The 72089-nt window shown below is 36.0% G+C and overlaps 5 pseudogenes; all 5 read left to right on the forward strand.

The window, feature by feature from the left end:
* On the forward strand, positions 10488-11388 carry OR4A47AEP (olfactory receptor family 4 subfamily A member 47AE, pseudogene; annotated as a pseudogene).
* OR4A47YP (olfactory receptor family 4 subfamily A member 47Y, pseudogene) lies at positions 17851-18764 on the forward strand (annotated as a pseudogene).
* OR4A47WP (olfactory receptor family 4 subfamily A member 47W, pseudogene) lies at positions 32794-33720 on the forward strand (annotated as a pseudogene).
* OR4A91P (olfactory receptor family 4 subfamily A member 91, pseudogene) lies at positions 42626-43527 on the forward strand (annotated as a pseudogene).
* OR4A47XP (olfactory receptor family 4 subfamily A member 47X, pseudogene) lies at positions 63435-64337 on the forward strand (annotated as a pseudogene).

Here is a 72089-nt window from a genome sequence, read left to right on the forward strand (position 1 = left end):
TTTCTGTGTGTATTTGATTGCCAATACTTTTCCATACTGATTTTAATGATTGAATTATACACTAGTTATCCCATTTACCCTGTTTTTGGTTATTATTTTTCCTGCTTGTGATTTCTTTTTTTAATTTTTTAATACTCTTCAGAATATTTCTGGGCTGCATAAATATTTTTACATTTACATAATTGATTCTATTTTTTTTTTTGCCTCTATGTCTTGAATTTGTCTATCTCACTGTTACCAAAATACTCTTCACAGTTTTAAACATTTAATTTTTTCAGTCTTTCTGTTGTTTTACATTTTATATTTACATTTTCCTTTGATATAAGAAGATAAGTAGGAATTACATTTTAATTATTTTTCTAGATTGTCATTATTATGGATGCATAATTATTTTTCCCCATGGCTTTGATATCCTAACTTTGTATTCCAAAATATTGCATGTGTTTGCATCAAATTCATCCCTCCACTAGCTTCCATTGATGTCTTTATTCCTGTGCCATTTAACACACAATTCAATTGTGTGCATTTGATTTAGAATATATTTTATCATCTGAAAAGTCTAGGATTCCTTCATTGCTAATTTTTTATCAGGACTATGTCTATTTTTTAATATTTGTGTTTTAAAATTAAATTTCAATAAGCTAGTCTGGTAAAAACTACAATAAGTTAGTATTTTGAGTAAAATTTGATTGAGAAAGCATCTGCATCTTCAGAGAATTGAGAATTCCTATCCACAAGCTAAATGGTATCAGATCCATCAGAGAAAGGTTGGAATGAAGATTTATGCCACCTGTTTGTGGTCATATTGCATACACCTTATTCAAGAATATGTGAATTCAAAAATCTCCAGATTTGAAAAATATTTACATCTGGTAATTGGATGATTTTCCTGAGTTGAATTTTGGTGGTTCAGTTCAGGCCTCTTTTCACCAGACCTAGATTATTTTTTATCATTATCATTGTCACCTTAGTCTGCATGGGTTGCCATCACAAAATACTATAGACTATGGAGCTTAGACAGCAGACATTTATTTCCTAATAGTTATGCATGCTGATATCCAAGATCAAGGTGATTGCTAGGTTGGTCTCTGGTGAATCGTCTCTTCCTACCTTGCATTGGGCACCTTCTCACTCTGTCCTTGCATGGCCTTTCTTCTGTGTACTTGTGCAAGAGAAAGCTTTTTGTCTCCTCCACGTCTTGTAAGGATGCCAGTTCTATCAGATTGGGACTGACCCTTATGATCTTAAGGACTACCAGCTATTTCAGTTGCCATTTCAAGGTTTCCAAGCCTAAGTACTAGATGGAGGAGTGAATAAACTTTTCAGATAACCTCAGTCTGATAATTTCTAACTTCCATCTTGAGAGAGGTGGAGCCAGAAGTATTCAGCTGAATGGATCAAATTCTTGACCCACTGAAATAATCTAATATAATAAAGTGAATGTTGGTGTTTCAAATAGTTTTAATTTTTTCAGATATCACAATAGTATCTGAAACACTGTAGTAATTTAGACACTATGGTATTGGCTCATGGATATGTACACTAACTGAACAAAAGAGAAAGCTAAGAAATAGAATGATAAATATACAGATTTTTGTATATGGAAGTAATGGTGTTTCTGGGTATGGGAGACAGAATGGTTATTCACTATATGTACTGGGAGAATTTATTTTTTTAAAAAACACTCATGATTTATTTATTTATTTTTTTAATTGGCTGTGCAACAAGGCACAGCCTTGTGAGGTGAGGTTAGTTCCTCATCTAGGTTTTGAACCTGTACCCTTGCATTAGAAGCACAGAGTCTTAACCACTACACTGCCAGGGAAGTCCCTATTTATCCTTATGATAGGAAAGTGTATATTCACTTCACAGTATATTTTGAAGAGTATAGTCTATATGGGTTATATATGTAAATGTGAAATAAATAACTTTAAAATGCTTAAAGATAATTATCTTTATAAAGTTGAGGCAGGGAAGGACTTTGAGAACTAAGATGCGGAAAACTTTCATCCTGAATCTAGTTTCCATATTACTACATAATAGAATATGTGGTTAATCCTTGATCCCAACCATGTTCACTGCAGTATCCAGGTGTGAACTCCCCTTATTCATAATTTGGAAGTGTGTAGTACAGTGAATTAAATATTTCTTTTTCAGATCCTTCATATAAAGGTTGGAATGAAGACATATCCCCTATGTGTGGTCATATTGCAAGCATCTTATTCCATAATACAAGAAGATTCATTCATTCAAAAATCTCTGGATTGGGGGGGGGGGGGAATGTGAGTGTATGCCCAGTCCTATCTGGCTCTTTGCAGCCCCATGGACTGTAGCTGCTCTGTCCATGAAATTTCCAGGCAAGAATACTAGAACAGGTTGCCATTTCCTACTCCAGGGAATCTTTCTCAGCAATCAAGTCATCCTCTCTTGTGTCTCCTGCATTGGCAGATGGATTCTTTACCATTGAGCCAACTGAGGGGGTCCAAAAAGTCTTTATACCAGGTAATTAGATGTGTGTTGTGCTTAGTCAGTCAATCATGTCCGATTCTTTGCGATCCCATGGACTGCAGCCCGCTAGGCTCCTCTGTCCATGGGATTCTCCAGGCAAGAATATTTGATTGGATTACCATGCCCTCCTCCAGGGGATCTTCCCAACTAGGGATCAAAGACAGGTCTCCCGCAGTGCAGGCAGATTCTTTACCATCTCAGTCACCAGGGAAGCCTGGTAATTAGATAAGGGGCCATGATTTTCCTGAACCAAATTCTGGTGTTTCAATTTAGGCCTCTGTTCACCAAACCTAGATTACTTTTTTATCATCATCATTGTCACCTTAGTCTACCTGAGCTCTTTTCAAAATATTGTTTATCCTCTGGGTGCCAGAGCCTGTGTGATTTGTGTGCGTGCTCTTGTAGGTTGGAGTCTCTGCTTCTTACAGCTATCTTCCAGCTCTCCCCAAAGTAAGCCACACTTGTCCTCAAAGCCAGAATATTTTCAGAGTCCCTCTTACTGGTTCAGGACTCTTGGCTGCAGAGCTTGAAGTGAGGCTCAGACTCTTGATTTCTTGAGGAGAAACTACAACTGTTATTACCATCCTGTGTGGCTCATCCACTAGGGGGCATGGTCTTTACAATATTGTGTCTTCACTCTTCCTACCTGTTTGCTGTGATTCCTTCTTTATACCATATCTTTTGCTGTAGGGGATTATCCTGCTAATCTTCACATTGTTCTCTTTAGTAATTGTTCTATATTATTATTATGTGTGTGTGCTCAAGTCATATCTGACTCTTTGCGACCCCATGGACTCCCCTGTATAGCCCCCCAGGCTCCTCTGTCCATGGGATTTTCCAGGTTAGAATATTGGAGCAAGTTGCCATTGCCTACTCTAGGGATCTTCTTGACTCAGGCATAGAACCTGCATCTCTTGTGTTTCCTGCATTAGCAGGCGGATTCTTTTCCACTCTGCCACTTGAAAAGTGTTCTGTAAGTAGTTATAATTTTGGTATCTGCACGGAAGCAAGTGATCTCAGGGTTTTCCTACCTGCATGTTGACTACTCTCTCCTATATGTCTGTCTTTATGCCAAAGCCACACTGCCATGATCACCATTGTTTTGTCGTATGTTATAGAACCAGGAATAGGAAATCCACCAATCTGTTCTTTTTTCAAGATTGTTCTGCTGATTTAGATTCCCTTGAGATTTCATATGAATTTTAGGATGAAGCTTTCTATTTGTACAAAAAATATTGGGGGATGTATTAGGGATTGCATTGAATCTATAGATCAGTTTAGGTAGCATTGACATCTTAATAATATTAAATAGTCCAGATCATCAGTTCAGAAAATAAATGTTTTCCACTTATTTGTGTCTTCTGTAATATCTTTCAGCAACATTTTTGTAGTTTTTAGCACACAAACCTTTTCCTACTTTGATTAAGTTTGCTCTGAGGTAGTTTACTCCTTGACACTGTTGTAAATGGAATTGTTTTCTTAATTTGATCTTTGGGTTGTTCATTGATAGTATAGAAATTCAACACTCATTCACAATAAAAAATTCTCTCAAGAAACTGGGTATAGAAAGAGTGTACCTCAACATAATAAAGACTTTATAGAACAGTTCCATGGCTCACATTAGACTCAGCATTGGAAGGCTGAAATCTTTCTTGTTAAAAATCAGGAGTAACATAAAAGTGCAACCACTTATCACTTAAAGAAAACAAAAACAAAGTACTGTGAAAATTTTCCTTTGAAATTTTTTTTGAGTTTTCTATGTATAGATCATATCAACACCAAAGTGAAACAGTTTTATAATTAATTAAATTTTACTGTCTGTAAGAGTGAGTCCAATGGTGGCCACTCTCTGGTGTTTGAATCTCAACTTAAACATCACCTTTTAGAAAATATTTATTCTAATTATGTTATCATAGTGTTGAGAGGGTAACAGGCAGGAAGGCCAGAGGTCCCCAGTGGGGCAGGAGGAAATAAACTGCAACTGGCAGATTTTTTTTTTTTCCTTCTACACAAAATTAAAGACACCTGTATCATGCATTGAACCTGGACTGGCAATTCGTTTCACATATGATATTATACATGGCTGGTGCACTGGGATAACCCAGAGGGATGGTATGGAGAGGGAGGTGGGAGAGGGTTCAGGATGGGGAACACGTGTGTACCCGTGGAGGATTCATGTTGATGTATGGCAAATCCAATACAATATTGTAAAGTAATTAGCCTCCAATTTAAATAAATTATATTAAAAAATAAAATAAAGACACCTGGTTCTGCCTTGAGCTAACCAATGAGTTTTTCTTATGTTAATGAAACTACGAATTTTCTTTGGAATTTGCCTTTCTTCAAAATGGTTCTGCCTAAGGCTAACTTTTTTCCTTTCCCAAACCTTGGGCTGAAAATGGCTCAACAAACCAGTATTCCTGTCAATTGTTCTTTGGCGGGGGGATGACACACCTTCAGTTCAGTTCAGTTCAGTCGCTCAGTCGTGTCCACTCTTAGAGACCCCATGAATTGCAGCAAGCCAGGCTTCCTTGTCTGTCACCAACTCCCGGAGTTCACTCAAATCCATGTTCATTGAGTCAGTGATGCCATCCAGCCATGTCACCTCTGTTGTCCCCTTTTCCTCCTGCCTCCAATCCCTCCCAGCATCAGAGTCTTTTCCAATGAGTCAACTCTTCACATGAGTTGGCCAAAGTATTGGAGTTTCAGCTTTAGCATCATTCCTTCCAAAGAAATCCCAGGGCTGATCTCCTTCAGAATGCACTGGTTGGATCTCCTTGCAATCCAAGGGACTCTCAAGAGTTTTCTCCAACACCACAGTTCAAAAGCATCAATTCTTCGGTTCTCAGCCTTCTTCACAGTCCAACTCTCACATCCATACATGACCACAGGAAAAACAATAGCCTTGACTAGACGGACCTTTGTTGGCAAAGTAATGTCTCTGCTTTTCAATATGCTGTCTAGGTTGGTCATAACTTTTCTTCCAAGGAGTAAGCGTCTTTTAATTTCATGGCTGCAGTCACCATCTGCAGTGATTTTGGAGCCCAGAAAAATAAAGTCTGACACTGTTTCTACTGCTTTCCCATCTATTTCCCATGAAATGATGGGACCAGATGCCATGATCTTCATTTTCTGAATGTTGAGCTTTAAGCCAACTTTTTCACTCTCCTCTTTCACTTTCATCAAGAGGCTTTTGAGTTCCTCTTCACCTTCTGCCATAAGGGTGGTGTCATCGGCATATCTGAGGTTATTGATATTTCTCCCAGCAATCTTAAGTCCAGTTTGTGCTTCATTCAGCCCAGCGTTTCTTATGATGTACTCTGCATATAAGTTAAATAAGCAGGGTGACAATATACAGCCTTGACATACTCCTTTTCCTATTTGGAACCAGTCTGTTGTTCCATGTCCAGTTCTAACTGTTGCTTCCTGACCAGCATATAGGTTTCTCAAGAAGCAGTTCATGTGGTCTGGTATTCCCATCTCTTCCAGAATTTTCCACAGTTTATTGTGATCCACAGAGTCAAAGGCTTTGGCACAGTCAATAAAGTAGAAATAGATGTTTTTCTGGTACTCTCTTGTGCCATCCTATTTCAAAAGCGCATATTGTCGGAGAGAGGTCTGGTGAAACTCTCTCAGCCTTGAGGTGTCTCTCTTATCTGATGAATAGCTTTTCAACAGACATAAAACACCTTGCTATAAACCAGCAAGGGGGCACTATTTCTGTCCCCTTCTGATGTCTATGTCAGAAGCTTTCCCTTTCCCTATTATACTTTAATAAAACTTTGCCACACAAAAGTTCCAAGTAGTCAAGCCTCGTTTCTGACCCTGGATTGAAATCCCCTGCTCCAGAGACCATGAATCCTGGCATAACACCCGGCTTAAAGGAGCAACTTTTTAGTGTAATTTTTTCCTTTTATTTCTGTCATAGTACCCTATTTGCTTTCTTGTAAGCAGTGAATAAGGCAGTTCTTGCTTTATTAAATTTTCTCCTGTATTGTTTGACTGATAAGAACATGAGACACATGCAGGAAGGAATTTTTACATGATTTCCATCCTGTTTTATTAAGTGCTGTGTTCTCACTCAGAGTATAGTTCCTGGCTTTAAGGTAACTATAAAAAAAATCAGATAAATAATTAAGTATTATATCTAAATTTTAGTGAGAAAATTATTATGTACTTAACCTAAGTTCAAGGCAGAATAAATTTAGTATTAAATAAAAGGAATTTCTTTCTAATTTTAGAATTGCTAATTCTAATTAGCAATTTTTCTAATTGCTGTTGCAGGCTAGGAAATGCATGCCTAGCTAGTCTAACTGGAATAAAATGATTGAGCTGATTATTTTTGACTCATAATAACATCATGATGGTTCTAAAGGAATTTTTTTCTCCATGTTACACTTTCAGACCCTAATTATGTGATTTGACCCAAATGTATCTTCACATACAAATGTACTTTTAAAATTTTGTGGAAAATCCCAGTGAATTTAATTAAGAAGGAATCAGTCTTGGATGCAGTCCAGCTTCAAAACTCAATGATAAATGTGGTTAGAAGGGGCAAAATGTCCATTGATCTTTGCCCCTTTGGGGAAAAGAAGTGACATTATTTTAAGAACTGATATAAAATTTTCAGGTGGTCCTTTATTAGGCTGAAAACATAGCATTAAAAAAAGAAAAACAATGCAAGAATGTCTCTCAAAATCTCAAGTTGACTAGTCTGTTCTACATCATGATATAATGAGAGGGACTAAACAACTAAATGGTATTCTTATATTTTGAAGTTGGTAGGAAAAGACATTACTAGAGACACATGTTCTTGGGAAAAGATGAATGTTATCTTCCTTCAAGACATAGGATTTGTTTATAATTTTAATCAATTGTCCTAACATGGTAAATATTTATTTTTGTGCATGCATGTGTCTATGTGTGTGCCCCATGAAATTTCTTTTAAATAATCTATAGTGTAATTAAGACAATCTTCTGAATAACCAAAAAACTTCATGAAGAAAGTGGACAGACAGCTGAATGAAATAAAATATATCCTGGAGTACTACTGCATCCTTTTGCCTTTATTGTCATACTGAATGAATAAAGAATTTGAAGTTCTTATGAATAACTTAAGAAGTCTTCCTTCAGATTGTGACCAAGACTCCACAAGGTAACACCAACAGTGAAGACTGGGATCCAGGCTTCACAATTATGTGACTTTTATTATGTAAGAAATTAAATTCCTTTGAAATAAGTCAAGCTGAGATTTAATTCTGGTTTTACCATTGAAAAATATGTGATCTTCATGTGTACCCCAATGTTCATTGCAGCACTGTTTATAATAGCCAGGACATGGAAGCAACCTAGATGTCCATCAGCAGATGAATGGATAATAAAGCTGTGGTACATATACACAATGGAGTATTACTAAGCCATTAAAAAGAATACATTTGAATCAGTTCTAATGAGGTGGATGAAACTGGAGCCGATTATACAGAGTGAAGTAAGCCAGAAAGTAAAACACCAATACAGTATACTAACGCATATATATGGAATTTAGAAAGATGGTAACAATAACCCTGTATACGAGACAGCAAAAGAGACACTGATGTATAGAACAGTCTTTTGGACTCTGTGGGAGAGGAAAGAGGGTGGGATGATTTGGGAGAATGGCATTGAAATATGTATAATATCATATATGAAATGAGTCGCCAGTCCAGGTTTGATGCATGATGCTAGATGCTTGGGGCTGGTGCACTGGGACGACCCAGAGGGATGGAATGGGGAGGGAGGAGGGTTCAGGATGGGGAACACATGTATACCTGTAGCAGATTCATTTTGATATATGGCAAAACCAATACAATATTGTAAAGTTAAATAAAACAAAATAAAAAGAAAAATATGTGATCTTTGGATAATTAATTAGATGTTTTAAACCTTCAGTTCAGTCACTCAGTCCTATCTGACTGTTTGTGACCCCATGAATTGCAGCACGCCAGGCCTCCCTGTCCATCACCAACTCCTGGAGTTTACTCAAATTCATGTCCATCGAGTCAGTGATGCCATCCAGCCATCTCATGCTCTGTCATCCCCTTCTCCTCCTGCCCCCAATCCCTCCCAGCACCAGGGTCTTTCCCAATGAGTCAACTCTTTGCATGAGGTAGCCAAAGTATTGGAGCTTCAGCTTTAGCATCTGCCCTTCCAATGAACACCCAGGACTGATCTCCTTTAGCATGGACTGGTTGGATCTCCTTGCAGTTCAAGGGACTCTCAAGAGTCTTCTCCAACACCACAAAAGCATCAATTCTTCGGTGCTCAGCTTTCTTCACACTCCAACTCTCACATCCATATATGACCATACAAACCTTAGTTTCCTCAACTATGAAATGAGGATTATAGTGTGGCGTATTGAACTGTGAATGCTTGATTGGAATTCACTACAGGAGTTTTAAGAAGTGGAGTAAGATTAGTTGTTTGTCAGTTGCTTCATTTGCTATTATTTTCTCCCATCCTGAAGGCTGTCTTTTCACCTTGCTAATAGTTTCCTTTGATGTGCAGAAGCTTTTAAGTTTAATTAGGTCCCATTTGTTTATTTTTGCTTTTATTTCCAATATTCTGGGAGGTGGGTCATAGAGGATCCTGCTGTGATGCATGTCAGAGAGTGTTTTGCCTATGTTCTCCTCTAGGAGTTTTATAGTTTCTGGTCTTACGTTGAGATCTTTAATCCATTTTGAGTTTATTTTTGTATACGGTGTTAGAAAGTGTTCTAGTTTCATTCTTTTACAAGTGGTTGACCAGATTTCCCAGCACCACTTGTTAAAGAGATTGTCTTTAATCCATTGTATATTCTTGCCTCCTTTGGATTCATTTTGATATTTGGCAAAACTAATACAATTATGTAAAGTTTAAAAATAAAATAAAATTAATTAAATCCTCAAAAAAAAAAAAAAAAAAAAAAAAAAGAAGAAGTGGAGTAAGATAATCAGAACAAGATTCAAAAGCAATCATACAAGCCACTTTAGGACAACAAGTTGTTCCTGGCAGAAATAAAAGTGAAAAGACACAGCAGGAAGCTACTGCAGTTGACCAGGAAGGAAATAAAACTTGTTATATTTTGAAAGCAGAGACAACAGAATTTGTCAAGTGTGTCAATAAATAAAATTAGAGCAATAAAGCAGTGAAAAAAATTCTAAAGTCTTTTTGTCTGAGCAATTACATGGAAGGTGGGTACCATTTACTGAGACAGGGAATTCCTTTTATATTGTGGAAACTTAAAAAAAAAAATATGTATTAAATTGATATCTAGTTATAGATGTCCAAAATAGTATGTTGCCTATAAGGGTTAAAAATAAGTAGAAAGATAGGGGCTGGACACAAAATTAAAGTGTTTCAGCATTTATGGTGCCAGAAAAGGACGAATATCCAGGTTATAGTCATAAGGATTCTCAATGTGATTTGAGACCGTTCAGGACAGTGACCTTCAAGTCATAGTTTGATCCACTTATACTAACTATGGAAATTAGCTTGATTGATATCAAGTGTTGCACCTTTGTGATGTCATATATGATGCATATTTTAAAGGAATTTTCTTCTCATCTTCTCTTGTGCTTTCACTTTTCTTTTAAAACTCAGCTAAAGCTTTCTCTCCTCTGAAACTTCTTTCTTGATTCCAGTTTGATTGATATGTTTTTACACTGAACCTTGGCTTTTTGTGAATACCCTTAAGATGGCTCTTATTATATGGGCCTTAAATTGTCTGAATCCTCATCATGTATCATATCATGGAAGGTAGGAAACTATGCCTCATTCAACTTGGTAATCAGAATATTTATGACACATTGCATGCAAATACTCCACAATAATCTTTTAACTGAATAGATTAAAAAAGGTTGAGATCATAGTGCATAATAAAAATTTTCCTCTTGTTTTGTAGGTAAACTGCTAATATGTGAAGTCAGCTCCTGTACAGACTAAATGGAACCAAGGAACAATGTAACTTTGTCTTGCTGGGCTTCACACAGAATCCAAAGGAGCAGAAAGTCCTTTTTGTTCTTTTCTTGCTCTTCTACATTTTGACTATGGTGGGCAATCTGCTCATTATTGTGACTATAACTGTCAGTAAGACCCTGAACTGGGCAATGTACTTTTTTCTTGCCTGTTTATCATTTATAGATCTAATGTATTCCTCTGCTATTACCCTGAGATTGATTTCAGACTTGTTCCTTGGGAAAAACACCATTTCCTTTGAATCTTGCATGACCCAGCTATTTAAAGAACACTTTTTTCGGTGGTCTAAGATATCTATTCTGCTGGTCATGGCCTATGACCACTATGTGGCCATCTGCAAGCCCTTGAATTATTTGGTAATCATGAGACAGAGGGTGTGTGTTGTGCTGCTGGTGGTGTCCTGAGTTGGAGGTTTTCTGCACTCAATAATTCAACTTAGCACTGTTTATGGGCTCCCATTCTGTGGTCCCAATGTCATTGATCACTTTACATGTGACATGTACCCCTTATTGAAACTCGTGTGTACTGACACCTATATCATTGGCGTCTCAGTGTTGGTTAATGGAGGACTGATATGCATTATTTTATTTCTGCTCTTACTTGTCTCCTATGGAGTTATCCTACACTTTCTGAAGAATCTGAGTCAGGAAGGAAGGCGGAAAGCCCTCCAGACCTGTAGTTCCCACATCACTGTGGTTATCTGCTTCTTTTTTTCTCTGCATTTTCATGTATGTGAGACCTGCTAAGACCTTCCCCACTGACAAATCACTGAGTGCATTTTATACAGTCATAAGCCCCATGCTGAACCCATTAATTTACAGTCTAAGAAATTCTGAGTTGACCAATGCTATGAAGAAACTCTGGAGAAAATTATGTCTTATCAAGTAGCAAATGATTGCATTATTCATAGTGAAGAAAGTAATGTAGTGTTAGTGCCAGTCTCCTTGGAATGTAAGTTTTCATAAATCTGATGCAAACTTTCCATTTCTATAAATGATTTATGATAATTATAACTAAAAACAGAACTACATGTCTGTGTATTAATAATAGTTTCTCTACTAAAATGTAACCTTTTAATGTCTGTTTTATTATTGCATCTAGAAAGCTGATATGCAGTAGGGAATCAAAGATAATATTAGTCAATGAAATTTTCACAGTTGCACTAATTTTTACTTAATTTCTGATTTACTTTCAATACAATCTCATTCTTAGTTTTATTTTAGTGATATTCTTTTATTGTATCTTTTTGATTGTAATAGTTAAAATATTTAATGCTACACAGATTATCCTTTTTGTTCAATGTTATTTGCATTACATATGACATTTTAGGGTGATATTTAATCTTAAATAAATTATTGAATATATGCTAGATATTAACATATATATATATATATATATATATATATATATATATATATATTAGATTTAAGCAAAATTCAGTACTGTAGAATAAACCTTCCAAATCCATCCCAAACCAGAGCCCCTCCCATTTCTTCCAGATGGAGCCACTCAAACAATAATCTTTGCAAAAATGAATGTGTTTGTAACTGTGCTTCCGTATATGAATTTTGCATTTTACTCCTCAGCCTCAGTTTATATAGACCTAACTCATTCTCTTTCCTCATACTGCTTAACTGTGGTTTGAGGATACACTGACATTGATGTATTAAATCCTGTTCATGTTTTCCTTGGTCTTTTTCTGTAAGAAATAATTATACAGTGAAATCTTTTGGAAATTTTCTAAGTTTGAGTTCCTAGTTCCTAGAAGTGGAGCAGTTGAGTCAACTGGTATATTTATACTGGATGCTTGGGGCTAGTGCACTGGGACGACCCAGAGGGATGGTATGGGGAGGGAGGAGAGAGTAGGGTTCAGGATGGGGAACACATGTATACCTGTGGCGGATTCATTTTGATATTTGGCAAAACTAATACAATTATGTAAAGTTTAAAAACAAAATAAAATTAAAAAAAGAAAAAAAAATAAAAGGCTGATGTTTATAGCTATTGGCAAAATTCCACTGATGACCAAAATTGTTACCACTGTCAGTGGAAAAATTTTTTTGATCACATTTTGAACAACGAGTGCTTGATAAGCATTTGTAGTATATGGAAGACTGATTAATAAATTGTTTCATTTGTGTACTTTAAAATTTTAATTTTATTGGCATAATGCAAAGAAATAGAGGAAAACAACAGAATGGGAAAGACTAGGGATCTCTTCAAGAAAATCAGAGATACCAAGGGAACATTTCATGCAAAGATGGGCTTGATAAAGGACAGAAATGGTATGGACCTAACAGAAGCAGAAGATATTAAGAAGAGATGGCAAGAATACACAGAAGAACTGTACAAAAAAGATCTTCAAGACCCAGATAATCACAATGGTGTTATCACTGACCTAGAGCCAGACATCCTGGAATGTGAAGTCAAGTGGGCCTTAGAAAGCATCACTATGAACAAAGCTAGTGGAGGTAATGGAATTCCAGTGGAGCTATTCCAATCCTGAAAGATGATGCTGTGAAAGTGCTGCACTCAATATTCCAGCAAATTTGGAAAACTCAGCAGTGGCCACAGGACTGGAAAAGGTCAGTTTTCATTCCAATCCCAAAGAAAGGCAATGCCAAAGAATACTCAAACTACTGCACAATTGCACTCATCTCACACGCTAGTAAAGTAATGCTCAAAATTCTCCAAACCAGGCTTCAGCAATATGTGAACGGTGAACTTCCTGATGTTCAAGCTGGTTTTAGAAAAGGCAGAGGAATCAGAGATCAAATTGCCAACATCCGCTGGATCATGGAAAAAGCAAGAGAGTTCCAGAAAAACATCTATTTCTGCTTTACTGACTATGCCAAAGCCTTTGTTTGGATCACAATAAACTGTGGAAAATTCTGAAAGAGTTGGGAATACCAGACCACATGACCTGCCTTTGAGAAACCTATATGCAGGTCAGGAAGCAACAGTTAGAACTGGAAATAGAACAACAGACTGGTTCCAAATAGGAAAAGGAGTATGTCAAGGCTGTATATTGTCACCCTGCTTATTTAACTTACATGCAGAATACATCATGAGAAACGCTGGGCTGGAAGAAGCACAAGCTGGAATCAAGATTGCTGGAAGAAATATCAATAACCTCAGATATGCAGATGACACCACCCTTATGGCAGAAAGTGAAGAGGAACTCAAAAGCCTCTTGATGAAAGTGAAAGTGGAGAGTGAAAAAGTTGGCTTAAAGCTCAACATTCAGAAAACAAAGATCATGGCATCTGATCCCATCCCTTCATGGGAAATAGATGGGGAAACAGTGGAAACAGTGTCAGACTTTATTTTTCTGGGCTCCAAAATCACTGCAGATGGTGACTGCAGCCATGAAATTAAAAGACACTTACTCCTTGGAAGGAAAGTTATGACCAACCTAGACGGCATATTGAAAAGCAGAGACACTACTTTGTCAACAAAGGTCTGTCTAGTCAAGGCTATGGTTTTTCCAGTAGTCATGTATGGATGTGAGATTTGGACTGTGAAGAAAGCTGAGCGCTGAAGAATTGATGCTTTTGAACTGTGGTGTTGGAGAAGACTCTTGAGAAAAGACTCTGATGACCATTATATCTACTACTGAGGGTAGGAATCCCTTAGAAGAAATGGAGTAGCCATCATGGTCAACAAAAGTATGAAATGCAGTACTTGGATGCAATCTCAAAAAGTACAGAATGGGGTCACATAGAGTCAGACACGACTGAGCGAGTTAACTGAACTGATGATAGAGCTGTGTATGACACATCCACATGGAACGTTAGACTCAATAGACAAGTTGAACACTTTCCCTTTAAAAAATGGAAATAAGAGAAGTGTGTACACTTTCACCACGTTTTAGAAACAAAGACCTTCAAAACTTTTCTTGGAATTTTTAGAGTTTTCTACAAATAGATTGTATCATCTCTGAAGTGATTTTATAATTAATTAAATTTTACTTAATTTTACTGTTTTTAACATTGTTTCCAATGGTAGCCACATTCTCATGTTTGGATTTCAGCTTCAACATCACCTTAAAAACCATCTTCTCTGATTACATTATCCATAGAAAAATTCCCTCTTTTATTTCTGTCACTGTAACTTTATTTGTTGTCTTATAGTCAGTGAATGGGGATTCCTGTGGCTCAAATGGTAAAATGTCTGCCTGCAATGGTGGAGACCCAGATTTGATCCCTAGGTTGGGAAGATCCCCTGGAGAAGGAAATGACAACCCACTCTAGTACTCTTGCCTGGAAAATTCCATAAACAGAGAAGCCTTGCAGGCTAAAGTCCATGGGGTTACAGAGAGGTGGACACAACTGAGCGACTTTCACTCACTCTTTCATGGTACAGTTTCTGGCATTAAATAGGTAACTTAGCTTAAAAAATAACTACTAGATACATAACTAGTAATTGCATATCAACTAGTGATAAAATTAAAATTGATGCTTTTAAACTGTGGTGTTGGAGAAGACTCTTGAGAGTCCCTTGGACTGCAGGGAGATCCAACCAGTCCATTCTGAAGGAGATCAGTCCTGGGTTTTCTCTGGAAGGAATAATGCTAAAGCTGAAACTCTAGTACTTTGGCCACCTCATGCGAAGAGTTGACTCATTGGAAAAGACTCTGATGCTGGGAGGGATTGGGGGCAGGAGGAGAAGGGGACGACAGAGGATGAGATGGCTGGATGGCATATAACTGACTCGATGGTTGTGAGTTTGAGTGAACTCTGGGAGATGGTGATGGACAGGGAGGCCTGGCGCGCTGTGATTCATGGGGTCACAAAGAGTTGGACACGACTGAGAGACTGAACTGAACCAAAATTTAAGGTAAGCAAATTTAATGTTAATTAAATAAAAAGAAACACAAATTTGTTGTGGCAGTTGGGAAATATATCTTTAGTCAAACTGGAACAAAATGCCTGGTCTGACATTTCACTCCTGAGTTGCAATAACTTCATAATGGTTTTAAGCCCATATTTTCCTCCATGTTTCACTTTCTGACCCTAATTATGTGATTTGACCTTATAGTATCTTTACATGTACTGGTAGTTTAAACATTTAGTGGAAAATCTCAATGAATTTAATTAAAGAAGAATTGATATTGGACACATTCCAATTTCAAGACTCAGAGATAAATGTAGCTAGAAGGGAAAAGTATCTAGTTATCATTGTCAACATCAGGAAAAAGATGATATCTTTTTAAGAACTGATGTAAAATTTCAGGAGGTCCTTTGTTAGGCTTAAAACATTGCATAAAAATGAGAAAAACATAAGAATTTCTGTCAAAATCTCAGTTCAAGTATTCTAGCTTTACTAACAAAATGAAAAGAGAAGACCTAAGCAATTTAATGGTATTTTTCTATTTTGATATTAGTAGGAAAATAAATTACTAGAGACACATTTTCTTGGGAAATAACTGGTTGCTACCTTTCTATGTAAATATAGGATTTGTTTCAGTTTTGGATAAATTATCCTAATGTGGTAATTTCTTTCTGTATATGCATGAAATTTCTGTAAATAACTTATGCAAATAAAAAACTCTTTTGAATAGTCAGAAAACTCATGGAGAAAATAGACACTGGAGTAATATAAGATATTTCTTTAAGAAATAATACAAACCTTTTCCTTCTGTTATCAAACTGGATGAAAGAAGAATTCAAGATGCATATGAGTGATTTTAATATTTATTCTGAAGATAATGAGCAAGCCTCCACAAGTAAAGTTAACAGTAAATAGTGGGAAGTAGGCATCATAGTTGTGTGATTTTCTTTACTATTGAGGAAATTTAATTACCTTGAAATAAATCAAATTTAGAATCAATTCTAGTTTTATTACTTAAAAATATGTGACCACGGAAATATTAATTTAATGTTCTATGCCTTAATTTCTTTAACTATGATATAAAGATTACAGTTCTCATTACTATAAATTTAATGTAATATATTAAATTGTGAGCACGTGATTGAAACTGACTTTATGTGCATACATACTCAGTAGTGTCTGACTCTTTTGACCCTGTGGATTGTAGCCTACCAGGCTCCTCTGTCCATGGGATTCTCCAGGCAAGAATATTGGGGTAGTTTGCCATTTCTTGCTTCAAAGGATCTTCCCAATCCAGGTATCAAACCCAGGTCTCCTGCATTATATTCACTGATAGCTTTAAAGAGAACACATTTATTGGAGACCAGAATAAAGTGGAGAAACAGGGCACGAGGCCATTGTTTTGGACCATGAAGAAAATTCAAGTAGTGAATGATCCAATTCGTGATGTATTTACAAGTAGAGACAACAGGGTTTGCTAAAGGTATCCCTAAGTAAGATGAGAACACAAGGGAGTGAAGAACATGGTGAAACTTTTGGTTTGTTTGAGCAGTTATATGGATGTTGGTATTTAATAAGATGGGGAACTCCCTTTTTATTGCGGAATATTTAAAACTTATTTCTAAATGTATTAAATGGATATCCTATTGCATGTCCAAAATTGGAGATGTTGCATATATTTTGTTTTTCATTGTTTTACAGCTGTCTCATAGTTTTTTCTATTGCCCAGCAAAATAAAATGTAACATGTGCCAGGATCCAAAGCTCCATTTGTAACAATGGTTATGTTTTTATAGTCTTTGCACATATTTATGTAGAATTTTAAGACAAAGGTGAAAATAGATGGAAAACTAGAGCCTGGAGACAAACTTACAGTGCTTCAGCATTTACTGATTAGAAAATGAGGAATATCCAACTGAAGACTCTAGGAAAGAAGTTTCGGTGAGGTTTGACACAATTCAAGACAGTGACCTTCTATTTATAGTTTTATCTACTAACAGTGAATATTGAAATTAGCTTAAATGGATCTCAAGTATTATACCTTTGTGACTTTATATATGGTGTACGTTTTAAAGGAATTCCTTTCTCATATTCTTGTTTCATTTTTCCTTTAAAAAACATTTAAAAAATTCCTTCCTCTGTAAAGCCTTCTCTGACTTCAGTTTGATTGATATTATATTGAGTTTGATTGATGTTATGCTTTAGCTTGATTAATATATATATATATATATATATATATATATATATATATATATTGACTATAAACTTGTGTGAACATTCCTATAAAGGTACTTACTACATGGTTCTGGAATTATCTATTCACTGAGAGTAGGGAAATATGTCTTATTTAACTTGGTATTCATAATGTCTGTGACACATTGGACACAAATAATTCATGTAAATTCTTTTAACTGGCTGACTAAAAAAGATGAAGCTTATAATGCATAAACTGCCCCCCCCCATCTTGTTTTGCAGGTAAACTGCTTTAATGAGTGAACTCAGCTCCTGTCCAGACAGGATGGAACCATGGAACAATGTAACTTACTTTGTCCTCCTGGGCTTCACACAGAATCCAAAGGAGCAGAAAGTCCTTTTTGTTCTGTTCTTGCTCTTCTACATTTTCACTCTGGTGGGCAACCTGCTCATTGTGGTGACTATAACTGTCAGTAAGACCCTGAACTCACCTATGCACATTTTTCTTGCTTGCTTATCATTTATAGATCTACTGTATGCCTCTTTGATCTTCCCTAGATTGATTACAGACTTGTACTTTGGGGAAAATACCATATCCTTCCAAACTTGTCTGACCCAGCTGTTTACAGAACACTTTTTTGGTGGATCAGAGATCGTCCTTCTGCTGGTGATGGCCTGTGACCACTATGTGGCCATCTGTAAGCCCTTGCATTATTTGGTGATCATGAGGCAGAGGGTGTGTTTCATGCTTCTGGTGTTGTCATTTGTTGGTGGCTTTGTGCACTCAGGAATTCATCTTTTCACCTTTTATGGGCTCCCATTCTGTGGCCCCAATATCATTGATCACTTTCTCTGTGACATGTTCCCTTTACTGAAACTCGTCTGTACTGACACCTACATCATTGGCATCTTAGTTGTGGCCAATGGAGGACTGATGTGTACTATTGTTTTCTTACTCTTACTCATCTCCTATGGAGTCATCCTGCACTCTCTGAAAAACCTGAGTCAGGAAGGGAGGTGGAAAGCCCTCCAGACATGTGGTTCCCACGTCACTGTGGTTGTCTGCTTCTTTGTTCCCTGTATTTTCATGTATGTGAGAGCTGCTAAGACCTTCCCTATTGACAAATCATTTTGAGTGTATTTTATACAGTCATAACCCCCATGTAGAACCCATTAATCTACAGTCTAAGAAATTCTGAATTGACTAATGCTATGAAGAAGCTCTGGAGAAAAATATGTTGTTCCAGGTGGTAAATAAGTGCATTATCCATCATGACAAAAGTATTTTAATATTAAAGCAAATAATCTTGGAGAGTAAAGATTTCATAAATCTAATGGAAAATTTTCATTAAGAGATTTATAAAAATATTATTTAAAAATTAACTACATATTTGTGATATTATTAAGTTTCTCTGCAAAAATGTAAAATTCATAATGTCTGTTTTACTCGGGCACCTAGAGAGGTAAAGTACATTTAAAGTGGGGAGTCAATAATAATATGCTATTTATTAGTGAATGACAATTTTATAAACACAACATCTTTTGCTTAATTTCTGATTCACTTTTAATTCTTTCTCATTCTTTGTTTACTTTAGTAGTATTTTTTGGTTTTACCTTCACTATTTTTATTGTACTAGTTAAAAAATAAAGTTCTATATAGACCATCCTCTTATTCAATTTCATTTGTGTAACATATTATGTTTTAATGTATTATTTAATTTTTTAAATAAAATGAAAATGAGTTAGTTGCACAGTCATATCTGACTCTTTGTGATCCCATGGACTGTAGCCCACCAGGTCCTCTGCCCATGGAATTCTTCAGGCAAGAGTACTGGAGTGATTTGCCATTTCTTTTGCCAGGGGATCTTCCCGACCCAGGGATGGAACTCTGGTCTCCTGCAGTGCAGGCAGATTCTTTACCATTTGAGCTACTGGTGAAGCCCACTGTATTGAAAGTATAGTGGATAATAATTCATATGAAATACAATTTATGGAAAAGTCTGTACTGTAGAGTGACAGTCCTGCTCATCCCAAACCAGAGCTCCCAGTTCTTGCAGATGCAGTCACTCTGCTGCTGCTGCTGAGTCGCTTCAGTTGTGTCTGACTCTGTGCAACACCATAGACTCTCCCACCAGGCTCTCCCATCCCTGGGATTCTCCAGGCAAGAACACTGGAGTGGGGTGCCATTGCCTTCTCCGGCAGTCACTCTGCTTTGTTTCTAAAATTCTTTAAGTAATGATCTTTGCAAAAATATGCATTTTTTTCACATAGTTTTGTTACTATGTCTCTGTGTATAAACTTTGCCTTTTACTTCTCAACCCTCTGAAGGCTTTTACATACAAGTGTATATAAAACTAACATTCTGTTTTCTCATACTGCTTAACTGTGTTATAAAAATACAATAGCACTGATGTATTCAGTCCTATTCATGTTTTCATCAGTTTTTTTCTCCACTCAGTTTGGAAAATGCCCTTTTGACACATTCCAAAATGATGCTTTTGAACTGTGGTGTTGGAGAAGACTCTTGGGAGTCCCTTGGACTGCAAGGAGATCCAACCAGTCCATTCTAAAGGAAATCAGTCCTGGGTGTTCTTTGGAAGGACTGATGCTGAAGCTGAAACTCCAATACTTAGTCCACCTCATGTGAAGAGTTGACTCACTGCAAAAGACTCTGATGCTGGGAGGGATTGGGGGCAGGAAGAGAAGGGGACAACAGAGGATGAGATGGCTGGATGGCATCACTGACTTGATGGACATGAGTTTGAGTGAACTCTGGGAGTTGGTGATGGACAGGGAGGCCTGGTGTACTGCAATTCATGGGGTCGCAAAGAGTCAGACACGACTGAGCAACTGAACTGAACTGAATTGAAAAAACTAGTGCTTGGCATGGAGAAGGCAATGGCACCCGACTCCAGTACTCTTGCCTGGCAAAACCACATGGACGGAGGAGCCTGGTAGGCTGCAATCCATGAGGTCACTAAGAGTCTGATACGACTGAGTGACTTCACTTTCACTTTTCACTTTCATGCATTGGAGAAGGAAATGGCAACCCACTCCAGTGTTCTTGCCTGGAGAATCCCAGGGACGAGGCAGCCTCGTGGGCTGCCATCTATGGGGTCGCACAGCGTCAGACATGACTGAAGTGACTTAGCAGCAGCAGTGCTTGGCAAACATTTACAATATATGAAAGTCTGACTAATGAAAGTGTTTTATTTGTATACTTTATCTATAAATAAATAAAGTTGAATTTGGTATCTTTTTAAAGACTTAAAATGATCTGTATCCCTTTTTAATGCATTGCTTATTAAGAAATTTTATGCATTTTACATGAATTTTATACATTTATGCATTGTTCATCTTTATCCATACTGAATGGCATTTAATTATATACTTTTAAATGTGTATAATTTAATTTATATTATATATATATTAATATATATAATTTAAATGATCTGATTTACTTTGTTTATGGAATCATTATTATTCTAGCTTCTGATTTGTTTTTCTTACTTTTATACTGCACAGAATTTTTTTTTTTGTCTACAAATAAAAGTTTTTAAATTCACAAAATTAAATCGACCACTATTCTATAGCTTTATTTTGTCTTGCTCTTAGAGATTTTCCCTATTTTAATGTAATCAAAATATTCTTCAATATTTTCTCCACATTTTACTTTTCAGGTCTTTTTTCTGTTTTGTGTTTTATATTTAAAATTTTAAACCATCTACACTCATTTGATGTAAAGAGTTAAGTAGGAATTATATTCTAATTATTGCTCTAGGTTGCTATTTTTTAGATGCATAATTATTTTTCCCCATAGCTTTGGTATTTCAACTATGCAATAAAAAATATGACATGTGTTTGGATCAAATTCAGGGTGATATTATCTTCATCTTCACTTGATCTCTTTATTCATATATTATTTAACACAGAATATAATTATATTTTATTTAAAATAACCTTTATATCTCATAAGTCTAAGGCTCCTTTATTAGTATTCCTTATCAGAGCTATGTTTATTCTTACATATTCATACTTTAAAACAAAATGTCAATAAACTATTCTGCTTAAAACTATAGTTAGTTTTCTGAATAAGATTTGATTGGGAAAGAATTTGATCTTCAGAGAATTCACAATATTTATACACAAACTGCATAGGTCTTCCACTTAGCAGGTTTTCTCTTATGTTCAAGTCTCCCTATGTTTTTAGTTTGGAACTTCAGCTTTTTGAATTTTTTATGCCACTGTTTTAAACTGGATTATGTCTTCTTTCACATTTTCCAAGAATCTGTACTTTCAATGTATGACATCTGTTTTTTAAGCTTTTTTAATAACATGATCTTCACAGTACATGTCATTAAAAAAAAATCGAAGTTTTACAAGTTTTGACAAATACACAAGTCGTGTAGTCACTGTCACATTCAATATGCAGAATGTTTCATCTTAAAAAGTATTTCTTCAGCACCTTTGTAGTCACTTCCTGCCTTCATCTCCAGGTCCTGGAAGACACCGGTCCATTTCCATTCCTTTAGGTTTTACTGTTTTCCTTTTGTTTGTCATTTGTCAATCAAATTGAATCACACCGCATGTAGACGTTCCCTCCTAGCTTTATTGGAATATAGTCGACAAACTAAAGTGTATATTTCAGAAGTGCAGTGAGATGATTTTATTCACATATGCTTTGTTGAAGAGGTTAAGACTTGCAAGCTCTAAGGCAGCGGGCTTGAGTTGGATCCGTGGTGGAACTAAGATCCCTCTTGCTGCACGATGCAGCCAAAAATAGAAAAAAAAGAAAAGGAAAACAAACAAACAAACAAACCAAGGGCACAATATGGTTTAATAAACTATAGCCAACCAACATAAGCTTCCCAGGTAGCGCTATGCTTAGTGGCTCAGTCGTGATCTACTCTTGCGACCCCATGCCATGGACCGTAGCCCGTCAGGGTCCTCTGTCCATGGGGATTCTCCAGGCAAAATACCGAAGTGGGTTCCAGTGCCCTCCTCAAGGGGATCTTTCTCACCAACGGATCCAGCCCAGCTCTCCAGCATTGCACGAGGATTCTTTACTGTCTGAGCCACCAGGTGGCGCCAGTGGCAAAGAATCCGCCTGCCAATGCAGGCGACATAAGGAAGCCAGGTTCAATCCCTGGGTCAGGAAGGTCCCCTACAGTAGGAAATGGCAACTCGCTCCAATGTTGTTGCCTGGGAAATCTCATGGACCGAGGAGCCTGGTGAGCTACAGTTCATGGGGTCGTGAAGAACTGGACATGACTGAGCACATGTAGCCAACATGCTTTATATTAGACCCCCAGAAATTATTCATTTTATAACTTAAAGTTTGGATCCTTTGAACAATATCTTCCCATTTATCACACACCTTCAGTCCCTAAAATTTACATTCTACTCTCTGCTTTTAAGAGTTTGTTTGTTAGTAGATTCTACAGGTAAGTAAGATAGTACAATTTTTATTTCGCTATACCTGGTATGCTGCTGCTGCTGCTGCTAAGTTGCTTCAGTCATGTCCAACTCTGTGCGACCCCATAGACAGCAGCCCACCAGGCTCCCCCGTCCCTGGGATTCTCCAGGCAAGAATACTGGAGTGGGTTGCCATTTCCTTCTCCAATGCATGAAAGTGAAAAGGGAAAGTGAAGTCGCTCAGTCGTGTCCGACTCTTAGCGACCCCATGGACTGCAGCCCACCAGGCTCCTCCATCCATGGGATCTTCCAGGCAAGAGTACTGGAGTGTGGTGCCATTATAATCTAACTTAATATTTCCCAGGCCCATGTATGTCCTAAAGGCGTAATTTCCTTCATTTTATGCCTGAATAATAGTCTATTGGTTATAAGTGCCTCATTTCTTTGTCCTTTCATCTGTTGACTGAACTTTAGTTGTTTTAGAAGCTTGGCTATTGTGAATAATACTTCATTTGATAAGAGAGGTTATGTATCTCCTGGAGAAACTGATACCATTTCCTTTGAAAAAGTACCCGGAAATGGAAATGTTAGATCATAAAGTAGTTTTATTTTTAGTTATTTTAGGAACCACTATATTGCTTTCCACAGTGGCTGATCAATTTTTATTCCTACCAAGAGTGTTTAAGGGTTCCAACTTTTTTTACATCCTCACCAACATTCCTCCTTTATAAGACATTAATTTCATTCATGAAACATGTGCTTCATGATCTACCTACCTACCTGAGGCTCCACATCTTAATGTTATCACATTGAACGTGAGGATTTCAACATATGAATTTTAGGGACACAAACATTCAAACCATAGCAAGGGTCTAGTTTCATTCTTTGCATATGGTTATATAGTTTTCTCAACACTGTGTAGAGACTTTTCTTTCCTCAGAGTGTAATCTTGACCACTTTTTAAAAGATCAGTTGATCATATACACATGCATATATTTCTGATCTTGTTATTGGGTTCCATTGATTTTTTATACTGGCACCACACTTTTTTCAGATATGTAAAACTTTATTTTTGAAAAATGCCTCCATTACAAAGTTAAAAGCCTGGGACCACACAGTTTTGATTACTCTCAATATGTAAGCATACATAGAAATAAGAAAGTGTGATGTCTCGAGCTTGTTCTTTCTTAAAATTTTTTCACACTTTGGGGTCTTATGTGATTCTATATCAAATTTATGCTTGTTTTTTCCTAATTCTTTGGAAAAACACCATTGAAATTTTGATAGGGATTTTTTTAAAATCTGTATATTGCTTGGATAATGTAGGCATTTTACCAACATTTATTTTTCCATTCTTGAACATGGAATATCTTTTCATTTATTTGTGTCTTTAATTTCTCTCTTCAGTGTTATATGATGTATCATATAATTAATAATTATATAGCATATACTAAAATTTATATTATATAATTTATTTCTAAGTATTTATTCTTTCTGATGCTGTTGTGAATCAGATTATTTACTTAAATTGCTTTTTAGATGGTTCATTGTTGGTATATACAGATGGAATTGATTTTTGTATGTTGAGTTTTTATCCTGCAACTGTTGAATTTGCTTATTAGCTAAAACAATTCTGGCACAATTTTTAATATATTTTGTATGTTAGATCATATTCAGTATGTAGTCTTTTAAATCTGGCTTCTTGAACTTAGTTTCATGCTATTGAGATTTATGTGCATTATTGTATTTATCAATAGTTTATTAATTTTGTTGCTGTGGTGTTCCATTTAATGGATATATCACAATTTGTTTGTCCCTTGCTGCATTAACTGATTTTTTTATTGTTTCCAGATATTTGAATTTATAAATAAAGCTGCTATAAATATTGATATATAGGTTTTTGGAAAAATAAGCAAATAAGCTTGAATATAGTACAAAATAATTCTTTGCATGATACTAGATGTCAGAAACAATTGACAGTGATGACTGAGAGATGGGAACCAAACAAGTTGAGCTCTATGATTTTTCCAGGTTATTATCTTCAAAAAGTTTCCATGCTGTGGTTCAGAGAGGGATACATCAGAAGCTCTTGGGAGACTCCTGAGTTGAGGAGATGAGAGTTACTAGAACCCTTTAAAAGTTCTTTTCCCCCTTCCATAAAAATATTTTTATTGCCTTGGTGGTTTTGTCAATACGTCATGTCCAATTCTTGGGATCCTTTGAACTGTAGTCTGCCAAGTTCCTCTGTCCAGTGGGTTTTCCAGGCAAGAATACTAGAGTGGGTTGCTATTTCCTTTTCTAGGCTATCTTCCTGACCCAGGGATTGAACATGGGTCAACTGCATTGCAGGCAGTCTCCTGCATTGCAGGTGGATTCTTTGCCAACTTAGTCACCAGGGAAACATTCAGGAACTGGTACAAGAGCTTGGTAAGTTTGCAGTCCTCAAATTGCCATTCTCTGCTGCTGATGAATAAACTGGCTCAGTTCAGTTCAGTTCAGTAGCTCAGTTGTGTCAGACTCTTTGCAACCCCATGAATTGCAGCACGCCAGACCTCCCTGTCCATCACCAACTCCCAGAGTTTACCCAAACTCATGTCCATTGAGTCAGTGATGCCATCCAGCCATCTCATCCTCTGTTGTCCCCTTCTGCTCCTGCCCACAATCCCTCCCAGCATCAGAGTCTTTTCCAATGAGTCAACTCTTCGCATGAGGTGACCAAAGTACTGGAGTTTCAGCTTCAGCATCAGTCCTTCCAATAAACACCCAGGACCGATTTCCTTTAGAATGGGCTGGTTGGATATCTTTGCAGTCCAAGGGACTCTCAAGAGTCTCCAACACTATAGTTCAAAAGCGTCAATTCTTTGGTGCTCAGCTTTCTTCACAGTCCAACTCTCACATCCATACATGACCACTGGAAAAACCATAGCCTTGACTTGACAGACCTTTGTTGGCAAAGTAATGTCTCTGCTTTTTAATATGCTTTCTAGGTTGCTGAAGAAATGGCCAGCACTCTGTTTCAGGTCTATATTCTGACCAGGGGAGGACAGCAGCGTTTGGCACGCAGGAATGAGTGTTAGCTTCAAACAGTAATCCCCAGAAAGTATTTCTCCTTGCCCTGGGGGTAATACTGATTGCAAATTGTCTCAGATCCCTGAGAGAAAGGTTAGGATGCACATTTATGGTACCTATTTGTGGTGATATCATAAAGATCGATTGAAGAATGACTGATGACTATTATTCAAAATGCTCTGACTTTGGAAAATCATCACACTTGGTAATTGGAAGGGGGCTGGATTTTACTGAATTGAACTCTGGGATTCATTTCAAACTGTTCTTCACAAACCTAGATTGCAGTTTATCATTGTCATCATTATCCATCTCACCATTATATTAGTTGGCTTAGATTCTCATAGAAAATACACCAGACTAGGTAGTTTCAACAGAAGATGTTTATTTTCTCTTAGATAAGAGGTTAGAAGTCCACGATCAAAGGGACAGCAAGGCTGGTTCTGGAGGCCTTGCTTTGTGGTTTGCTGACAACTGTCTTCTCACTCTGTTCTCACATGGCCTTTCCTCTGTGTACAAGAGCCAGCTCTGTTGTCCCTTCCTGTTTTTCTCAGGACATCCGTCCTGTCACATTACGTCCCTATTGTTATAATCTCAATAGTACCAGCTATTCTAGTCCTCATTGTCCAGGGTTTCCAAGTTTAGGTACCAGATATAAGAGTGAATAAACGTTTTAGGTGACTTCAACCTGTTTCTAACTGCAAACTTATGACAGATGCAGAGCTAGAAGTACTTGACTGAACTAAGCAAATTCCTGACCCATTGAAATCACTAACTATAGTAAAGTGAATGTTGTTGCTTTAAAACCATAAATGATGGTTTTTTTTTGTGCTACAATAGTATCTGAAACAGTGCAGTCATTTAGGCCCTATGTTACTGGCTCATGGATACATATACTAATTAAACAAAAGAGAAAGTTAAGAAAAAAATACATATATATATTTTAACATATGAAAGTAGTGGTATTGCAGGTTTCTGGGAAGCAGAATAATTATTCAGTATATATACTGGGAAAATTCATTTACCCTTATGATCAGAGAGAAATGTTTCCACTTCACACTCTGAAAAGAAATCACTTTAAAAAGCTTAAAGATAATTATCTTTATAAACTCAAGGCAGCAAGAACTTTGATATGTACATTCATAGTTATTTCATCCTGGATCCACTTTCCATATCTCTACATCACACCATAGGGAACGATGAATCCTTGATCCAAACCATGTTCACTGCAGTATCTAGTGTGAGCTCTTCCCATTCTCATAATTTGGAAGTATGCAATTCATTATTCACTTTCTTTCTGATTAGAGAGCTTCCCTGGTAGCTCATCTGGTAAGAATCCACCTGCAATGAGGGAGACCTGGGTTTGATCCCTGGGTTGGGAAAAACCCCTGGAGAAGGGAAACGCTACCCACTCCAGTACTCTGGCCTGGAGATTTCCATGGACTGTGTAGTCCATGGGGTCACAAAGAATTGGATACGACTGATCAACTTTCTCTTTCACTTTTTACTTCCAGTTTTCTGATTAGAAGATCTAGAATGCTTTTTATTTCTTTCACCAAAGAATAAAGGGAAGCTCATAGTTGATATTTCTTCAATATGTGCTAAATATTGGGGGCTTTCATATTGCTAAGTATAAGTGATCCAATTATAATTTCAGAAAATGGTAAATACATGCTTTATGCCTCAGTTCCTATGTAGTGGTTTGAATTATAATAAGAAACATGTAATGCCAGAACCTTATCAGATGCTTTCTTAACAATCTTTGGCCCCAAACTATTATAGAACCACTAAATTAAAAGCAAAGAAAACACCTTTGATTTATCATTTAAGTCAAGAACATATAGGTTACAGAAAATCAGAAGAATTTTCACTAGTTTGTACCCAAAATGTTAAACATTCATTGTATTAAAAGAAAAAATGTACTCCATTTAAATTTGGCTGACTCAGGGTGTCTACTGGAATATGTGGTAAGTTTGTATTACTAGAAACTTTACTTAGAACTGTTTTTACTTCATCTCTCAGATTTTGAATAAATTTTCATGTGTCTGCAAGCATTTTTCAGTTTCCTCTTTGAGGATTTCACTGACCATTGCTTGTGTAGTAGTGTTAGTTCAGCCTCCATGTTTGCCTTTTTTTCTCCCCTTGTAGTTCATTTTTAGTCTCATATACTATGATTCGATAAGATGCTTTATATGATTTCAAACTTAAAAACTGAGACTTATTTCTGTGTCTCCTAGCATGTGATCCAACCTGGAGAATATTCCAACTGCCCCTAGAAAAGAAATGTATACTTCTGCTTATGACAATATGCTGGTTGTTTGATCCAGATATTGACACAGCTGGCTGTAGGTCCCAGTGATTCTGGGGCTAGTGTTGATCACTGGTGGCTGAGGCTGAGGCCTATCAGGTATTAGGGCCTGTGTCCACCCACTAGTGGGTGAGCCTGGGTACTGAGGTTAGTGCCAGTCCACTGGTAGTTGTGTTGGGTCCAGGGAATCCTGACTGTGTTGGATTCCTGGTGGGTGGGGCCAGGGCCTAGTGGGGTTCTAGGCTGATATTTCCCCTGGGAAGTGAGGTGAATCCTGGCATGGTGGGCTGAAGGATCTTTATGATCCCAGGGGTGGTGTCCACCTATTGGTGTTTGAAGCCACACCCTAGTGGGTCCTGGACCTACCCCACTGGTGGGGGAAACTCATCCTGGGGTTTCTGTGGCAGGTGCAGGAGTTCAGAGTCTGATCTTGACCAGCCCATGGTGGGACTGGGGGCCAAGAAGTCATGGATCTGGAGCCCCTGTACCTGGTGAGTGAGCATGGTTGCACATGGCTTGCGTTTCAGAACTTCCCACAGTAGCCAGCATGCGGGTGGACAGGTTTGTTGAGTTTTTTTTAACGCCTTTCACCAATATTTTGTAGTTTTCAGTGTAGAAGACTTAATCTCTCACTTAAGTTTGCTCTTAATTATTTTATTCTCTTTGATGCTACTATAAATGAAATTGCTTCTTAATTTCCTCTTTGTTGTGTTCATGGGCAGCATAGAAATTCAACATCCTTTTGAGATGAAAAGTTCTCAGTAAATTAGGTACAGAAGCAATGTATCTCAACATAATAGAGCTGTGTATAACAGATCCACAGGGCACACAAGTTGAAAGCTTTCCCTTTAAAAATTAAGAATAAGAGAATAGTGCATGCCTTCACCATTTTTTAAGTACACAGAACTTAAAATTTTTTCTTTGAATTTTTAGAGTTTTCCTCAAATAGCATCATCTCCAAAATGAAGTAATTTTATAATTAAATTTTACTTAATTTTGCTGTCACATCTCTGAAATGAAGTAGCATCATCTCTGAAATTAAGTAATTTTATAATTAAATTTTACTTAATTTTGCTGTCTGTCACAGTGCTTCCAATGTTAGAAACATTCTAGTGTTTGGATTTCAGCTTTAACATCACCTTAAAAATCATCTTCTCTGAATATATTATCCATAGCAAAATTTGCTTATTTCTGTCACCATCCTCTATTTGTTGTCTTATTATCAGCGAATAAGTCTATAATTACCTCATTAACTTTTTTCCTTTATTGTTCTACTCTTCATAAGAATATGAGATTCTTGAGAGAAGGAACTTTTACATGACCCACTCCCATCATTTTACTATTTACTGTGTCCTCACTCATAGTAGAGTTCTTGGCTTTAAATAAGTACTTTAAAATAAAAACAAAAACAAAACTATTAGGTAAATAATTAGTAAATCAGTGATAAAATTATTATATATCTAAACAAAGTTTAAGGCAGAATAATCTTAGTAATAATTAAATAAAAAGAAACAAAAGCTTGCTGTGGCAGTTTGGGAAATATGTCTTTAATTAGGTGAACTAGAACAAAATTCCTGGGCTGATATTTTATTCCTGAGTTGCAATAACTTCATAATTGTTCTAAGACTATATTTTCCTCCATGTTACACTAGCTATATGTTAACGAAAGTGGTTCAGTCATGTCTGACTCTTTGAGATCCCGTGGACTATACAGTCCATGGAATTCTCCAGGCCATAATACTGGAGCCTTTCCCTTCTCCAGGGGATCTTCCAAACGCAGGGATCAAATTCAGGCCTCCCAGGTTGCAGGCACGTTCTTTACCAGCTGAGCCACAAGGGAAGCCCAAAAATACTGGAGTGGGTAGCATATCCCTTCACCAGCGAATCTTCCTGACCCAGGAATCAAACTGGGTTCTCCTGCATTGCAGGCAGATTCTTTACAACCTGAGCTATCATGTTACACTTCTTGACCCTAATTATATGATTTGACCTCACATTATCTTTATATGTACAGATACTTTAAACATTTAGTGAAAAACCCCAGTGAATTTAATTAAGCAAGACACACTCCAATTTTATGACTCAATGATAAATGTGGTTAGGAAGGATAAAAGGTCTAGTTATCTTTGCCAATATCAGGACAAAGGTGATATCCTTTTGGGAACTGATATAAAATTTTCAGGGGGTCCTTTGTTAGGCTTAAAGCATTGCATAAAAAGAGAGAATAGCACAAGAATTTCTGTCAAATTCTCAGCTCAACTATTCTGGACTTACTAACATGATAAAAAAAAGAACTAAATGATTGAATGATTTTTTTTTTCTATTTTGAAAATAGTAGGAAAATAAGTTACTAGAGAAATCTTTTTCTGGGAAATGACTGGTTGCTATCTTACTATGTAAATATAGGATTTGTTTGTGTTTTTGGTAAATTATCCTAATGTGGTATTTTTTTCTGTGTATGTGTGAAATTTCTTTTAAATAACTTAGAGTACAAATTAAAAAGAATTATCTTGAATAATCAGAAAACTCTATGGAGAAAATGAAAAGCCACTGGAGTGATATAAACTATTTCTTTTTGATATATGGCAAAACCAATACAATATTGTACAGTTAAAATAAAATAAAACATTAAAAAAATATAAAAAATAAATAAATAAATAAAAATAAAATAAAAAGAAAGAAATAATGCAGACTTTTGCCCTCTATTGTCAAACTTGATGAAAGAAGAATTCCAGATCCAAATGAGTGATTTAAAAATTTATTCTTCAGATAATGAGCAAGTCTCCACAGGTAAGACTAACAGTAAATAGTGGGAAGCACATTTCATAATTGTGTGATTTTATTATGTAGGAAATTACTTTGAAAGTAATCAAATTTAAATTCAATTATACTTTTATCATGTAAAAATGTGTGACCTTGGGAACATTAACTGAATGTTCTGTGCCTTAAGTTTCTTCAACTGAAATAGAGATTATAGTTCTTGTTGCTGTAAACTTAAATGTGATATATTAAATTTTGAGTACATGATTGAAATCCAACATAGGAGTTTATTTTTTATTAGAGCATAAGGGCTTTACAATATAGTGTTAGTTTCTGCTATACAACAAAGTTAATCAGCTATATGTACATGTATATATCATCCTTCTTAGAGCTCCCTCCCACTCCGCCCCCATGAGTGGGAAACTGCTATATAACATAGGGAGTTCAGTTCGGTACACTGCAGGAGTTTTGAGGAATGTAGCGATATAATTAGAACAAGATTTAAAGAGAATCATGTGATTTGCTTTAAGAGAACATTTTTTTGGAGCCCAGAATAAAAGTGGAAAAGCATGACAGGAGGCTGTTGCATTGGGCTGGGAATGAAATGGAGGGTAGAGAATGATCAAATTTGTGATGTATTTTGAAAATAGAGACAACAGGTTTGCTAAAGGTATTCCTAAGTAAGAGAACAATAGGGAGTGAAGAACATTGTGTGGTATTTTTTTGGTGGATGGGGGTAGGAGTCTGAGCAATTACATGGAAGGTGGTATCATTTAATGACATAGGGAACTCCTTTTTTATTATGGAATATTTAAAATTTATTTTTATATATACTAAATTGATATCCAATGGTATGTCCAAAGTTGGAGATGTTGCATATATTTTGTTTTGTGTTGTTTTACAATATCTAATAGCTGTTTTCATTGTCCAGCAAAACTGTCAAAGTGTAACAGGTGCTGGATTCCAAAGCTTCATTTGTAATAATTTTTTTTTTTAGTCATTGTACAGATTTATGTAGAATTTTAAAACAAAGTTGAAAATAAAAAGAAATATACAGACTGGAGGCAAACTTAAAGTGCTTTGGCATTTATTGGGCAGAAAATGAAGAATATTCAACTGAAGACCCTAGAAATGAAGTCTCAGTGAGGTTCGAGACAATTCAGGACAGTGATCTTCTATATAAAGTTTTATCTACTCACAATGAATATAGAAATTAGCTTTAATGGATCTCAAGTATTACATCTTTGTGACTTTATAAATGGTGTACCATTTTTAAGGAATTCCTTTCTTATATTCTCTTGTTCTTTCATGTTTCCTTCAGAGCTCCACATTAAATATAGCATCCTTTGGGAAGTCTTCTCTGACTTCAGCTTGACTGATATTATATTCAGTTTGATTGCTATTATGCTTTAGGTTGATCTATTATATTGACATATTAATTGTAAACTTGTGTGAATATTCTTATAAAGGCACTTACTAAAGGGTCAGGAATTTTGTATTATATCACTGAGGTTAGGGAACTATGCCTTATTCAACTTGGTGTTAAAAATGTCTATGACACAGTGGACACAGATAGATAATTTTGCAGTTTATGCATTATAAGCTTCATCTTTTTCAATCATTTATTTAAAAGAATTTTATAATGCATAAACTGCACCCCCATCTTGCTTTGTAAGTAAACTACTTCTAATTCATGAACTCAGCTCCTGTCCAGACTAGACGGAATCAAGGAACAATGTAACTTACTTTGTCCTCCTGGGCCTCACACAGAATCCAAAGGAGCAGAAAGTCCTTTTTGTTCTGTTCTTGCTCTTCTACATTTTCACTCTGGTGGGCAACCTGCTCATTGTGGTGACTATAACTGTCAGTAAGACCCTGAACTCACTGATGTACTTTTTTCTTGCTTGCTTATCATTTATAGATCTAATGTATGCCTCTTTGATCTTCCCTAGATTGATTACAGACTTGTACTTTGGGGAAAATACCATATCCTTCCAAACTTGTCTGACCCAGCTGTTTACAGAGCACTTTTTTGGTGGATCAGAGATTGTCCTTCTGCTGGTGATGGCTTGTGACTGCTATGTGGCCATCTGTAAGCCCTTGCATTATTTGGTGATCATGAGGCAGAGGGTGTGTGTTGTGCTGCTGCTGTTGTCATTTGTTGGTGGTTTTGTGCACTCAGTAATTCAACTTGTCACTGTTTATGGACTCCCTTTTTGTGGCCCCAATGTCATTGATCACTTTATGTGTGACATGTACCCCTTATTGAAACTCATCTGTACTGACACCTATGTCATTGGCATCTTAGTTGTGGCCAATGGAGGACTGATGTGTACTACTGTTTTCTTACTCTTACTCGTCTCCTATGGAATCATCCTGCACTCTCTGAAGAACGTGAGTCAGGAAGGGAGGCAGAAAGCCTTCCAGACCTGTGGTTCCCACATCACTGTGGTCGTCTGCTTCTTTGTTCCCTGTATTTTCATGTATGTAAGACCTGCTAAGACCTTCCCCACTGACAAATCGTTGAGTGTGTTTTATACAGTCATAACTCCCATGCTGAACCCATTAATCTACAGTCTAAGAAATTCTGAGTTGAGTAATTCTATGAAGAAGATCTTTAGCAAAAAGTATCATATCAAGTGGTAAATAAATGCATTATTCAACATAAATAAAGTAATTCATTATTAGGGCCAATCTTCTTGAAATGTAAATATCTACAGAAATCTGATACAAGCTTTCCTTTTCTATAAAGTATTTATAACGCTTAAAATTAAAGAATAAACTACATGTTTTTGCTATTAGTAACAGTTTCTCTGTTAGAATGTAAACCCTATAATGTTTGCTTTAACATTGCAGTAGAAGGGTAGGATACCTTTACAACAGGGAGTTAATAATATGTGATCTGCCCAGGTGTTGCAATGGTAAAGAATCCACCTGCCAGTGAAGGAGATGCAACAGACACAGGTTTGATACCTGAGTCAGGAAGATCCCCCGGAGAAGAAAATGGCAACCTGCTCCAGTATTCTTGCCTGGAACATTCTGTAGACAGACAAGCCTGGTGGGTTGCCAAGAGTCAGATACGACTTAGCAACTAAGATGATGATGTTGACAAGCAATATACAATGAATTAACTGATGAAAATTTTATGGATTTCCCCTAATTTTTACTTAATTTCTTCATTTACTTTATTTTCTCATTCTTAGTTTTATTTTGAGTCTTGCCACTTATTTTTATTATTTTTATTTTATTAGTTAAAATATTTAATATTATACAGATTGTGTTTTTATTTAATTTCATTTCTAGTACATATGACATTTTAGTGTGATATTTTTGTGCTTTAAAATAAGAAAATGAATGGATAATAATAAATATTAAGAATAGAGTCCATGCACAATGGAATATGTAGAATATTTTTCCTCCTCATCACAAACCATATTCTCCCAGGTGTTCCAGATGTAGTCACTCTGTTCCTAAGATTCTTCAAGTAATGTTCTTTGCAAAAGCAAGTACAGTTTCATAGGAGTGCTTGCGGTTACGTCTCTGTATATAAATGTTGCATTTTACTACTCAGTCTTCTGAAGATATCTACATACCAGTCTATATACGCCTCCTCATGCTTCTTAACTTTAGATAAAGATACATTAAAATTAATGCATCAGGTCTTTTCCTGTTTCCCTCTTTTTCTATGAGAAATGATTCTGCAAAAATCTTTACAAAATTTTCTAAACATGAGCTCCTAGAAGTGGAATTGTTGAGTCAATTGGGATATGTGTTTAAAATGTTGATGCTTATATTTATGACCAAAATGCCATACATAACCTTCAACTAAGCCCGTTGTTCCCCTCATTCTGGAAAATATCTGTTTTGACACATCATCTGCAACTAGATTGATAAACATTTTTTGGTGTTTGACAGTCTAATGATACTGTATTTCATTTGCACACTTTAATTGCAAAATAAATACAATTTCATTTGGACATCTATTCACATATTATAAATGATTTGTATTCCTTTTCATAAAATGTCTATTGATGAATTATGTGTTATATTGATTGCTTTTTTCCATACTAATTTTATGATTTAATTAACTACTAAAGACATTATCCATCTTACCATGTATATGGAATTAAATGAAAGTTTCCATTTTATTATTTTTTTATTTCTATACTGTTCAGAATACTCTGGATCATGTAGAATTATTTTTACATTTGTATAATAAATCCATCAGTATTTTGTGTCTTCAGTATCTTGCTATGAATTTCCATATTTCAATGTTATCAAAATATTCTCCCACATTTCTTCAACATTTAATATCAGGTAATTTTGTTGTTTTATATTTTATGTTTAAATTTTTGAACCATTTACAATTTTGTGTAAAGAGTTAAGTAGGGAATAAATTTTAGTCATTTTTGAAGAAGGCCATTTTTATTTTTCCTCATGACTTGATATCTGAACTTTGTATTCTAAAATATGGTATATGTTTGAATTAAAATCAGGCCACTATTAAATTCCAGTGATTTCTTTATTCATTTATCACTTAACATATGATGTTATGACATTTGATTTAAAATACCCTCTAATATCTCATAAGCCTGGCACTCTTTCATTATTTTCCTTATCAGAATTACATTTATTCTTGCATATTTATATATTAAATTCATTTCGATATTTGGCAAAACTAATACAATATTGTAAAGTTTAAAAATAAAATAAATAAAATAAAATTCCAATAAGGTAGTCTAGTGTAAGTAACTAATTAGTATTTTCAATAAGATTTGATTGAGAAAGTATTTGTCTCTTCAGAGAATTGAGAATTCTTGTCCACACACTGAGGAGGTATTTCTATTTGACAAGTCTTCTTTTATGTACACATGGATGGAGGAGCCTGGTAGGCTGCAATCCATGGGGTCACTAGAGTCGGACACGACTCCCTTTCACTTTTTACTTTCATACATTGGAGAAGGAAATGGCAATCCACTCCAGTGTTCTTGCCTGGAGAATCCTAGGGATGGGGAAGCCTGGTGGGCTGCTGTCTATGGGGTCTCACAGAGTCGGACACGACTGAAGTGACTTAGCAGTAGCAGTAGCAGTAGATCTAGTATGTTTCTTTGAAGATTTCACCTTTTTGAGATTTTTTTTTTTTTTTTTGCTTCTGTTGTACCTAGGATCTTGTCTTCTATTGCACCTCCCAATTGTTTGATGTTTCAATGTAGTAATTCTTTTTGTTTTCCATTTTTACATAAAATATAACTTCATAGTTTGTCATTCATCTTTTTAGTCAGAGTTCTGCAACTATTGAAAACTACATACTGTTGAGTAACCACCATATTATTCAATATGCAGAGTATTTATATAAATATTAAGGTATTCAGTTCAGTTCAGTCACTCAGTCATGTCCAGTTCTTTGCAACCCCACGGACTGCAGCACACCAGGCTTCCCTGTCCATCACCAACTCCTGGAGCCTACCCAAACTCATGTCCATCAAGTCGGTGATGCCATCCAGCCATCTCATTCTCTGTCATCCCCTTGTCCTCCCGCCTTCAATCTTTCCCAGCATCAGGATCTTTTCTAGTGAGTCAGTTCTTCGAATCAGGTGGCCAAAGTATTGGAATTTCAGCTTCAGCATCAGTCCTTCCAATGAATACTCTGGACTGATTTCCTTTAGGATGGACTTGTTGGATCTCCTTGCAGTCCAAGGGACTCTCAAGAGTCTCCTCCAAAACCACAGTTCAAAAGCATCAATTCTTTGGCTCTCAGCTTTATTTATGGTCCAACTTTCACATCCATACAAGACTGCTGGAAAAACCATAGCTTTGACTAGATGGAACTTTGTTGGCAAAGTAGTGTCTCTGCTTTTTTAATATGCTGTCTAGATTGGTCATAGCTTTTCTTCCTACGAGTAAATGTCTTTTAATTTCATGGCTGCAGTCACCATCTGCAGTGATTTTGGAGCCCCCCAAAATAAAGTCTTTCACTGCTCCACTCTTTCCCTGTCTATTTGCCATGAAGTGATGGGACTGGATGCCATGATCTTAGTTTTCAGAATGTTGAGTTTTAAGCCAACTTTTTCACTCTCCTCTTTCACTTTCATCAAGAGGCTCTTTAGTTCCTCTTTGCTTTCTGCCATAAGGGTGGTGTCATTGTCATGATTTTATGTAAATATATACATTGAAATGATTATTACCATCAAGTAAGTTATACATCATGACCTTACATGAATACCTAAGTATTTTATTCTCTTAAATTGAATTATTTATAAAATTTAAATTAAATTGTATTTTGAATGGTTCATCGTTAATATATATAAATGCAGCTGTCTTTTTGCTGCTTTGTATCCTGCAATCTTCCTGAATTTCTAAAAATTAGTTATAAAAATTTGGGGGGCAATTTTTGCATTTTTATATGTCATATCATATTTAATATTTAGTCTTTAATCTGATTTCTTGAACTTAGTATCCTGTATTTGAGATTTATGTATATATTGTATTTTTCCATAGTTAATTTCATTGTTGTGTAGTATTACAAACAGTATCACAGTTTGCTTATCATTTTCTCCATTAAGAGATATTTTGTTTTGAGCTATTTGTGATTATGAGTAGAGCTGTTATAAATATTAATGTACATGTTTGCGTAAAACCAAGTAAACGAAAAATATGAAGTAATTATTTTGAAGACAGTGGATGTCAGGAATAATTGATAGTGATCACTGAGCAATGGAAAACAAGTTGAGTTCTAGGATTTTTTCCTGTTTATTACTGTTAGATATTTTCATGTTTTGGTAGAGAAGGAGATAACTTAAAAGATCCTGGGAGACTCCCTGAGCAGAGGAAATGAAGTTGAGGGTCTAAGGAGACCAAAGCATCTAGAATTCTGATGGTAGAATGTCACAGATAATAGACTTATAGATCAAGAGGACAGAGAGAAAGATTCAGAGATACATAGAAAGGGAATGCTGGATATCTGGAAAGGATTCCCCTCAATTATTCATGTGTTTGAGGAGACTACCTCAGGCTGGAGAAAGACTTACCTAGATGGATTAGAGAGAGAGAGTAGTGCTCACACTGAACCAGGAATAGTGCTTATTCTCACCAGCTGGTAAACCTCATAATTCATGGGGTCAGTGCTGTGGGTTGAATACCAGGGAGGTTGTGCATCAGTAGAATACAACATAATTAGCCCTGGCCTAAGCACTTCTCCAGACCTGGATTATAAACAACAGCAAGAGGAAAATAAATGAATAAAACATCCAAAGGAATCCAAATAATATTATGTTCAGAGTTTTCTGACTGTGTTACTGTGAGATTTGATCTGATTGCTTTTCTTGTGATGTGCTTGCTTCATTCAGGTATAAGAGTTATTCTGGTGCATAAAATGACTTGGGAAGTTTAATAATTTCCTCCCATCTCTAAAAGTATTTCTGTAGGATTGGTAGTATTTCTTGATTAATTGCCATATAGAATTTATTGGTAAAGCCATGTGAGAATGGAATTTTGTTTTGGGAAAGGAAGTATTCTAAAGAAGTAATTTTCTGGAATATTAGATTATTCCAGTTTCTCATTATTTTTCATAGTGCTTTTAGAAAGTTGTGGTGGTGGCCCATTTTCATTAGTTGGCTAGTATATTGTCATAAGTTCATTGATCATATCCACTTATAATGTTTTTAAGATCTATGGAATCTGCAGTGATGATGATCTTTTCATTCTCAATTCTGATAATTTGTTTTCTTAGTTTTCTTTTTTTTTGGCTAGGAGCTTATCAATTTTATCAAACTTTCAAAGAATTAATTCATCGATTCATGTATTTTATTTATTTTCCAATTAGCATTTACTTCATTGATTTCTATCTTCTATTTTCTATTTCCATTCTACAATGTTCTCTATGCTTATTTTGCTTTTCCTTTCTATCAATAGTTTCTTATATCAAAGTTTAATTCATTTTTAACATTACTTGTTCTCTAATACTTGCATTTAAAGATATAAACAGCTATCTAAACATTCCTTAAGCTATATCCAGTTAATTTTTTTTGATGTTTTAAGAATCACTTTTTTTTTTTTTTAGTTGGGGTATAGTTACTTTACAATGTTGCATTAGTCTCTGCTGTGCAATGAAATGAATCCGCTATGTTCAAATTCCCTCTTGGATCTCCCTCTCACCCCTTTACATCACTCAGAGCATTGAGCCGAGCTCCCTGTGCTAGCATCAGGTTCCCATCAGCGGTGTAGTTTACACATGTTGGTGTTGTGTGCTGATCCTAACTCATCCTCCACCCACCTCCTGCCCTTGTGTCCGCATGTCCATTCTCTATGTCTTCGTCTGTATTCCTGCCCTGCAGATAGGTTCATCTGTACCATTTTCCTAGATTACATATATGTGAGTTAATATACAGTATTTCATTTTTTCTTTCTGACTTACTTTACTCTGTATGACAGACTCTAGGTCCATCCACATCTCTGCAAATGGCCCAATTTTGTTCCTATTTATGGCCAGGAAATATTCCATTGTATATATATATACCACATAATCTTTATCATTCATCTGTCAACAGACATTTAGCTTGCATCTATCTCCAGGCCATTGTAAATATTGTTGCAATGAACATTGGGGTATATATGTCTTTTTGAATTATGGTCTTCTCAGGGTTTATGCCCACTGGTGGGATTGCTGGGTAGTTTTATTTTTAGTACTTTAAGAAATTACATACTGTTCTCCATGTGGCAATATCAATTTACATTCCCAACAACAATGCAAGAGGGTTCCCTTTTCTCCACACCCTCTCCAGCATTTTTTGTTTGTGGATTTTTTATAATAACCATTCTGACTGGTGTGAGGTGATACCTCATTGTAGTTTTGATATGTAGTTCTCTAATAATTAGTGATGTTGTGTATCCAATTAATTTACATATATTCTAATATATATACACTTCATAGATATATTTAATATACATATATGCATGAGTGATCATATTTCTATTGAAAGTTTATTTTTCAAAATGTTCATAGATGCATTGCTTAATTTGTAAATAGCTAGGAAAAGTTTTTTAAAATCATTTTCTAGTTGAATTGCATATTTAATTATCTATATGTTCTATATGATTTAAGTCCTTTGAAACATATTGCAACTTCTTTTGTGGCCAAGTGCACTGTTTATTTTGGTGAATGCTCCATGAGTAGCACTTTGAGATGAATAGAGTAGTCCCACAAATGCTTTCTACTTCTCCACCCTTACACAAATACAGATTCTGTCAAATTGCATGTCTGAAACTGTGTAACAAATCATGTGCACTAGAAATAAATTTTAAATGACTTCTGAGATTAGCATGCAACATTTCTGAAAATCAGATCGGATGTCATATACAAAGACAAAGCGTGAACTTAACAGATTTGCCTATTTTGAAGGCCATAATTTAAATAGGAAAGGTTTTACATATTTCTTTTCTGCCCAGACTGAACTTTTTCCTTTTGGTGGTTTGAATTCAAGTTGTTATTTTATGCTTATCCCCCCAGAGAACAGGGTTCTGTAAGTCCATTTCTACATGGTGATTATTCTGATGGCATTGGAGATAAAGAATCTATCGTCAAAATTATAATTGAGGTCCGAATGAATTTAATTAGATAAAAATCAGTCTTGGAGATGCCCCAGTTAAATGCCTCAATAGAGTAGGCTGTAGTTCAAAGGTAGATAAAGTGTTTGTGGACATTTGCCCTTACCGCCAAGAGTATTAGTCTGTACCACATGGTGGGCTTCTTCATGTATTAAAGTGATGGACTCGAAAACATAATTAAGTATGTGGATGAAATTATTCTCCATCTTTCAGGAAACCCAAAGTTCAGCAATACTGTATGAAGGCAGTGTAGTATAGTTGATTGAGATTAAAATGTTTTGAGGCTAATTTACTTTTATTGGTATAAAAACAATAATAATTTTCTTATTTGAATAATTCATATATAATTTAAAGCTTTCTCTCCACTCAAAATATTGATTTAACATTTGGTTTTTAATAGGACAAATTCTGCCAGCAATGAATATTGCTTAGTCTCTGTTCACAATCAAGATTCAAATTTCTTTGGGTAACAGGACATTCATATTCATTTTGAAAGTATTGACAATTTGAAAAGGAGTATTTTTCTGAATGACTGAGGTGAATTAGGTTTCCTGCAAGCACAGAAAGAGCTGGTCACGTGGAACTAGTGGAAGGTCCAGTGATGCTGCTTGTCTTTTACTATCTGTGTTCCCAGATCTGGTATCAGTGTAGGAAGGACAAGGGAGAAGACCCCAGAGCACAGAACATGGACTGAGTGGCTTTCTCCTCATGCAGGTAACCCAGGAAGTGTATTTATATGTAAGATTCTGAGCTAGGCTTTACATTTTGAAAGAATACATTGGGGATGTGACAGTTTAGTCTTTTAAAAGTTCTCCCATATGATTCTCATGATCAACCAAGTTAGGGATCCTTTGTGTTTACTAAGATCTGTAAAGACTGATTCTATCCTGTAAATTATCTTTCCAATATTGTTGCATTTTAAAGATCCAGAATACATTTTTCTCTCTAACATCATGCACCTAGAAATTAATTTCAAATGTATCTATCTGAGGATATTTTAATGGACCAATATTTCTAAAGCTCTTTGTAGGTTCAATTTAAATGTGAACCTCCAATTAAAATAAATAAATTTATATTAAACATAAATAAATTAAAAAATGAAAAAATATAGCAAAGATGAGGATATCAACTGGTAAAATAAATAAATAAATGTTCTGTGAGCATTGCTTGTTAAAACGTAGATGATGCAGCATCTGTAAAATTTCACTGAGTGGCTTTCAAGATCCTGAGATAACACTGTAGTAAGCAAGATGTTACTTCAATTCCTATATTTCTGTTCATACATGAGTTTCAACATCCTATATTTGTTGGTTATTTTATTCATCTGTAATTGTTTATACTTTATTAGTTAGTTTATCAAAGTTTTTTTACTATTATAGATATTAACTATGTGGATAGCCTCAATAATATAAATTGTTTACACAAACTAATTTTGTCTATTGATGTTCTGGTATCTTTTCCTAAATCTTTAAAAAATTTTGAAGTTGTCCAAGGTTTCTATTTGGGATTTCAGTGATTGGTTAAAGAAGGTTCTTCTACCCCTAGAATGGAGAAATTCTCTTCCTTTATTAACTGTAAAGAAAATATGAAATAAATCTTGCTTTACTTTCTATTAAATCTTTTATCAACTTTTATTACTATGTAAGATGTTAGTTCTGTAAACAGTTTTATTAGCTTCCAATGGAAAGCTAGTTGTGACAACTCATTTATTTAATAATGTGTCCTTTTCACATTTATATTTCTTAATCACTTGCCTTGCCATTAGTCTATATGATTTTTGAGATTAGCAATGATTTTTTAATTACCCTTATATTATAATATCTTAAAGTGCTGAAGCATAACCATACTGCCTATTGGGTCAATAAGTGAACACATTATTTTTTAGAAAGTCACTAGTAATAATTATATTTAGAGCTAATTACAGAAGAACAAAGGAGCAATTGCTCCTATGGAACAAAGGAGCAATGTAACTGAGTTTTTTCTCTTGGGGCTCACTCAGTGTCTAGGGTTAGAAAATATTATCATCTTCTTGCTTATCTACATTGTGGCAATGGTGGGAAACCTACTCATTGTCGTGACTGTTGTATTCAGCCCAACCTTGGATTCCCCTATGTACTTCTTTATTACTTATCATTTATGGATGCTGTTTATTCTACTACAGTCACCAGAAAAATTATTATTAACTTACATTATGAGAAGAAAACCATTTCCTTCTAAGCTTTCATGGCCCAGCTTTTTATGGATTATTTATTTGTTGGTGCTGAGATTTAACTCCTGGTGGTCATGGCCTATGATTGCTATGTGTCCATCTGTAAACCCTTGCATTATTTGATAATCATGAATCAGCGAGTGTGTGTTCTCTTGCTTCTGTTGGTCTGTGTTGCTGATTTTTTACATGCTATAGTTCAACTTCTCTTTGTTTGCAAACTTCCCTTCTGTGGCCCCAATATCATTGACCATTACATCTGTGATATGTACCCCTTGTTAAAACTGGCTTGCTGGCCAATGATGGGACAGTCTGTGTGCTTATGTTTATCCTCTTACTCAGCCCCTATGGGGTCATTCTGCACTCCCTGAAGAATGTTAGTCAAGAAGGGAAGCACAGTCTTATCCATCTGTGGCTCCCACATTACCGTGGTGGTCCTCTTCTTTGTGCCCTGCGTATGTATGTGCGTATATATGTATGTGTGACCTCCTTCCACTTTACCCATTGATAAGTCTTTAGCAGTGTTTTACACCATAATTGCCCCTATGTTGAACCCTCTAATCTCTACTCTGAGAAATGGAGAGATGAAAAATGCCATGAGAAAGCTCTGGATTGAGAAAAGCAGTGAGGAAGTCAAGAAATGATCACCTAGTTTTAGTGAGAAGTTGCTTTTTCCAGGAAAGCTATGTGTGGTTATTTAACTATATTAAATTTCTCCTCAAGTTTAATAACTGGGTCATGACATAAACATTTATTAGGTGAATGGTTCCAATGACCAAAATATAATTTTAAGATTTTCATACTCTCCTAATTAAAATTCTGTATCTTGTCTTAAATACATTTTTAAGATTTTATATTTTCTTATGAAAATATATATTGTTTTAGGGTGTAAAATATCTTTGTTGAGACTATCAATTTATGTTCAATGTGTTGAGTTAAGCTACAGTTAATACTATGAATTTATTGTAGTTAGTGACTGTTTTTCACTGGTCAGTTTGCACTGTCTGAATAAACCTTATATTCTGATTTTTATTACTATTATTATAAATTGGGAATTTCTTATATTATCTCAATCTTCCCAAATATTTTAGCATTTACCAAATAAAGTCAAGCATTTGAATTGATCTTTGTGCAACTAATTCTTCCCCTTTTGGATGTTTCTAAAGACAAAATTTCTTTCTTCTCCAAATTATAAAGTTAAATGCTTTAAGATATGTTGGCATTTGGTGGTGGACCTTTGGAAAATGACTACATCCTGGAGGTGAGACTCTTATGAATTAGACACCTTACAAAAGAGGTGTCAGAGATCTCACTTGATCCTACTACCATGTGCAGACACAGCAAGAGATAGTTCTGTATGACCTAAGAAGGGAACCTCACCAGACATGAAATCTGCCAGCATCTCAAACTTGGACCTCTGAATACCTTAACTGTGAAAAACAAATGCCTTTTTTTTGTTTGTTTTAAGCCATCCAGTCCATGGTGTTGTGTAATAGCAGTTCAAGTGGTCAAAGATGGAAACTTAGCTATTCTTTAAACTTGTATAGTTATTTCAAATTATGAGATACAAATATTTGCTCATGGTCTATGTTGATTGGTCTGTATGCTCCCTAAAGACAGGGAAAGTTGCTTAACTATCTTTGTGTTTTCTGTACCTTACACAATATATGAAACATAAAATTCACTCTATCAAACTTGCCAATTACTTGAATTCTTGATCTACTGAAGTGAGAATTTTTATTGGAAAATCTTGATTCACTTTTTACACATGAAATATATATATACACACACACACACATACATACATATATATGGAGAAGACAATGGCACCCCACTCCAGTACTCTTGCCTGGAAAATCTCATGGATGGAGGAGCCTGGTAGGCTGCAGTCCATGGGGTCGCTAAGAGTTGGACGTGACTGAGCGACTTCACTTTCACTTTTCACTTTTCACTTTCATGCATTGGATAAGGAAATGGCAACCCACTCCAGTATTCTTGCCTGGAGAATCCCAGGGACTGGGGAGCCTGGGGGGCTGCTGTCTATGGGGTCGCACAGAGTCTGACATGACTGAAGCAACTTAGCAGCAGCAGCAGCATACATATATATATATATATATATATATATATATATTTGCTACAAATATTTACTGTTCTTGGACATTTGCTATAAATATTTATTTTGTATTTATGTGTAATAATGAGTGTGTTTATATAAATATGTTATTTTTTTCACTTTTTGATTTCATCACTCACATCGCTCTTGAAAAATCCATTTGCTTCCACTGATCCTATGAATTTTAACCTCCTTTCTTTTAAAATAACTTTTCAAAGCATTTTATTAATTAACTGAGCTAGAATTTCATTCATGATGTGGAAATATCTATGACTATTTTCCCCAAAACAGGTGACATAATCTGTCAACATAATTGTTAATTTGAATGTTCTCTATTTAGTATGTCAGGTTTTATACCATCTAGAAGGTTAAATTCTGATGTATTTCTTCATCCTCTACCTCCGTACCCTCCATAACCTTTAAGGTCATTTTGAAAAGTTTATAAACATCTCATAAAGATATATTTAGAATGTCATGACTCTACACATTTATTTTTAGGGAAATGACATTTTTGATATCTTTTTCCCTTCCAGAAAAAAAAAAAAATACTGTGAAAGATTGATTGATATTTCATTAAAAAATTTTCATTCCTCTCCATAGAATGTACATTAATCTTGGTTTTTGGTATTCTTATTTAAAAGGAGACCTCTCTTATTTACATTTGATTCATATTTTTGCTGAGCTTGTCAGAAAGGGCTTAATCTCTTACTCTGATATGAATTACAGAATAACCCCATAGACATGGGTGCATGTCTGTATGTGAATATTCATAGGCCTGAGTCCAAAACATACACATATGTGTCCCATCACACATTTAGATCTTATCTAACTTCCTGTAAGATATATGATCACATGTATGTACATTATTAATGATATGTGGGCTTCTGTCCATTCGCATGTGTGTATGTATATATGAACATATGGATCTGAAAACACATGGATCAGTATCTGACTACTGACATGAATGCATTTGTATAAGCATATGCAAATGTATTTATTGATCACACGTAGATTGTATCCATCTACACATACAGGACTGTATCTTGTCATGCACAACTATGTTTGATCATATACAGGCCTGTATCTTTCTATACACAGGGCTAAAATTTACCATACACAGGTCTGTATCTGAACATATATGAATTTAGATAGAATCTTGATGAACAATTGTTCTGTTTTATGTGACATGGACTGAAGTCACTTTCTGCTATTCAGGTGATTTCTGGGCTTTCAGGAAGGTCCAAGATGATTTCACTTATATGAATGCTGCCTTGGCAGGGATGAATGGAAGCCCAGGACCTTCTGGTCTCTTCTCCATGTACATACAGGACTATGTTGACAGTGTCTGTCTGGTGATGTTGTCAGACTTGTATAATGCGAGCTCAGGGCTTCCAGAGGGAGGAGGCAGAAGCTATCAGGTTAGTTAAGCTTCATCCCATTTTGACATCAGTCTAAAATCCAGGTATTTAATTTCAGGTACTTAATCCAGACAACTCTTCACATAAATGGAAATGATGAAATGCAAAGGTAACTTATGGAATGGGAAAAATATTAGCAAAACATGTATCTCATAAGCAGTTAATGTCTAAAATTATAAGGAACTTCTAGCACTTGATAGCAAATATCAGATAACCCAATTTAAAAAATAGATGAAGAACTTGTATAGGTATTTTTCCAAAGAAGGCATAGAAATTGCTAACAGTAGCATAAGAAGGTGCTCAAGTGTTCACATCACGAATCATCAGGGAAATGCAAACCATAACAAAAATGATATATAATCTCATACCTGTTAGGATGGCTATATGGATATATAAAAGTTTATATATGTTTGTGGAATATAGAGATAAAGGACCCATACTACACTGATGGTGGGAATATAAATGTGTTACACCACTAAGGAAAACATTACAGAAGTTTCACAAAAACAAAAATAAAACTACCATTATGATTCAGGAATCCCACTTGTGTATATACATCCATTATATGAAATAAAAAACCTGAACAGCTATTCATACTCCAGTGTTTATTGAACCATTGTGTAGAATAGGTGGGACACAGGAACAACTCAAATGTCCATTAATGAATGGATAAAGAAATACGGATGAAGAAGACATATGAATATCATTCAGCAATATAAAAAAGGAAAGCCTGTTATTCCTGACAATATGGAGGGATTTTGAGAGCATTTGCTAAGTGAAATAAACAGAAATAGAAAGACAAATATCGATACTATATGACTTCAGTTTTAGGTGGAATTTAAAACAAAGCTGAGAAGCATAGAGTAGAATGTTGATTGCCAAGGGCTAGTGATTAGGGGAAATTGGCTGTTGTTTAAATGGTACATACTTACACTTATAACATGAAGAATTTCTGTATGGTGACACCAGCTAACAATATTGTTAATATATACTGAAAATTGCTAAGAAAATAGTTGTTAAGTGTTCTTACCTCACACACAGAGATTATAATTATGTGAGGTGATGAATATGTTAACTAACTTTATTGTGGTAATCTTTTCACAATATATATGTATATCAAATTATCATTGTGTATTCCTTAAACTTATACAATGTTATATGTCAATTGCATCTAATGAAACAAAAAAGGAAGGTCTATGAAATATAGTTGCGCAATTTCTTTCATGTACCTTCACACACTTTATTTTGGAGAGAGCAAGATAACCATAATAGATATTGTTGTTCACAAAGGAAAGCTATGGTGCTTCTTTTACTGAAGTCCTCTTAAAAGTTTTGTAAACCTTTCTCCATCTTTCTTTTTAAGTTGGAGTTTACTTCATTATACAAGGATCAGATCCACAAATATCTTGAGAATAGCCCTTCTCCCATTTGAATTAAAGTCTGTGTGTATGAATTGAGAAACTCTGGGAGATAGTGAAGGGCAGGGAATCCTGGCAGTGCTGCAGTCCAGAGTCAGACACGACTTAGCGACAGACCACCACCACCAACTGTGTGTAGTGGGATAAATCCTTAAGCTTATTAGAAATACTTTTGTGTAGTTCATGGATTTATTAGACACACCTTAAATCTTCCTGAAGTCTTAACAAAGGGTCTTACATCTGTAACATTGAGATCACAGTTATTATGATGCCATTTCTAACTCTGAGAGAATTTTGCTCTGTGGATCTGCTGGGAATGTGAACCAGTTTCATTTACAGGAAACAGTAAGTTCAGGCTCTTATGATTTTCCTGAATTCTGCTTGAAAACTCAACGGTGACTTTTTTGACGCATCATGTTTATCCATTATTTATCACAGTGTGCGTGCATACTCAATCAAGTTCCGCTCTTTACGACCCAAGAACACTCCAGGCACCTCTTCAGGTTCTTAAGGCAAGAATACTGGAGTGGGTTGCCATTTCCTCCTCCAGGGCATCTTCCCAACCTAGGAAAAGAACCTGAATCTCCTGCATTGGCAGGTGGATTTTTTTTTTTACCGGTGAGCCACCTGGGAAGCCCATTTGTCACAGTATACCCTGATAAAAGAAACAAGTGGAGCTTTCAATACTCTAATTGCCTATCTTTTTTTTTTGTAAACATGTCAGGTTTTATTAAAAATAATTAACACTGGCCAGTCTTAAGATGAGTAGTTCTGTGATAAGATGGAGAGAAACCTGAAGTAGAGATCAGGAGACATGAGACATGGTTTTGAAATACAGTTCAGACAGTAATGGACTGTGTGACCAAGTATCCCTGGATTTCAGATTTTATATGTGTAATTGGCTATCTTAATCAAAATATGTATTCACTCAAGTATATTTTCTTTTTTTCTAGTTACTATGGGTGATGATATTGTCAAACTTTTCCAGGACAAGATAACAGTTCCTTTTAAGCCTTTAATTACAAACTCTTAAAGCCTTTAATTACAAACAGATTCTTCAAAGCCCTTCCAGCTGCCATCAGTGACCTGGTACCAAAGACAATGCCATATGCTTTACATTTTTGTTATGGAAGCATTACATTTCCAGCTTCCCCTTTTTGCTCTGATTATCTTTGGCTACACACATGAGACTCTACATTCTTTTTTTACTTAAAACAATCATTTTATTTATCTCAAAATTTGTGGGCTGGCAATTCAGGCAGATATTGGCTGGGTATTTCTTCTGCTTTAGTCGGCATGGATTGAAGTCACTCAGTGTTATTCAGCTCATAATGGGATGTCCTGTAGGACCCAAGACAATTTAATTCACATGTGTGGTATCTTGGAAGTGATGGATGGAAGGGACCCATGTGGTTCCTCCCCCTATCCATTTAGATGCAGGTCAGCAAGTTCTCTTCCATAGAACATCAGACTTTTGACACAGGGTTCAGGGAATCCAGGGGAATAAATTAGAAGAAAGTCTACTGAGGAGAAAGTAATGCCAGTTAAGAGCTATTTCCAAAACTAGCTTACTCACATTTTCAGCATCCTCTGTTGCTTAAAGTAATCACATGTCCTATCCAGATGTGAGGTGGTGGAGAAATAGATGACATTGTTTAATGGTAAAGTGGCAGTCACATTGTGGAAGATCACGTGGGATGGGAGATACTGTTGAATTCATTTCTGGGAAACACAATCGTCCACATCTCTAAAAGTCAGGATCTGAGTTTTTACTATGATTGAGTTGAGTCTATAGATGGCCTAAGAATGAATAGCTTTTTACCATAACTGAGTTTTCTAATTCCTGAACATGATATATATCTACTTAGGAGTTTTGAAAAGACTTGTATTTTTCCTGCAGGGCTTTTCTCATAGTTTAAAGTATTTGTATTTCTAGATGCTTTTGTGAAAGGTAAACACACTGTTTCAGTTTTCCAAATGTTATTAATGCTAATATATTGAAATACCATTTAATATTTCATTTGGATTGAGAGTGCTTTAATATTTTGGAGGTTAGTCATCCTGGCGCAGGACTTATTGTCTTTGGAGCTAGATGTAGATCTTGGACCCCTGATTTCTTAGGTAGAATCTCAGCAATTGCAGTTACCCTCCCATTTGTGGGCCACCCACTTGGGAGTAAGGGTCTTGACTATTCTGTGTCTTCTCTTGAGTATTCCTACCCTTTTGTCATACAGGAACTTTTCTGCTAGTCTTCGAGTTGATCTCATCAGTAGTATCTCTGCAAATGGTTGTAATTTTGGTGTCCCCATGGGAGGAAGTGAACTCAGGGTCTTTCTAAGCTGCTGTGTTAGCCACTTCCTATGTGTCGGTCTTTATGTCAGACCCACACTGCCTTGATTACCATCATTTTGTAGTATGTTTTAGAACCAGTAATAGGAAACCCTCAAATTTGTTCTTTTTGCCTGGATATTTGGATTCTCTTGAGATTTCACATAAATATCAACATGGATTTTTATTTCTTTAAACAACATTTTTGGAATTTTAAAAGGGATTGAATTGGTTGTGTAGATCCATTTTGGTAGTATTGATGCCTCAATATTCCAATTCATGAATGTTTTCTGTCAATGTGTGCCTTCTGTAATATCTTTCAGCAGCATTTTTCAGTTTTCATCATAAAAAGCTTTTGCTTCCTTGCTTAAGTTTTTTAATTATTATAAAAAGCATTATAAAGTATTATAAAAAGTAATAATAAAATATTTGTTTATTCTTCTGGAAGCTGTTGTAAATGGAATTTTCTTAATTTAGATGGCTGAGAATATAGCAATCAAATATTCTTTTGTGATTAAAAAAATACCTCACAAAATTATGAGTATAGAAGGATTGTATGTGCATGCTCATTTGTGTCTGACTCTTTGTGAGGTCATGGACTATAGCCCGCCACGCACCACTGCCCATAGGATTGTCCAGGCAAGAATACGGGAGTGGGTTGCCATTTCCTCCTCCAGGAGTTCTTCCTGACCCAGGGACTGAGCCAGCATTTCCTGCATTGCAGGAGGATTCTTTACCACTGAGCCACCTGGGAAAATCAGAAGTATTTCATCTAAGCATACTAAAGTCTGTATGTGACAGATCCACAGCTTGTATCACATTCACCATTGAAAGATTGAAAGTTTTCCTAGAAAAATTAGGACCAGGACAAGAATGCACACAGGAACTACTTTTTTTTTTTTCCTATTGTAGGGCAAAAAATAATTCCTTTGATGTTTTTCAAGTTTTGTACATGTATATAATACTATTTCTGGGGCTTCCCAGATGGTGATATCACTAAAGAACTTGCTGCAATGCAGGAGACATGAGAGGTGGGTTCAATTCTTGGGTCGGGAAGATCCCAGGGAAGAGGACAAGGTAACCCACTCCAGTATTCTTGCCTGGAAAATCTCCAGGGACAGAGGAGACTGATGGGCTACAGTCCATAGGATGGCAAAGGATCAGACAAGACTGAAGCGACTTAGCATCCACGCACCCACAGTGTCATCTCTGAACATAGGTTTTATTTAATGAACTAAATTTTGCATAATTTAACTGTCTGCAATAGTGTGTGCCATGGTAGCCACTTTCAATTTTTAATCTATGTTAAACATCACATGTTAGGAAAGGCTTTTTCGATTACATTATCCATAGTAGAATTTTCCTTGTTTCTGTCACAGTGCTCTGTTTGTGTCTTATTGATAGTTAATAAGACTACACTTGCTTTTTTAGATATTATCTTTTCTTGTTTGACTTTATCATAAGAATATGAGATCTGTGTAGGAAGGAATTTTTGTGTAATTTTTTTCCTGTTTTATTAATTGCTGTGTCCTTAGTACAGTTCTTGGCATTAAATAGGCTAACTTTAGTTTAAAATTAGTAATTAAATGGATAGTTAATTATTTCATCTAAATTGGTGGTGAATTTTTATCTATCTACCCATACTTCAAGACTGAATAATTCAGTACTGAATAAAAAGAAAGAAAAATTTGCTGTGGCATATCAGTAAATACCTGTCTAATAAGTTGAACTGGATCAAAATGACTGGGCTGATATTTTATACTTTTTTAAAAATTTAATTTATTTATTTTAATTGGAGGCTAATTATTTTACAACATTGTAGTAGTTTTTGCCATACACTGACATGAATCAGCCATGGGTGTATACGTGTTCCCCATCTTGAACCCAACTTGCACCTCCTTTCCCATCCCATCCCTCTGGGTCATCCCAGTGCACCAGCCCTGAGCACCCTGTCTCATGCATTGAACCTGGACTGGTGATCTATTTTATGTGTACCCCAATGTTCATCACAGCACTGTTTACAATAACCAGGACATGGAAGCAACCTAGATGTCCATCAGCAGACAAATGGATAAGAAAGCTGTGGTACATATACACAATGGAATATTACTTAGCTATTAAAAAGAATGTATTTGAATCAGTTCTAATAAGGTGGATGAAACTGGAGCCTATTATACAGAGTGAAGTAAGTCAGAAATAAAAACACCAAAACAGTACATTAACACAAATATATAGAATTTAGACAGATGGTAATGATGACTCTATATGCGAGACAGCAAAAGAGACACAGATGTAAAGAACAGACTTTTGGACTCTGTGGGAGAAGACAATGGTGGGATAATTTGAGAGAATAGCACTGAAACATGTATATTATCATAAGTGAAATAGATATTTCATTCTTGAGTTGCAATAACTTCATAATGGTTTTAAAGCTACTTTTTTTGTAGCTCTATGTTACACTTTATTATCCTAATTATGTTTGGAGTTGATATCTTTACATGTACACATACTGTAATGTTTTATGGAAAATCCCAGTGTATTTAATTAAGCAAGAATTAGTCTTGGACGCAATCCAATACCAAGATGTAATGATAAATGTGGTTAGAAGGAATAAAACATTCAGTGATTCTGTCAATATCAGGGAAAAGATGCTATTCTTTTAAGAACTGATAAAAATATTTCACTAGTTCTTTTGTCAGGCTTCAAGCATTACATTAAAAGACAAAAAGCAGAAAAATTACTCTCGAAACCCCAAGTTAGTGAGTCTGGCTCTACAACATGATATAATGAGAAGGACCAAACAATTAAATGTCATTTTTATATTTTAATGTTAGTAGGAAAAGAAGTTACTAGAGACAATTTATCTGCAAATGCCTAGTTGCTATCTTCCTATATCAACAAAAGGTTTGCTTGTCTTTTTGATAAATGATTTCTACCTGGTAAATTGTGTATGTGTATGCACCATGGAATTTTTTTTTTTTATTACAGTGCAAATGAAAACAATCTTCTGAATAATTAGAAAACTCTATGGAGAAAATGGACAGACTGTCAAATGAAATAAAATACAATCTCAAGTAATGATGCAGTCTTTTGCCTTCCAGTATCAAACTGGATGAAAGAGGAATTTCAGGTTCCTATGAGTGAGTTAAGTTGTCTTCCTTCATTTTGTGAACAAGCCTCCAGAAGGTAAGACTAAAAGAAAATAGTGAAAAGCAGGCTTTACCAATGTGTGAATTTATTTCGTAAGAAATTACATTTCTTTGAAATAAATCAAATTTAGATTAAATTCTAGTTTTGTCACTTAAAATGTAGGAAAATTAATTAAATGTTCTGAGCCTTAGTTTCTTCAACTGTGAAATGGGGACTGCATATCTTGATACCTAAATTTACCGTGACATACTGAATTGTGAAGGCATGATTGCAGTCCACTGTAGTAGTTTTAAAAAATGGAGTGATATATGCTGGAGAGGGTGTGGAGAAAAGGGAACCCTCTTACACTGTTGGTGGGAATGCAAACTAGTACAGCCACTATGGAGAACAGTGTGGAGATTCCTTAAAAAACTGGAAATAGAACTGCCATATGACCCAGCAATCCCACTGCTGGGCATACACACCGAGGAAACCAGAATTGAAAGAGACATGTGTACCCCAATGTTCATCACAACACTGTTTATAATAGCCAGGACATGGAAGCAACCTAGATGTCCATCAGCAGACGAATGGATAAGAAAGCAGTGGTACATATACACAATGGAGTACTACTCAGCCATTAAAAAGAACACATTCGAATCAGTTCTAATGAGGTGGATGAAACAGGAGCAAATTACACAGAGTGAAGTAAGCCAGAAAGAAAAACACCAATACAGTACGCTGCTAAGTTACTTCAGTCGTGTCCGACTCTGTGCAACCCCATAGATGGCAGCCCACCAGGCTCCCCCATCCCTGGGATTCTCCAGGCAAGAATACTGGAGTGGGTTGCCATTTCTTCTCCAACAGTACACTAACGAATATATAGGGACTTTACAAAGATGGTAATGATAACCCTGTATGCAAGAGAGCAAAAGAGACACAGATGTATAGAACAGTCTTTTGGACTCTGTGGGAGGGGCGGGGGGGGATGATTTGGGAGAATGGCATTGAAACATGTATAATATCATATAAGAAATGAATCGCCAGTCCAGGTTCAATGCAGGATACAGGATGCTTGGGGCTGGTGCACTGGGATGACCGAGAGGGATGGAATGGGCAGGGAGGTGGGAGGGGGGTTCAGGATGGGGAACACATGTACACCCATGGTGGATCCATGTTGATGTATGGTAAAACCAATACAATATTGTAAAGTAATTAGCCTCCAATTAAAATAGATAAATTTATATTAAAAAATCCATCAAGCTATATATCTTTACCACTTAAAAAAGAAAAAAAGAAATAGAGTGATATAATCAGAAGAAAATTAAAGAGGATCATATGGGCTGCTTTAGGAGAACAAGATTTTGAGATTAAAATAAAAGTTGAAAAATGTGGGCAGAAGGCTATTTCTTTGCACAGAGAAAAAAGCAGGAGTGGGGCAGTTAGGAAACGACCAAATTTGTGATATATTTTGAAAGTAGATTTGGCAAAACTAATACAATATTGTAAAGTTTAAAAAAAAAATAAGAGGGAGGAGCCAAGATGGCGGAGGCGTAGGACGGGGAGAACACTTTCTCCCCCACAAATTCATCAAAAGAGCATTTAAACGTCAAGTAAATTCCACAAAACAACTTCTGAATGCCGGCAGAGGACATCAGGCACCCAGAAAAGCAACCCAACTCTTCGAAAGGAGAGAGAAGAAATACAGCTCCACCCACCAGAACACCGACACAAGCTTCCCTAACCAGGAAACCTTGACAAGCCACCTGTACAAACCCACACACAGTGAGGAAACGCCACAATAAAGAGAACTCCACAAACTGCCAGAATACAGAAAGGACACCCCAAACTCAGCAATTTAAACAAGATGAAGAGACAGAGGAATACTCAGCAGATAAAGGAACAGGATAAATGCCCACTAAACCAAACAAAAGAGGAAGAGATAGGGAATCTACCTGATAAAGAATTCCGAATAATGATAGTGAAATTGATCCAAAATCTTGAAATTAAAATGGAATCACAGATAAATAGCCTGGAGACAAGGATTGAGAAGATGCAAGAAAGGTTTAACAAGGACCTAGAAGAAATAAAAAAGAGTCAATATATAATGAATAATGCAATAAATGAAATTAAAAACACTCTGGAGGCAACAAATAGTAGAATAACAGAGGCAGAAGACAGGATTAGTGAATTAGAAGATAGAATGGTAGAAATAAATGAATCAGAGAGGATAAAAGAAAAACGAATTAAAAGAAATGAGGACAATCTCAGAGACCTCCAGGACAATATTAAACGCTACAACATTAGAATCATAGGGGTTCCAGAAGAAGAAGACAGAAAGAAAGACTATGAGAAAATACTTGAGGAGATAACAGTGGAAAACTTCCCTAAAATGGGGAAGGAAATAATCACCCAAGTCCAAGAAACCCAGAGAGTCCCAAACAGGATAAACCCAAGGAGAAACACCCCAAGACACATATTAATCAAATTAACAAAGATCAAACACAAAGAACAAATATTAAAAGCAGCAAGGGAAAAACAACAAATAACACACAAGGGAATTCCCATAAGGATAACAGCTGATCTTTCAATAGAAACTCTTCAAGCCAGGAGGGAATGGCAAGACATACTTAAAATGATGAAAGAAAATAACCTACAGCCCAGATTATTGTACCCAGCAAGGATCTCATTCAAGTATGAATGCGAAATCAAAAACTTTTCAGACAAGCAAAAGCTGAGAGAATTCTGCACCACCAAACCAGCTCTCCAACAAATACTAAAGGATATTCTCTAGACAGGAAACACAAAAACGGTGTATAAACTCGAACCCAAAACAATAAAGTAAATGGCAACGGGATCATACTTATCAGTAATTACCTTAAATGTAAATGGGTTGAATGCCCCAACCAAAAGACAAAGACTGGCTGAATGGATACAAAAACAAGACCCCTACGTATGTTGTCTACAAGAGACCCACCTCAAAACAGGGGACACATACAGACTGAAAGTGAAGGGCTGGAAAAAGATTTTCCATGCAAATAGGGACCAAAAGAAAGCAGGAGTAGCAATACTCATATCAGATAAAATAGACTTTAAAACAAAGGCTGTGAAAAGAGACAAAGAAGGTCACTACATAATGATCAAAGGATCAATCCAAGAAGAAGATATAACAATTATAAATATATATGCACCCAACACGGGAGCACCACAGTACGTAAGACAAATGCTAACAAGTATGAAAGGAGAAATTAACAATAACACAATAATAGTGGGAGACTTTAATACCCCACTCACACCTATGGATATATCAACTAAACAGAAAATTAACAAGGAAACACAAACTTTAAACGATACAATAGACCAGTTAGACCTAATTGATATCTATAGGACATTTCATCCCAAAACAATGAATTTCACCTTTTTCTCAAGCGCACATGGAACGTTCTCCAGGATAGATCACATCCTGGGCCGTAAAGCTAGCCTTGGTAAATTCAAAAAAATAGAAATCATTCCAAGCATTTTTTCTGACCACAGTGCAGTAAGATTAGATCTCAATTACAGGAGAAAAACTATTAAAAATTCCAACATCTGGAGGCTGAACAACACGCTGCTGAATAACCAACAAATCACAGAAGAAATCAAAAAAGAAATCAAAATTTGCATAGAAACGAATGAAAATGAAAACACAACAACCCAAAACCTGTGGGACACGGTAAAAGCAGTCCTAAGGGGAAAGTTCATAGCAATACAGGCACACTTCAAGAAACAAGAAACAAGTCAAATAAATAACCTAACTCTACACCTAAAGCAACTAGAAAAGGAAGAAATGAAGAACCCCAGGGTTAGTAGAAGGAAAGAAATCTTAAACATTAGAGCAGAAATAAATGCAAAAGAAACAAAAGAGACCATAGCAAAAATCAACAAAACCAAAAGCTGGTTCTTTGAAAGGATAAATAAAATTGACAAACCATTAGCCAGACTCATCAAGAAACAAAGGGAGAAAACTCAAATCAACAAAATTAGAAACGAAAATGGAGAGATCACAACAGACAACACAGAAATACAAAGGATCATAAGAGACTACTATCAACAATTATATGCCAATAAACTGGACAACGTGGAAGAAATGGACAAATTCTTAGAAAAGTACAACTTTCCAAAACTTGACCAGGAAGAAATAGAAAATCTTAACAGACCCATCACAAGTATGGAAATTGAAACTATAATCAAAAATCTTCCAGCAAACAAAAGCCCCGGTCCAGACGGCTTCACAGTTGAATTCTACCAAAAATTTAGAGCAGAGCTAACACCTATCATGCTCAAACTCTTCCAGAAAATTGCAGAGGAAGGTAAACTTCCAAACTCATTCTATGAGGCCACCATCACCCTAATACCAAAACCTGACAAAGATGCCACAAAAAAAGAAAACTACAGGCCAATATCACTGATGAACATAGATGCAAAAATCCTAAACAAAATTCTAGCAATCAGAATCCAACAATACATTAAAAAGATCATACACCATGACCAAGTGGGCTTTATCCCAGGGATGCAAGGATTCTTCAATATCCGCAAATCAATCAATGTAATACACCACATTAACAAATTGAAAAATAAAAGCCATATGATTATCTCAATAGATGCAGAGAAAGCCTTTGACAAAATTCAACATCCTTTTATGATAAAAACTCTCCAGAAAGCAGGAATAGAAGGAACATACCTCAACATAATAAAAGCTATATATGACAAACCCACAGCAAACATTATCCTCAATGGTGAAAAATTGAAAGCATTTCCTCTAAAGTCAGGAACAAGACAAGGGTGCCCACTTTCACCATTACTGTTCAACAGAGTTTTGGAAGTTTTTGCCACAGCAATCAGAGCAGAAAAAGAAATAAAAGGAATCCAAATTGGAAAAGAAGAAGTAAAACTCTCACTATTTGCAGATGACATGATCCTCTACATAGAAAACCCTAAAGATTCCACCAGAAAATTACTAGAAATAATCAATGACTATAGTAAAGTTGCAGGATATAAAATCAACACACACAAATCCCTTGCATTCCTATACACTAATAATGAGAAAACAGAAAGAGAAATTAAGGAAACAATTCCATTCACCATTGCAACGGAAAGAATAAAATACTTAGGAATTTATCTACCTAAAGAAACTAAAGACCTATATATAGAAAACTATAAAACACTGGTGAAAGAAATCAAAGAGGACACTAATAGATGGAGAAATATACCATGTTCATGGATTGGAAGAATCAATATAGTGAAAATGAGTATACTACCCAAAGCAATTTATAGATTCAACGCAATCCCTATCAAGCTACCAACAGTATTCTTCACAGAGCTAGAACAAATAATTTCACAATTTGTATGGAAATACAAAAAACCTCGAATAGCCAAAGCGATCTTGAGAAAGAAGAATGGAACTGGAGGAATCAACCTACCTGACTTCAGGCTCTACTACAAAGCCACAGTTATCAAGACAGTATGGTACTGGCACAAAGACAGAAATATTGATCAATGGAATAAAATAGAAAGCCCAGAGATAAATCCATGCACATATGGACACCTTATCTTTGACAAAGGAGGCAAGAATATACAATGGATTAAAGACAATCTCTTTAACAAGTGGTGCTGGGAAATCTGGTCAACCACTTGTAAAAGAATGAAACTGGACCACTTTCTAACACCATACACAAAAATAAACTCAAAATGGATTAAAGATCTAAATGTAAGACCAGAAACTATAAAACTCCTAGAGGAGAACATAGGCAAAACACTCTCTGACATACATCACAGCAGGATCCTCTATGACCCACCTCCCAGTATATTGGAAATAAAAGCAAAAATAAACAAATGGGGCCTAATTAACCTTAAAAGCTTCTGCATATCAAAGGAAACTATTAGCAAGGTGAAAAGACAGCCTTCAGAATGGGAGAAAATAATAGCAAATGAAGCAACCGACAAACAATTAATCTCAAAAATATACAAGCAACTCCTACAGCTCAACTCCAGAAAAATAAACGACCCAATCAAAAAATGGGCCAAAGAACTAAATAGACATTTGTCCAAAGAAGACATACAGATGGCTAACAAACGCATGAAAAGATGCTCAACATCACTCATTATCAGAGAAATGCAAATCAAAACCACTATGAGGTACCATTTCACACCAGTCAGAATGGCTGCGATCCAAAAGTCTACAAATAATAAATGCTGGAGAGGGTGTGGAGAAAAGGGAACCCTCTTACACTGTTGGTGGGAATGCAAACTAGTACAGCCACTATGGAGAACAGTGTGGAGATTCCTTAAAAAACTGGAAATAGAACTGCCTTATGATCCAGCAATCCCACCGCTGGGCATACACACTGAGGAAACCAGAAGGGAAAGAGACACGTGTACCCCAATGTTCATCACAGCACTGTTTATAATAGCCAAGACATGGAAGCAACCTAGATGTCCATCAGCAGATGAATGGATAAGCAAGCCGTGGTACATATACACAATGGAGTATTACTCAGCCATTAAGAAGAATACATTTGAATCAGTTCTAATGAGGTGGATGAAACTGGAGCCTATTATACAGAGTGAAGTAAGCCAGAAGGAAAAACATAAATACAGTATACTAACGCATATATATGGAATTTAGAAAGATGGTAACAATAACCCGGTGTACGAGACAGCAAAAGAGACACTGATGTATAGAACAGTCTTATGGACTCTGTGGGAGAGGGAGAGGGTGGGAAGATTTGGGAGAATGGCAATGAAACATGTAAAATATCATGTAGGAAACGAGTTGCCAGTCCAGGTTTGATGCACGATGCTGGATGCTTGGGGCTGGTGCACTGGGACGGCCCAGAGGGATGGTATGGGGAGGGAGGAGGGAGGAGGGTTCGGGATGGGGAACACATGTATACCTGTGGCGGATTCATTTTGATATTTGGCAAAACTAATACAATTATGTAAAGTTTAAAAATAAAATAAAATTAGGAAAAAATAAATAAATAAAAACCCAGTTACTATATTTTCTAGAATAAAAAAAATAATAAAATAAAATAAAATAAAAGCATGCAACACACCCCTCCCTCCCCCCCAAAAAAGAAAGTAGAGACAGCAGAATTTGTTTAAAGGATCAATAAATAATATGACAACAATAAGAGAGTGAAGAACATTGTGAGGTTTTTCATCTGAGCAACTTCATGGAAGGTGGTACAATTTAATGAGATGAGAAACGCCTTTTGTGGAAGTTTTAACATTTATTTTTGTATTTACTAAATTGGCATCCAATTGTTGGTATCCTAAATTGAAGATGTTTTCCACACAAGGTTAGAAATAAGTGGGGAGGTAAGTGCTTGAGATAAAACACTGAAGTGTTCTAGCATTTATTTGTCTAGAAAAAGAGGAATATTCACCTAAAGACCTTAAGGATTCTCAATGTGATTTGAAACAATTAAGGACAGTAATTAAAAGACACTTGCTCTTTGGAAGAATAGCTATGTCAAACCTAGACAGTGTTTTCAAAAGCAGAGGCATCACTTTTGGAAGACAAATGTCCATATAATCAAAACTATGTCTTTTTCCAGTAGTCATGTATGGATGCGAGAGTTGGACTGTAAAGAAGGCTGAGCACCAAATTGTGGTGCTTAAGAAGATTCTTGAGAGTCCCTTGGACAGCAAGGAGATCAAACCAGTCATTCCTAAAGGAAACCAGTCCTAACATTCATTGGAAGGGCTGATGCTGAAGCTGAAGCTCTAATACTTTGGCTACCTGATGCAAAGAGATGACTCACTGGAAAAGGCTCTGATGCTGGAACAAATTGAGAGCAAGAAGGTAGGGGGCGGCAGAAAATGAAATGGTTGGATGGCATCAATGACTCAATGGACATGAGTTTGAGAAACTCAGGGAGATAATGATGGACAGAGAAGCCTGGCTTGTTGCAGTTCATGGGGTCAGAAAGAGTTGGGCACAGCTTAGCTACTGAACAACAACAATGTTCTGTTTATAGTTTGAGCTACTCACAATGGATGTGCAAATTAGATTAAATGATCTCAAATACTAAACTCCGTGACTTTATAAGTTATATCTTTTTAAGGAATTCACTTCCTGTCTTCTCTTGTTCATTTTTCCCTTAGAACTTGCTGAAAGCATTATTTCCTCTAGGAAGGTTTCTCTGAATTCAGTTTGATTGATATATTCCTAGCTTGTGTGACTCTTAGCTTGTTTGAATGGTATTATAATGGTATTTATTATATTGGTCTGGAATTTTCTCATTCCTTGCCATATCATATCACCGAAGGTAGTGAACTCAGCCTTATAAACTTGGTGATAAGATTATCTATGACACAGTTCAGTTCAATTCAGTTCAATTGCTCTGTCGTGTCCACCTCTTTGTGACCCCATGGACTGCAGCACACCAGGCTTTCCTGTTTATCACCTTCTCCCGGAGCTTGCTCAAAATTATGTCCATTGCATCAGTGATGTAATCCAACCATTCTCATCCTCTGCCATCCCTTTCTCCTCCTGCCTTCAATCTTCCCCAAATCATATTCTGCATCAATACTTACAACGAATATTCAGGACTGATTTCCTTTCAGATTGACTGGTTGGATCTCCTTGCTGCAGTCCAAGGGACTCTCAAGAGTCTTCTCCAACACCACAGTTCAAAAGCATCAATTCTTTGTCACTCAGCTTTGTTTATAGTCCAACTCTCACATCCATACATGACTACTGGAAAAAAAATATATAGCCTTTGACTAGATGTACCTTTGTTGGCAAATGTTTTCAATATGCTGTCTAGGTAGGTTATAGCTTTTCTTCCAAGGAGCAAGCATCTTTAATGTCATGGCTGCAGTCACCATCTATAGTGATTTTAGAGCCCAGAAAAATAGAGTCTCTCTGTTTCCATCACTTCTCCATCTATTTGCCATGAAGTGATGAAACGATGCCATGATCTTCAGTTCAGTTCAGTTGCTCAGTTGGGTTCAACTCTGTGAAACCCCATGGACTGCAGCACACCAGGCCTCCCTGTCCATCATCAACTCCAGGAGTTTACTCAAACTCATGTCCACTGAATCATTGATGCCATCCAACTATCTCATCCTCTGTCAACCCCTTCTCCTCCTGCCTTCAATATTTTCCAGCATCAGGGTCTTTTCAAATGAGTCAGCTCTTTGTGTCAGGTGGCCAAAGTATTGGAGTTTCAGCTTCAACATCAGTCCTTCCAATGAATATTCAGGACTCATTTCCTTTAGGATGGACTGGTTGGATCTCCTTGCACAATTTTAATTTTCTGAATGTTGAGTTTTAAGCCAACTTTTCACTTTCCTCTTTCACTGTCATCAAGAGGCTCTTTTTAATACTTTTTCACTTTCTGCCATAAGGGTGGTGTCATCTATGTACCTGAGGTTATTGATATTTCTCCTGACAATCTTGATTCCAGCTTGTGCTTCATCTAGCCTGGCATTTTGCATATTGTACTCTGCATAAAATTTAAATAAGCAGGGTGACAACATACAGCCCTGATGTACTCTTTTCCCTATTTGGAACCATTCTGTTGTTCCATGTCCAGTTCTAACTGTTGCTTCTTGACCTCCATACCGATTTCTCAAGAGGCAGATAAGATGATCTGCTATTCCCATCACTTGAAAAATTTTTCACAGTTTGTTGTGATCCACACAGTCAAAGGCTTTGGTGTAGTCAATAAAGCAGAAGTAGATGATTTTCTCAAACTCTCTTGCTTTTTTGATGATCCAATGGGTGTTGGGAATTTGATCGCTGATTCCTCTGCCTTTTTCTAAATCCAGCTTGAACATCTGGAAGTTCATGTTTCATGTACTGTTGAAGCCTGACTTGTAAAATTTTGAGCATGACTTTCCTAGAGTGTGAGATTAGTGTAATTGTGCAGTAGTTTGAACATTCTTTGACATTTACTTTCTTTGGTATTGAAATGAAAACTGACCCATCACTAACATTGGACACAAATAGATATTCCATACACATCTTAGGTGAATGAGTGAAAAAGATAAAACTTATAATGCATTTAAAATTGTTCCCCTTGCTTTGTAGGTGAACTGCTTTTAACACATGAACTCAGCTCCTGGTCAGCCTGAATGAAACAAAGGAACAATGCAACTTTATCCTGCTTGGCCTCACACAGAATCCAAAGGAGCAGAAAGTCCTTTTTGCTATGTTCTTGTTCTTCTACATTTTGACCGTGGTGGGAAACCTGCTCATTGTTGTGACTATAACTGTCAGTAAAACCCTGAACTCACCGATATACTTTTTTCTTGCCTGTTTATCATTTGTAGATCTAGTTTTTTCCTCTTCAGTTTCCCCCAGATTGATTTCAGACTTGTTCCTTGGGGAAAATATCATATCTTTCTAATCCTGTATGATCCAGATTTTTACTGAGCACCTTTTTGGTGGGTCAGAGATCATCCTTCTGCTGGTGATGGCCTATGACCGCTATGTGGCCATCTGCAAGCCCTTGAATTATTCGGTGATCATGAGACAGAGGGTGTGTGTTGTGCTGCTGGTCGTGTCCTGTTCTGGAGATTTCCTGCACTCAGTAATTCAACTTAGCACCGTTTATGGGCTCCCATTCTGTGGCCCCAATGTCACTGATCACTATACGTGTGACATGTTCCCCTTATTGAAACTGGCCTGTACTGACACCTATGTCACTGGCATGTTAGTGTTGGCCAATGGTGGACTGATGTGCATTATTTTATTTCTGCTCTTACTCATCTCCTATGGAGTCATCCTACACTCTCTGAAGAACCTGAGTCAGGAAGGGAGGTGGAAAGCCCTCCAGACCTGTGGTTCCCACATCACTGTGGTTGTCTGTTTCTTTGTTCCCTGTATTTTCGTGTATGCAAGACCTGCTAAGACATTCCCCATTGACAAATCATTGAGTGTGTTTTATGCAGTTATAACTCCCATGTTGAACCCATTAATCTACAGTCTAAGAAATTCTGAGTTGACTAACGCCATGAAGAAGCTCTTTAGAAAAAAATGTCATATCAGTTGGTAAATCCAGTTTGAAGAGATTGATTTACCATTATGGCCAATTGTTTTGGAATGTAGAAGTTTTAAAAAATCTGATGCAAACTTTCACTTTCTTGAAGATTTATGGTAGCTGTTGTTAAAGAATGTGCTATGTATTTGTGTTGTTAGTAACTATTTCCCTGCTAGAATGTAAACTCTGTTTCAACACCACACCTAGAAAGGTAGAATGCATTTACAATAGAAACTCACTAAATAGGATGCAATGGACTAATAAATTAAATTTTTATACAGTTCCACTAAAATTTCCTTAACTTCTATTTTTACTTTTTATTATTTTCCCATTTTTAGTTTTATTCTTAAGGTCTTAATTTATCTTTCTTTTTTTTTTATTGCACCAGATAGAATATTTCACATCATACAGAGCATTCTCTTTATTCAATTTCATTTGTGCTACACAGGACATTTTAATATAGTCTTTTATCCTTTAAGTAAGAAACAAAAAATAGAATGGATAACAATAAATAGGAAAAATAGAATCTATGCAAAATGAAATAGGTAAGATAAACCTCTTTCCCATCCCAATCCAGATTCTTCCAGTTGTTTCAGATGCAGTTACTCTATTGCTATGCTTCTTCAAGTAAAAGTCATTGCACAAACAAGTATATTTTCATATATGTGTTTGTGATTATGTCTCTATGTATACACGTGTATTTTACTACTATGTCTATTCAAGACCTTTGTATACCATTCTATACATTAAAAATAATGTATCCAATTATCTTCATGTTTTCCTCTGACAAGTAATTCTGCAATAAAGTCTTTATGAAATTTTCTAAATGGGAGTTGCTAGAAGTGGAATTGTTGAGTTAATAAGTATGTGTATCTAAACATTTTGATATTTGGCAAAACTAATACAATTATGTAAAGTTTAAAAATAAAATAAAATTAGAAAAAAATAAATAAACAGTTGTTGTTTATATTTATTGACAAATGCCATCCATGACTTCAATCATACTCCCTACTTCTCTCATTCTGGCAAATATATATTTGACCACATTGTCAACCACCCATACAGGCTAAACATTTTTAGTTATGAGAGTCTGGTTAATGATATTGTGTTTCATCCATGTAGTTTAATTACAAATAAATGGATTCAAATTTGGGCACCTCTTCATATTTTTAGTCTTGTGTATTTCTTTTCATGGCTTGTCAGTGAATGCATTTTATGCATTTTATTTGACTACTGGTCCTGTTTGATACTGATTTTCATGATTTCATTAGGTAGTAAGGAAGTTACCCCATTTACCATGCATGTTGATTATCATTTTTTTTCCAATTTATCATTGATTTGATTTTTTTGTTTCTATATGGTGCAAAATATTTTTGGTCATGTAGAATTTTTTTACATTTATATTATGAAATCTGTCAATTTTTATGTCTTGCTAAAAGAACTTTTCTATTAAAACATTATCAACATATTCTTGAATATTTTTCAACATTTTAAAGTCTTTTTTTTTGTTTAAATTTTTGAGCCATATACTTTTATGTAAGGAATTAAGTAGGCACTACATTTTAATCTGATGATGGCCATTTGTATAGATGCATAATTATTTTCCTTCATGACTTGATATACCAACTTTGTATCCTACAATATGACGTGTTTGAATTAAAAAAAAAAAAAACAGGGTGATATTAATTGCCAGTGATCTCTTTATTCATATACCATTTAACATGTGACATGACTGCATTAGATTTAAAATACACTGTGATCCCTTTCCAACCTGGGGATCGAACCCGAGTCTCCAGCATTTCAGGCAGATTCTTTCCCATCTGAGCTGCCAGGGTAGCTCTTATTTTTCCATACTTATAGTCTTAAGCTAAAATTCAATTAGGTAGGTTGGTAAAAGCTGCATTTAGATAGCATTTTCAGTAAGATTTGATTAAAAAAACATGTCTTTAGAGAAGAGAATTCTTATCTGTAAACTGGGTAGATATTTCCGCTTAACAAGTGTTCTTCTATGTTCTTTGGAGATTTAGTCTTTTTGAATTTTGCTACTTTTTAAATTTTTTTTTAAATTTGTTTTGCTACTATTGTGAACAAGATTTTGTCTTCTATTATATCTTCCAGTTGTCTGATGTTTCAGCATAAGAATTCTTTTTGTTTCCATTTTTACATAAGATATAATCTTCATAGTATATCATTCATCCTTTTTAGTTAAAGTTCTCCAAGTATTGACAAATACATACAGTTAGGTAACCAACATATCAATAAATATGCAGGATGTCTTAAAATTTATCATTGTAAATCAATAAAAATTTACCCATACCCCTTTGTATCATCTCCTTCTTTCACTCCAGATCTTGGAAAACCCTGATCTATTTCCATTCTTTTCTAGGATGTGAGAGTTGGATCCTAAAGAAAGCTGAGCACTGAAGAATTGATGCTTTTGAACTGTAGTGCTGGAAAAGACTCTTTAGAGTCCCTTGCACTGCAAGATCAAACCAGTCAATCCTAAAGGAAATCAGTCTTGAATATTTATTACAAGGACTGATGCTGAAGCTGAAACTCCAATACTTTGGCCACCTGATGTGAAGAACTGACTCACTGGAAAATGTGTGGCATCACCGACTCGATGGACATGAGTTTAAGCAAGCTCTGGGAGTTGGTGATGGACAAGGAAGCTTAGCATGCTGTAGTCCATGGGGTAGCAGAGTCAAACATGACTGAGGAACTGAATTGAACTGAGAACGTCCTAGCCTTTCCCCCCAACTTTATTGAGGTATAACTGATAAATTAGAGTTGTATCTAAAGTTGTACAATTTCATAATTTTTGTTGTTGTTATTCAGTCTCTAAGTCATGTCTGACTCTTAATGATCCTATGGTCTACAGCAGTCCAGGCTTCCCTGTCTTTCACTACTTCCGGGAGTCTGCTCAAATTCATGTCCATTGAGTCATTGATGCCATCCAAACATCTCATCCTCTGTCACCCCTTTCTCTTCTTGCCCTCAATCTTTCCCAACATCAGAATCTTTTGCAATGAGTTGTCTCTTCACATCAGGTGGCCAAAGTATTGGAGCTTCCTCTTCAGCATCAGTCTTTCAATGAATAATCAGGGTTGATTTCCTTTAGGATTGATTTTATCTCCTTACTGTCCAAGGGACATTCAAATGTCTTCTCCAGCACCACAATTTGGCAGCATCAATTCTTTGGCTTTCCACCTTCTTTATGGTCCAACTGCCACATCCATATATGACTACTAGGAAAACAATAGCTTTGACTCTAAGGACTTTTGTTCAAAATGTAATGTCTCTGCTTTTTAATACAGTGCCTGGGTTTGTCATAGCTTTTCTTCCAAGGAGCAAGCGTCTTTTAATTTCATGCCTGCAGTCACTATCCACAGTGATTTTGAGCTCTAGAAAATAAAATCTGTCACAGTTTCAACTTTTTCTCCCATCTATTTGCCATAAAGTGATGGGACTGGATGCCATGATCTAAGGTTTTTGAGTGCTGAGTTTTAAGTCAGTGTTTTATATACAAATACACTGTAATATGATTATAAAAATCAAGTTGATTTATGCATCCATCACCTCATGTGAATACCTAAGTATTTTATTCTTTCTGATGCTAGTGTATATGTGGTTATACACAAAATTAAAATTAAATTATTTCTGATAATCATTGTTAGTATATGCAAATGTAGCTAATTTTTATTGATTTTGTATCCTGCAAGCTTCTTGAATTTATCTATTAGTTCTAATAATTTTTGATGCAATTTATGGATTTTCTATATGTGAGATAATGTCTAATATCTGGTCTTTTAAATATCTCTTCTTTCGCTCAGTAGAATGCATTTGAAATTTATACAGATTACTGTTTGTCAGTAGTTCATTTCATTACTGAGTAGCATTCCAAACTTATCACAGTCAGGGCCTCCCTGGTGGCTCAGATAGTAAAGAATCAGCTTGCAATGCAGGACACTGGGTTTCGATCCCTGGGTCAGAAAGATTCCCCTCTGGAGTGGAATGGTTCCCCTAAGTGTAAAAAATGAAGCTGAGGCTCTGAGGAGACGAAGGTGGCTAGAGCAGTGATGATAGAATATTGCAAATGATAGACCGATAGACCTGGGATACAGTGAGAGAGATTCAGAGAGACTGAGGAAGGAAATGCTGGTGATCTGGATAGCATTCCCTCAATTATTCATGCATTTGAGAAGACTACATCAGGCTGGGGAAAGACTTATCCAGATGGGTTAGAGAGAAGATAGCTTGGTGCTCACACTGAACCAGAAAGAGCACTCATTTTCACCAGCTGGAAAACCTCATAATGCACAGGGCCTGTGCAGTGGGTTGAATATGATGGAGGCTAAGCATCATGAATATGATCCTTCATGAATGTGAAGAAAGTAGTAGGACATAATTAGCCCAAGACTGAGCACTCCTCTGCAGTTTCCTCATACACCATAACAGCAAGGAAAATAATCCAAAAAGAAAACATTCAAAAAAAAATCTAACGTTATTATGTTCAGAATTCTGTGTCTGTGTTAATGTGAGATATTGATCTAACTATTTTCCTTGAGATGCCCTTGTTTCATTCCGGTGTAAGAGCGATGCTGCCTGCATGAAATGACTTGGGAAGTATAATTTCTAGTCATCTCTAAAAATGTTAATAAAAGATTGGTACTATTTCTTGATTAATTTTAATATATAATTTATTTGCAAAGCTATATGATAATAGAATTTCATTTTGGGAAGGGAAGGATTGTAAGAATTAATTTTCTGGAAAGAAAGTGAAGTCGCTCAGTCGTGTCTGGCTCTTTGTGACCCCATGGACTGTAGCCTACAAGGCTCCTCTGTCCATGGTGTTTTCCAGGCAAGAATACTGGAGTGGGTTGCCATTTCCTTCTCTAGGAGATCTTCCCAACCCAGGGATTGAACCCAGGTCTCCTGCATTGTAGACAGATGCTTTACCATCTGAGCCACCAGGGAAGTCTCATTTTTCTGGAATATTAGATTATTCCTGTTTTTCATTATTTTTCTTACTGTTTTGATAAAGTTGTGTTTTTCATAGCAGTAGCCCATCTTCTTTTAGTTGGCAAGTATATTGTCATAAGTTCACTTATCATATTTTCTCTCATCTTTCTAAGATCAGTAAAATCTGCAGTGAAGACAGTCTTTTTATTTTCAACTCAATTGATTGAATTTCAGTTCAATTTCAAACAAGTGATATTTTGTTTTTCCTATTATTTTTCTTTTAATTCATTTTGCTAGGAGATTATCAATTTTATCAAACTTTCAAAGAAGCAATTTCTGCATTCACAGATTTCCCTTATTTTGCAATTAGTATTTATTTCAATTATTTCTGTCTAATGTTTACTATTTCTACTTTACCATATTATCCATGCATATTTTGCTTTTCTTTTTCTAGTTTCCTGACAATGAAACTTAGTTCATTTCTTAACATATCTTGTCTTCTAATACTTGCCTTTAAAGCTAAAAATGTCTAACCACTTCTTTAGCTGCCTCCAGTCAATATATATATATATATATATATATATATATATATATATATAACAGCATATAGTTTATATATTCTTCATAAACATCTTACATATATCTTTTATACATTATGCCATTATATTCCTATTGAAATTTTATTTTTCTAAATTATACACTAGTAATTTAGATATGTTGTTTAATTCATAAGTAGCTGGAAAATGTTATATATATGTATATTTTCTGTGGCTTCCCAGGTGACACTAATGGTAAAGAACCTGCCTGCCAATGCAGGAGACATAAGAGAAGTAGATTCGATCCCTGGGATAGAAAGATCCCCTGGAGAAAGACATGGCAACCCACTCCAGTATTCTTGCCTGGAGAATCCCATGTACAGAGGAGCCTGATGGGCTATGGTCCAAAGGGTGGCAAAGAGTCACACACAACTGAGTGACTAAGCACTCGTGTGCTGTTTTTTTTTTTTTTTTTTTTCCCTTAATTTAAGTTTTTAACTTTACAATATTGTATTGGTTTTGCCATATGTCAACATGAATCCGCCACAGGTATACATGTGTTCCCCATCCCGAACCCTCCTCCCTCCTCCCTCCCTGTACCATCCCTCTGGGTCATCCCAGTGCACCAGCCCCAAGCATCCAGTATCGTGCATGGAACCTGGACTGGTGACTCGTTTCATATATGATATTATACATGTTTCAATGCCATTCTCCCAAATCATCCTACCCTCTCCCTCTCCCACAGAGTCCAAAAGACTGTTCTATACAGCAGTGTCTCTTTTGCTGTCTCGTATACAGGGTTATTGTTACCATCTTTATAAATTCCATATATATGTGTTAGTATACTGTATTGGGGAGAAGGCAATGGAACCCCACTCCAGTACTTTTGCCTAGAAAATCCCATGGACAGAGGAGCCTGGTAGGCTGCAGTCCATGGGGTCACTAGAGTCGGACACGATTGAGCGACTTCACTTTCACTTTTCACTTTCATGCATTGGAGAAGGAAATGGCAACCCAATCCAGTGTTCTGGCCTGGAGAATCCCAGGGACGGGAAGCCTGGTGGGCTGCCATCTATGGGTCGCACAGAGTTGGACACGACTGAAGCGACTTAGCGGCAGCAGCAGCAGCATACTGTGTTGGTGCTTTTCTTTCTGGCTTACTTCACTCTGTATAATAGGCTCCAGTTTCATCCACCTCATTAGAACTGATTCAAATGTATTCTTTTTAATGGCTGAGTAATACTCCATTGTGTATATGTACCACTGCTTTCTTATCCATTCATCTGCTGATGGACATCTAAGTTGCTTCCATGTCCTGGCTATTATAAACAGTGCTGCGATGAACATTGGGGTACATGTGTCCCTTTCAGTTCTGGTTTCCTCAGTGTTTATGCCCAGCAGTGGGATTGCTGGGTCATAAGGCAGTTCTATTTCCAGTTTTTAAAGGAATCTCCACACTGTTCTCCATAGTGGCTGTACTAGTTTGCATTCCCACCAACAGTGTAAGAGGGTTCCCTTTTCTCCACACCCTCTCCGGCATTTATTGCTTGTAGATTTTTAGATCACAGCCATTCTGACTGGCGTGAAATGGTATCTCATAGTGGTTTTGATTTGCATTTCTCTGATAATGAGTGATGTTGAGCATCTTTTCATGTGTTTGTTAGCCATCTGTATGTCATGTGCTGTTTATATTGCTGAATTGTGTCTCCGTGAACAGAACTTTGAGATAGGTAGAAGAGTCTCACAAATGTTTTTTCCTTTCTTCACTCTCACACAAATACAGATTCTTTTGACAATTTTATCTGCAATAGAAACAAGTTTTAAATGACTTGTTCTGAAGTTGGCATTCATCATTTCTGGAAATCAGATCAGATGTCATGTGCAAAGACAAAGAATGAACTTCAACAGATTTGCTGACTTTGAAGGTCATGATTTAAAAGAGAAGTTTTCACATGTTTCATTTCTATCCAGATTGGGCTTTTCCCTTTTGGTGGCTTGACCTCAATTTGTTCTTTTATGCTTTTTCCCCAAAAGAGTTCTCTAAGTCCAGATCAACTTGGTGATCTGGTGGCATCTCTGGAGGTAGAGTCTGTTGTCAAAATTTTGATTAAGTTTCCAAGAATATAATTAGAAAATAATCACTCTTGGAGATGCACCAATTAAATGCCTCAATTATATGTGGTGTAGTTTAAAGGCAGATAAAGTGTTTACAGACATTTGCCCTTACCTCTGAGAGTATTAGCTTATACCAGTGCTCACATGACTGACT

The sequence above is a fragment of the Bos taurus genome, chromosome 15, assembly GCF_002263795.3.
Source record: "Bos taurus isolate L1 Dominette 01449 registration number 42190680 breed Hereford chromosome 15, ARS-UCD2.0, whole genome shotgun sequence".
Taxonomy (NCBI): Eukaryota; Metazoa; Chordata; class Mammalia; order Artiodactyla; family Bovidae; genus Bos; species Bos taurus.